The 60,948-nt window shown below is 53.3% G+C and overlaps 1 protein-coding gene across 3 annotated transcripts; it reads right to left on the reverse strand.

Annotated features, from left to right (window-relative positions):
- Window positions 1-36,523: 36,523 nt before the first annotated feature.
- LOC116956114 (growth factor receptor-bound protein 2-like) lies at window positions 36,524-60,677 on the reverse strand. Of its 3 annotated transcripts, none has more exons than XM_032977570.2 (6): window positions 60,563-60,677; window positions 57,750-58,243; window positions 57,376-57,473; window positions 48,274-48,396; window positions 39,675-39,843; window positions 36,524-37,733 (listed from the first exon to the last, which is right to left on the reverse strand). In XM_032977570.2, the coding sequence occupies exons 2-6, from the start codon at window positions 57,825-57,827 to the stop codon at window positions 37,551-37,553; spliced, it is 651 nt and encodes a 216-aa protein (XP_032833461.1). In that variant the 5' UTR covers window positions 57,828-58,243; window positions 60,563-60,677; the 3' UTR covers window positions 36,524-37,550. The 3 variants fall into 3 exon arrangements, with proteins under 3 accessions (XP_032833461.1, XP_032833470.1, XP_075908188.1); XM_032977579.2 differs by lacking the exon at window positions 60,563-60,677 and adding an exon at window positions 59,846-60,511; XM_076052073.1 differs by lacking the exon at window positions 60,563-60,677 and adding an exon at window positions 59,837-60,511.
- Between the last annotated feature and the right edge of the window lie 271 nt (window positions 60,678-60,948).

A 60,948-nucleotide genomic window follows, 5' to 3' on the forward strand; every position in this document is an offset into this window, starting at 1 on the left:
TCGCCACTGGGGAGACAAAGGCGGTCGGGCGTGGTACTGGCCCCCGCACCCCCTTGTGTACCGTGGCGGCCTTCGCGAACAGCACTTGCCTCAGCAGTCTGTTGAAGGCTATATGGAAAATCTTTGTCTTTGGTGGTGGTGTGGGGGGGGAGGCGGTGGGGGAGAGTGTGAGCTGTGCTGTGAGAGATGAGAGGCGGCGTTGAAGGACGCTGGGAGACGGAGAGAAGGGAGGAGGAGAGGAGGGAGAAGGAGGAGGAGAGAAGGGAGAAGGAGGAGGAGGAGAGGAAAAAAGAGAGCGAGAGAGAGCGAGAGCGACATGGAGTAGGAAGAGAGGGGGTAGAGAGAGAGAGGGGGGGGGCAGAGAGGGGGGTAGAGAGAGAGGGAATGGGTAAGGAGAGCAGTGCGAGAAATATTTTGTTAAATCTTTCATTCAAAAAGGGGGGGGGGGTTACATAAAGCAAAGCATTAACAAAAACAAAAATAAATGATGAACGAATCAAAGTGCCGACTACACCGAGCATCTTCTTGTTTCCTCTGATCGTAAAAAAGGAGAGAGGAGGAGAGGAGGGAGAAGGAGAGAAGGGAGGAGGAAATTTGGGAGGAAGGAGCAGGAGAGGAGGAGAGGAAGAAGGAGGAGAGGAGGAGAAGAGGGAGGAGGAGATGAGGAGGAGGAGAGGAGGGAGCTGACTCACGCCCCCTCTTCGCCTCGGCCACTGTGACAGCACAAGTGAAAGAATGATGCCGTGCAGATGCACGCACAGACTCCTCCTGCAAATACTGAACACCCCAGCATCTCTTTGTCAATCCTCATGTGTTCCACAAAGGCAGACAAAGTCCCCCACCCACCGCCCCCTCCCTCCCCCGTATAGCATTGACAAACTATTGAGGCAACTGCTGTGAGCGGACACTTATGAAGGCCGGCACGGCACACGAGGGGGTGGGTGGCCGACGCCTCACCAGGCCGCTGTTATCTCCCCAGTGGCGACGTTTGCTGCACACCGCATCAGAGGTCCTCGTTTGAGGCTGAGTCGACCTAGGTAGGGGTAGGCCCGGGACCGGGTTCAGATAATCGCCACTGGCGTTGGCCGTGAGCGGGGATTGAACTCTGGACAACCGGGTTCGTAGCGCAGCGCGCTAACCGCTACACACTAACGCACACACACACACATTCAAACACAATGAACCCCCCCCCCGGATCGCCTTCAATAGACTGTTGAGGCAAAGTGCTGCTCTTGAGCAGCACACACGTACACTCTGAGACACAGGGCCACGCACGCGTGCTGTCACACACAAAACAAAGACAAAGATCCCCCGAATAGCTTTCAACAGACTGTCGGGGCAAGTGCTGTTAGCGAGTCGCACCTATGAAGGCCTGCACGGCACACTAGGGGGTGAGTGGCCGGCACCACGCCCGACCGCCTTTGTCTCTCCAGTGGCGATGTTTGCACCACCGCACCAGGTACTCATTTGAGGCTGAGTCGACCTATGCACGCTGTCACACACACACTCATTCACACTGGGACACAGGCACACCACCACCAAGCGCACAGGACGATCCATCAGTGCTCGGTACCCCCCCCCCGCCCATCTTCCCCCTCTCGGCTCCCACCTCCCCCGCTGACAGAATCATTCCCTGCAAGGTCAGCCAGTCCGTCCGTCAAAGATGACCGCATCAGGGGCAGAGTTCACGCGGTGCATCGCCGCAGTCGTGAACGGACTGGGTCCCGGCACTGGTAACGTGCTGCAACAAATAACAAACAAAAAAATGACAGCACAATCCACGCGGACGATCGGTCCGACGATTCTGGCAGTGACCCTATCCCAGGGCCATTTCTCGCTCTTCATCGCAATAGATAATTAATAATCAATCATAAATCCCACACGCAAAACACGCAACAGGTTCAGCAATAACACTGTGGCCTTAAGCAGTAAATGTATCGTATAATATGCGACGTTTCAGGCTATGGCCCTTCTTCATGGCAGCACTACGTAGAGAGAGGAACGGAGTGAGTGGAAAGAGTCGCAGACTGCGGCGCTTGCTGAGAATTTAAAAAAAACATTCCTAACGACCAATTTCGTCAATAGGCAATTGAATAGTTGTTCCTAATAGCTATCGAGGAACGTACAAGGCCCTTCAACAACCACAAGCTACTCTGTATAACGACCAAATAACCTCATATCAAAAGTAAACATAAAATTTTAATGTAATTTTATTTTTCTTGTGCACCACTGCCAACCCAGCATCACCAAACTATTTATTTCGATGATTTAAAAAATATATATTATTAGGGATAATTAATGCATCATTTAATAACACGTTCTATTAATGTATAGCACTGTACATGAGTCGAATAGAACGTCATCAGCTCGTGTGCTGTTGCTCGGCGGATCATTCCATTCCCAGCCAGCGCATGGCCAACAGCTTCTGTTTGGCCGGGGAGTGGTGGGGGGGCTAAACAGGCGCGGCACGGGCTAGAAGAGAGACGAGGAGGAGAGGAGGGAGGAGGAGATGAGGAGGAGGGGGAGGGAGGAGAGGAGGAGATGAGGAGGAGATGAGGAGGAGGAAGAGAGGAGAAGATAAGGAGGAGGAGATTGCGTGATCCGGGGTTTACAAAGTTCCAGTTTCGGTCGGGATCATCTCAGCCAGCCGTCATCGTCAACCCCGCGGGCGATAATAATTTTTAGTGAATGTATCTCCCTGCATGTCCCCCGATCTCTTCGGAAGCTAGAGCTAAGCTGCAGAGAGAGCCTGATCAAGAACCACAGGCGGTAGACTGTGCAAGTGATCATGTACACGCCTACACGTGTGCACACGTGTGTAGTACACGTGTGTGTGTGTGTGTCGTGCACGTGTGTACTACGTGTGTGGACCACACACACACGTGTGTACACTCCGTCATAGTGCCAATGCGTGGTTCACATGTGTGGTACACATGGGCACATGTGTGGTACACATGGGCTGGGTGTACACACTCAGTCACCCACCCATACAAAGATCCCTCCCCCCGCATAGCCTAGTAGACTTTTGGGGCAATTGTTGCAGCGAGCACCTATCAAGGCCGGCAGGGTGCACAGAATGGTGGGTGGCCAGCACCACGCCCGACCGCCTTTGCCTCCCCAGTGGCGATGTTTACACACCGGCCCAGGTACTCATTTGAGGCTGCATCGACCTAAGGGAGGCCCAGGACCGGTTCAGATATTTGTCACTGGTGTTGGCCGTGAGCGGTATTCTTAATCGAGTTGCCTGGTTCGTGGATCAGCGTGTTAACCGCTACACTACCGCTCCTGACTCTCACACTCACCCACTCATGCACTTGGTCACTCAATGACACATTCACTCTCAAACTCACACCCACCCACTCGCGCACACACACACTCACACACTCACTCTCACCCACTGTCACCCACTCTTACACGCACTCTCACGCACTCACGCTCACTCACCCACTCACACATTGACTCACCCACTCACTCTTACCCACACACCCACTCACATGCACTAATTCTCACACTCACTCACCCACCCACTCACACACTCACTCTGATCCACTCTCACACACACACTCCCTCTCGCTCTCACAGTCACTCATCTAAACGCTCACACTCATCAACTCACACCCTCACCCACTCACTCACCCACGCCACTCACCCACGCCACTCACACTCTGCCACTCACCCACGCCACTCACACTCAACTCACTCGTGCACTCACTCACCCGCATGCACCCACACACTCACCCACTCACCCCCACGCACCCACACACTCACCCACTCGCACCCACACACTCACCCGCATGCACCCATCACACTCACCCACTCGCACCCACACTCACCCACTCGCACCCACACACTCACCCACTCGCACCCACACACTCACCCCCACGCACCCACACACCAACCCGCACGCACCCACACACTCACCCACTCACTCCCACGCACCCACACACTCACCAACTCGCACCCACACACTCACCCACTCGCACCCACACACTCACCCCCACGCACCCACACACTCACCCACTCGCACTCACAGACTCACCCACTCATCCCCACGCACCCACACACTCACCCACTCGCACCCACACACTCACCCACTCGCACCCACAGACTCACCCACTCATCCCCACGCACCCACACACTCACCCCCACGCACCCACACACTCACCCACTCGCACCCACAGAATCACCCACTCATCCCCACGCACCCACACACTCACCCACTCGCACCCACACACCGACCCGCACGCACCCACACACCAACCCGCACGCACCCACACACTCACCCACTCGAACCCACACACTCACCCACTCTAAGTCACACTCGGGACCACGGCGCCGCAGACACGCGAGAGAGCGGTTGGAGACCGGGTCGATCGTCTCTGAATTATTAAGCGGAGACCTTGGGCGGCTGCTGCTGCTGCTCCTCTAATGATCGGGACGCGGTCCCCACGGACCGGCCCAGCTCGATAGCCCCCACCCCCATCACCCCCCCCCACTATCCCCCTCCATGCACCCCGCCTCGTGAAATCCATCAGCGCCTTAATAAACTACGCTGCCTCCTCTCCCGGCATCGCCACGGAGATTAATAACGCGGCGAGGGGGTGGAGGAGGGGGTGGAGGAGGGGGTATGGGGGTTTTAATCAAGTGTGAGGGATAGGGGGGGGAGATAGGGGGAGGGGTGGGGTCGTTCATAGCCTCCCCCCCCCCCCACTTCTGTCCTCTGTTGAGCCTGCAGATGTCACCGCCGTCTCTGTCTGTTGCCCCCCCCCCCCACTACGTCGTCCCCCCCTTCTTCTCCATCCTCTGTTGAACCCGATCGGCCACTGCTCCCCCAGGCACGTTTATATCTGCGGCACTCAGACAGGGGGCTGGGAGGTGGGGGAGGTAAGAAGGGGTGGGTGGGGGGGGGCAGCGGGGGAGACGGGAGGGGCAGGAGTAGTGGGGGAGGGAGCAAAGGAACAGAAAACCTGTGATCGTCATGAGCACGACGAGTCGTCAACCACAGTCAACCCTCAAGGCTTCTCCTAACCACAGTCCTAGCCATAGTCCTAGCCATAGTCCTAGCCATAGTCCTAGCCATAGTCCTAGCCATAGTCCTAACCGTAGTCCTAGCCATAGTCCTAGCCATAGTTCTAGCTATAGTCCTAGCCATAGTCCTAGCCATAGTCCTAACCGTAGTCCTAGCCATAGTCCTAGCCATAGTCCTAACCGTAGTCCTAGCCATAGTCCTAGCCATAGTCCTAACCGTAGTCCTAGCCATAGTCCTAGCTATAGTCCTAACCGTAGTCCTAGCCATAATCCTAGCCATAGTCGTAACCATAGTCCTAGCTATAGTCCTAGCTATAATCCTAGCCATAGTCCTAGCCATAGTCCTAGCTATAGTCCTAGCTATAGTCCTAACCATAGTCCTAACCATAGTCCTAGCTATAGTCTTAACCGTAGTCCTAGCCATAGTCCTAGCCAAAGTCCTAGCTATAGTCCTAGCTATAGTCCTAGCCATAGTCCTAGCCATAGTCCTAGCCAAAGTCCTAGCTATAGTCCTAGCCATAGTCCTAGCCATAGTTCTAGCCATAGTCCTAGCCATAATCCTAACCGTAGTCCTAGCCATAGTCCTAGTCATAGTCATAGCTATAGTCCTAGCCAAAGTCCTAGCCATAGTCCTAGTCATAGTCCTAGCTATAGTCCTAGCCAAAGTCCTAGCCATAGTCCTAGCTATAGTCCTAGCCATAGTCCTAGCCATAATCCTAGCCATAATCCTAACCGTAGTCTTAGCCATAGTCCTAGTCATAGTCCTAGCTATAGTCCTAGCCAAAGTCCTAGCCATAGTCCTAGCTATAGTCCTAGCCATAGTCCAGCCATAGTCTTAGCTATAGTCCTAGCTATAGTCCTAACCATAGTCCTAACCATAGTCCTAGCTATAGTCTTAACCGTAGTCCTAGCCATAGTCCTAGCCATAGTCCTAGCCATAGTCCTAGCCATAGTCCTAGCCATAATCCTAACCGTAGTCCTAGCCATAGTCCTAGCCAAAGTCCTAGCCATAGTCCTAACCATAGTCCTAGCTATAGTCCTAGCCATAGTCCTAGCCATAGTCCTATCCATAGTCCTAGCTATAGTCCTAGCTATAGCCTAACCATAGTCCTAGCCATAGTCCTATCCATAGTCCTAGCTATAGTCCTAGCTATAGTCCTAGCCATAGTCCTAGCCATAGTCCTATCCATAGTCCTAACCGTAGCCCTAGCCATAGTCCTAGCCATAGTCCTAGCCATAGTCCTAGCTATAGTCCTAGCTATAGTCCTAGCTATAGTCCTAACCATAGTCCTAGCTATAGTCCTAGCTATAGTCCTAGCCATAGTCCTAGCTATAGTCCTAGCTATAGTCCTAGCCATAGTCCTAGCCATAGTCCTAACCATAGTCCTAGCTATAGTCCTAGCTATAGTCCTAACCATAGTACTAACCATAGTCCTAACCATAGTCCTAGCTATAGTCCTAGCCATAGTCCTAGCTATAGTTCTAGCTATAGTCTTAGCCATAGTCCTAGCCATAGTCCTAACCATAGTCCTAGCTATAGTCCTAGCTATAGTCCTAGCCATAGTCCTAGCCATAGTCCTAGCCATAGTCCTAACCATAGTCCTAGCCATAGTCCTAGCTATAGTCCTAGCTATAGTCCTAGCCATAATCCTAACCGTAGTCCTAGCCATAGTCCTAGCCATAGTCCTAACCGTAGTCCTAGCCATAGTCCTAACCATAGTCCTAGCCATAGTCTTAGCTATAGTCCTAGCCATAGTCCTAGCCATAGTCCTAACCGTAGCCATAGTCCTAGCCATAGTCCTAGCCATAATCCTAACCGTAGTCCTAGCCATAGTCCTAGCCATAGTCCTAACCGTAGTCCTAGCTATAGTCTTAGCCATAGTCCTAGCCATAGTCCTAGCCATAGTCCTAACCATAGTCCTAGTCATAGTCCTAGCCATAGTCCTAACCGTAGTCCTAGCCATAGTCCTAACCATAGTCCTAGCCATAGTCTTAGATATAGTCCTAGCCATAGTCCTAGCCATAGTCCTAACCGTAGCCATAGTCCTAGCCATAGTTCTAGCCATAATCCTAACCGTAGTCCTAGCCATAGTCCTAGTCATAGTCCTAGCTGTAGTTCTAACCGTAGTCCTAGCCATAGTCCAAGCCATAGCCCTAGCTATAGTCCTAACCGTAGTCCTAGCCATAGTCCTAGCCATAGTCCTAGCCATAGTCCTAACCGTAGTCCTAGCCATTGTCCCAGCCATAGTCCTAGCCATTGTCCGAACCGTAGTCCTAACCATAGTCCTAGCCATAGTCCTAGCCATAGTCCTAGCTATAGTCCTAACCGTAGTCCTAGCCATAGTCCTAGCCATAGTCCTTGCCATAGTCCTAGCCATAGTCCTAGCCATAGTCTTAGCCATAGTCCTAACCGTAGTCCTAGCCATAGTCCTAACCGTAGTCCTAGCCATAGTCCTAGCCATAGTCCTAACCATAGTCCTAGCTATAGTCCTAGCCATAGTCCTAGCCATAGTCCTAACCGTAGTCCTAGCCATAGTCCTAGCCATAGTCCTAACCGTAGTCCTAGCCATAGTCCTAACCATAGTCCTAGCCATAGTCTTAGCTATAGTCCTAGCCATAGTCCTAGACATAGTCCTAACCGTAGTCCTAGCCGTAGTTCTAACCGTAGTCCTAGCAATAGTCCTAGCTATAGTCCTAGCCATAGTCCTAGCCATAGTCCTAACCGTAGTCCTAGCTATAGTCCTAGCCATAGTCCTAACCGTAGTCCTAGCTATAGTCCTAGCCATAGTCCTAACCATAGTCCTAGCTATAGTCCTAGCCATAGTCCTAGCCATAGTCCTAGCCATAGTCCTAACCATAGTCCTAGCCATAGTCCTAACCGTAGTCCTAGCTACAGTCCTCCCAATAGTCCTAGCTATAGTCCTAGCCATAGTCCTAGCTATAGTCCTAGCCATAGTCCTAACCATAGTCCTAACTGTAGTCCTAGCCATAGTCCTAGCCATAGTCCTAGCTATAGTCCTAGCTATAGTCCTAGCTATAGTCCTAGCCAAAGTCCTAGCTATAGTCCTAGCTATAGTCCTAGCCATAGTCCTAGCTATAGTCCTAGCCATAGTCCTAGCTATAGTCCTAGCTATAGTCCTAGCCATAGTCCTAGCTATAGTCCAAGCTATAGTCCTAGCTATAGTCCTAGCCATAGTCCTAGCCATAGTCCTAACCATAGTCCTAGCCATAGTCCTAACCATAATCCTAGCTATAGTCCTAGCCATAGTCCTAACCACAGTCCTAGTCATAGTCCTAACCGTAGTCCTAACTATAGTCCTAGCTATAGTCCTAGCCATAGTCCTAGCCATAGTCCTAGCCATAGTCCTAACCATAGTCCTAGCCGTAGTCCTAACCGTAGTCCTAGCTCCAGTCCTAGCTATAGTCCTAGCTATAGTCCTAGCCATAGTCGTAGCTATAGTGCTAGCCATAGTCCTAGCCATAGTCCTAGCCATAGTCCTAACCGTAGTCCTAGCCATAGTCCTAGCTATAGTCCTAGCCATAGTCCTAGCTATAGTCCTAGCTATAGTCCTAGCCATAGTCCTAGCTATGGTCCTAGCTATAGTCCTAGCTATGGTCCAAGCCATAGTCCTAACCACAGTCCTAGTCATAGTCCTAGCCATAGTCATAGCTATAGTCCTAGCTATAGTCCTAGCTATAGTCCTAGCCATAGTCCTAGCCATATTCCTAACCATAGTCCTAGCCATAGTCCTAACCATAGTCCTAGCTATAGTCCTTGCCATAGTCCTAACCACAGTCCTAGTCATAGTCCTAACCGTAGTCCTAGCTATAGTCCTAGCTATAGTCCTAGCAATAGTCCTAGCCATAGTCCTAGCCATAGTCCTAGCTATAGTCCTAGCTATAGTCCTAGCCATAGTCCTAGCTATAGTGCTAGCCATAGTCCTAGCCATAGTCCTAGCCATAGTCCTAGCCGTAGTCATAGCCATAGTCCTAGCTATAGTCCTAGCCATAGTCCTAGCTATAGTCCTAGCCATAGTCCTAACCGTAGTCCTAGCCATAGTCCTAGCCATAGTCCTAGCCGTAGACATAGCCATAGTCCTAGCTATAGTCCTAGCCATAGTCCTAACCGTAGTCATAGCCATAGTCCTAGCCATAGTCCTAGCTATAGTCCTAGCCATAGTCCTAGCCATAGTCCTAGCCGTAGACCTAGCCATAGTCCTAGCCATAGTCCTGGCCATAGTCCTAACCGTAGTCCTAACCATAGTCCTAGCCATAGTCCTAGCCATAGTCCTGGCATAGTCCTGGCCATAGTCCTAGCCATAGTCCTAGCTATAGTCCTGGCCATAGTCCTAGCTATAGTCCTAGCTATAGTCCTAGCCATAGTCCTGGCGATAGTCCTGGCCATAGTCCTAGCCATAGTCCTAGCTATAGTCCTGGCCATAGTCCTAGCCATAGTCCTAGCTATAGTCCTAGCCATAGTCCTAACCGTAGTCCTAGCTATAGTCCTAGCTATAGTCCTAGCCATAGTCCTAGCCATAGTCCTAACCGTAGTCCTAGCTATAGTCCTAGCCATAGTCCTAACCGTAGTCCTAGCTATAGTCCTAGCCATAGTCCTAACCATAGTCCTAGCTATAGTCCTAGCCATAGTCCTAGCCATAGTCCTAGCCATAGTCCTAACCATAGTCCTAGCCATAGTCCTAACCGTAGTCCTAGCTACAGTCCTCCCAATAGTCCTAGCTATAGTCCTAGCCATAGTCCTAGCTATAGTCCTAGCCATAGTCCTAACCATAGTCCTAACTGTAGTCCTAGCCATAGTCCTAGCCATAGTCCTAGCTATAGTCCTAGCTATAGTCCTAGCTATAGTCCTAGCCAAAGTCCTAGCTATAGTCCTAGCTATAGTCCTAGCCATAGTCCTAGCTATAGTCCTAGCCATAGTCCTAGCTATAGTCCTAGCTATAGTCCTAGCCATAGTCCTAGCTATAGTCCAAGCTATAGTCCTAGCTATAGTCCTAGCCATAGTCCTAGCCATAGTCCTAACCGTAGTCCTAGCCATAGTTCTAACCATAATCCTAGCTATAGTCCTAGCCATAGTCCTAACCACAGTCCTAGTCATAGTCCTAACCGTAGTCCTAACTATAGTCCTAGCCATAGTCCTAGCCATAGTCCTAGCCATAGTCCTAACCATAGTCCTAGCCGTAGTCCTAACCGTAGTCCTAGCTCCAGTCCTAGCTATAGTCCTAGCTATAGTCCTAGCCATAGTCGTAGCTATAGTGCTAGCCATAGTCCTAGCCATAGTCCTAGCCATAGTCCTAACCGTAGTCCTAGCCATAGTCCTAGCTATAGTCCTAGCCATAGTCCTAGCTATAGTCCTAGCTATAGTCCTAGCCATAGTCCTAGCTATGGTCCTAGCTATAGTCCTAGCTATAGTCCTAGCCATAGTCCTAACCACAGTCCTAGTCATAGTCCTAGCCATAGTCCTAGCTATAGTCCTAGCTATAGTCCTAGCTATAGTCCTAACCATAGTCCTAGCCATATTCCTAACCATAGTCCTAGCCATAGTCCTAACCATAGTCCTAGCTATAGTCCTAGCCATAGTCCTAACCACAGTCCTAGTCATAGTCCTAACCGTAGTCCTAGCTATAGTCCTAGCTATAGTCCTAGCAATAGTCCTAGCCATAGTCCTAGCCATATTCCTAGCTATAGTCCTAGCTATAGTCCTAGCCATAGTCCTAGCTATAGTGCTAGCCATAGTCCTAGCCATAGTCCTAGCCATAGTCCTAGCCGTAGTCATAGCCATAGTCCTAGCTATAGTCCTAGCCATAGTCCTAGCTATAGTCCTAGCCATAGTCCTAACCGTAGTCCTAGCCATAGTCCTAGCCATAGTCCTAGCCGTAGACATAGCCATAGTCCTAGCTATAGTCCTAGCCATAGTCCTAACCGTAGTCATAGCCATAGTCCTAGCCATAGTCCTAGCTATAGTCCTAGCCATAGTCCTAGCCATAGTCCTAGCCGTAGACCTAGCCATAGTCCTAGCCATAGTCCTGGCCATAGTCCTAACCGTAGTCCTAACCATAGTCCTAGCCATAGTCCTAGCCATAGTCCTGGCTATAGTCCTGGCCATAGTCCTAGCCATAGTCCTAGCTATAGTCCTGGCCATAGTCCTAGCTATAGTCCTAGCTATAGTCCTAGCCATAGTCCTGGCTATAGTCCTGGCCATAGTCCTAGCCATAGTCCTAGCTATAGTCCTGGCCATAGTCCTAGCCATAGTCCTAGCTATAGTCCTAGCCATAGTCCTAACCGTAGTGCCAACCGTAGTCCTAGCCATAGTCCTAACCGTAGTCCTAGCCATAGTCCTAACTATATTACTAACCGTAGCCCAAACACGAGCGTTCACATTCACTCTTATCCTAACCATCGCATTAACCATAGCCATAACGGTCACCCTAACCCTGTCTCCTAACCGCTCGCTGCCTTATCGCTCGCCGTGTATCTCACAGAGCCCGATCTCTAACCCCTGACCTTAGCGTGAACTACCAGTCCCTCCTCCACGTTGTGGCCTTGGGCGTGTGGTCAGCGGGGTGTGCGGTGTGTGTCAGTGGTGAGCGATGTGCGGTGAGTGATTCGGGTGTGTGTGAGTGGAGTCTGTGGCTGAGCGGTGAGTGACTGCCGTGTGAGTGAGTGGAGTGTGTAGTGATCGGTGAGCGGTGTGTGGTGAGTGATGGTGGTGTGTGTGTGTGAATGAGTGAGGTTCGTGGTGAGCAGTGATTGATTGTGGTGTGTGTGATTGGAGTGTGTGGTGAGCGTTGAGTGGTGAGCGGTGAGTGACTGCCGTGTGAGTGAGTGGAGTGTGTAGTGATTGGTGAGTGGTGAGCGGTGTGTGGTGAGTGATTGTGGTGTGTGTGTGAATGAGTGAGGTTCGTGGTGAGCAGTGATTGATTGCCGTGTGTGTGAGTGGAGTGTGTGGTGAGCGGTGAGTGGTGAGCGGTGAGTGACTGCCGTGTGTGTGTGAGTGAGTGGAATTGGTGGGGAGCAGTCGTGTAGCGGTCAGCGCGCTGCGCTACGAACCCGGAGGACCCGAGACGATTATCCGGACCGGTCCTGGACCTTCCCTAGGTCGACTCAGCCTCAAACGAGTACCTGGTGCGGTGTGTACACATCGCCACTGGGAAGGTCAAAGCAACCGCGCGTGGTGCTGGCCACCCACCACCTCGTGTGCCGTGCCCGGCCTTCACAGGTGCTACTCGCTAACAGCGCCTGCCCCAACAGTCTGTTCAGGCTACACGGGGGGAGCTTTGTCTTTGCGCGATAAGTGATGAGCGGTGAGTGTTCATTGCCGTGCGTGTGTGGTGAGTGAGCGGAGTGTGTGTGCGGTGAGTGAGCGGAGTGTGTGTGTGGTGAGTGAGCGGAGTGTGTGTGTGGTTAGTGAGCGGAGTGTGTGTGTGGTGAGTGAGCGGAGTGTGTGTGTGGGGAGTGAGCGGAGTGTGTGTGTGGTGAGTGAGCGGAGTGTGTGTGTGGTGAGTGAGCGGAGTGTGTGTGTGGTGAGTGAGCGGAGTGTGTGTGTGGTGAGTGAGCGGAGAGCGTGTGTGGTGAGTGAGCGGAGTGCGTGTGTGGTGAGTGAGCGGAGTGTGTGTGTGGTGAGTGAGCGGAGTGTGTGTGTGTGGTGAGTGAGCGGAGTGTGTGTGTGGTGAGTGAGCGGAGTGTGTGTGTGGTGAGTGAGCGGAGTGTGTGTGTGGTGAGTGAGCGGAGTGTGTGTGTGGTGAGTGAGCGGAGTGTGTGTGTGGTGAGTGAGCGGAGTGTGTGTGTGGTGAGTGAGCGGAGAGCGTGTGTGGTGAGTGAGCGGAGTGCGTGTGTGGTGAGTGAGCGGAGTGTGTGTGTGGTGAGTGAGCGGAGTGTGTGTGTGTGGTGAGTGAGCGGAGTGTGTGTGTGGTGAGTGAGCGGAGTGTGTGTGTGGTGAGTGAGCGGAGTGTGTGTGTGGTGAGTGAGCGGAGTGTGTGTGTGGTGAGTGAGTGGTGAGTGGACAAAGAGGAGGGGTCAGGTCCGGGTCAACGCCCCCCCGCCCCACGCCCCACCCCCCGTTCCCCCCCACCCCACCACAGAACCCGTTAGAACCCAATTTCGATTCCCGATTCCAACTCAGCCAGCGCGGCTCTCTGCGCGTTTACTTCGCCGTTGGTTGCACTTCTTCAGCACAGCAATTACAATCACCCGGGCGTGACCTCCTCCCCCCCCACCACCCCCGGGAGGGTGGGTGGGGAAGTGGTGGTGGTGGTGGGGGGAGAGACACGTGGGGGTTAAAAGATGGGGGTGTGAATTGGGGGGGGGGGGCGGAGCGGACACTCCTTAATTGCCACTGCCTGATGATGTTTGTGGAAATCGGACAATTACAATGAGGATTTATGGATGCGCAGCTGCACTCACGGGGGAGGCAAAGTGGAGACCCTGCCCCAACAAACCCCCACCACCACCACCCTCCACACTAACCACAGACCCCTCCCACCCAGCACCGTTTTACAAGCAAACGAGAAGAGTTAATGAGCTGATAATTAATTATCCTTTATTTAGCAAGGTGAGAGGAGCCCGTTGAGATTCGCTATCCGGTTTGCTACGGGCCGCTTTGAGCACAGGTCAACATCACCACCATCATCATCACCATCATCATCACCACAACACCGTCACCACCACCACCACCGTCACTACCATCACCACCAACATCACCACCATCATCACCACCAGCATCACCACCGTCACCACCATCGCCACCACCACCATCATCACCACACCACCGTCACCACCATCACCACCAACATCACCACCATCATCACCACCATCATCAGCATCTTCCACTTTCCTACTCGGTATCTGGTAATAAAGAAAGGGGGGTGGGGGGGAGCAGTGTAATTGTCGTAACATTGCAACATCGCATGGGTGGAGATCTTCATCCAGCAGTGGAATGCTCCTGGCTGCTGATGATGATGATTATGATCTGGAGTTAAATGTTCTCCCATCTCAAAGCGCCGTACATTGCAGTCCACGTGAGCTTTAAACCAGACCACCGCCTTAACGACATTGTTACAGGGTGCTGGTCCAGATGCCTTGTGACCGCCCAGTTAATTGACCCTGAACAAACACATGCCCGTTGTTGCATATTCACGTCTGTGTTTAAATAAACCTTACTTTAGCGGAAAAAAACATCACGTTTTAGAGAAATCAATGTTGGAGGGGGGAGGGTTACAATGCATGTATGTTTAACTTCACTCGCACCGTACGTACATCTCATCATCATCCGACGCTGCCTTCAGTTTGACTCTTCGATGAGCCTCGACCAATTAAAAATTCTCCGGATGATAAGACGCTTCGGAGAGTAAGACGCACTGCCGACGTTTGCTTTCAAAGGTGGAGGGGGAAAGAGAGAGGGAGGGGGGTGGGGATGTGCCTCTTCTAGAGGCCGATCTCGTTGCTGATGACGCTCGTTGTTGTGGAAGCCACCCTGGCGAGCGTGATTATGGTGACATCGCCACCGCTAATTGGTCATTAATTGGTGAATGCTGACACGGTGGTTTAGCTCGCTTGGCTCACCACCACCAGGGCCACACCCCACTCACCACGCACACCACTCACCACGCAGCCCACTCACCACGCACACCACTCACCACGCATCCCACTCACCACGCACACCACTCATCACGCACACCACTAACCACACATACCACTCACCACGCAACCCACTCACCACGCACCCCACTCACCACGCACACCACTCACCACGCACCCCACTCACCACGCACACCACTCACCACGCACACCACTAACCACACATACCACTCACCACGCACCCCACTCACCACGCACCCCACTCACCACGCACACCACTCACCACGCACACCACTCACCACGCACACCACTCACCACGCACCCCACTCACCACGCACCCCACTCACCACGCACCCCACTCACCACGCACACCACTCACCACGCACACCACTCACCACGCACCCCACTCACCCCACTCAACACCCCCCCCACTCACTCCACTCAACACACCCCCACTCACCACGCTTCCCACTCAAACCACACCATGAACCCTACTCACCCTACTCAACATATACCACTCACCCCACTCAACACACACCATGCACCCACTCACACCACACACCATGCACCCCACTCACCCCACTCACCACACACACCACTCACCACGCACACCACTCACCACGCACACCACTCACCCCACTAACCCCACTCAACACACCCCCACTCACCACGCATCCCACTCAACACACACCATGCACCTCACTCACCCTACTCAACACTCACCACGCACACCACTCACCACACACCACTCACCCCACTTACCCCACTCATCACGCCCCCACTCAACACGCAACAAGCACCCCACTCACCACTCACCCCACTAACCACGCACTCCACTCACCACTCACCCCACTCACCACTCACCCCACTCACCGCACCCGCGTGAACATCCCGAAACATCTTCTTTGTTCTTCTTCTTTGGTTTTTTCGGTAAAGTCACGTAGAATGATAATAAAATAATAAATTGATAAAATAAAATAACACAATAATATTCTCACGACGTTTCGGCCACAACACAAGCGGCCTTCATCAGGTGAAACAAGCAACTTGTAGCCGCGTTCATCTCCCACACAAACGGACAGACAGACAAAGATCCCCCGTGTAGCCTTAACAGACTGTTGGGGCAAGTGCTGTTAGCGAGGAGCACCTATGAAACCCGGCACGGCACACGAGGAGGGTAGGTCGGCAGTACCACACCCGGCCGCCTTTGTCTCCCCAGTGGCGGTGTTTTTACACACCGAACCAGGTACTCATTTGAGGCCGAGTCGACCTAGTGGCGGCGCAGGACCGGTTCAGATAATCGTCACACTTGTTGGCCAGGTTCGTAGCGCAGCACGTTAGCCGCTACACCACCGCTCCCCACAAACAACAACAACAAAAACAACCGCCATTCGCCACTAAGTGGCGGTGATGTCACCCCGACGACGCTTGTGCCAGGCCATGTGCACCTTGAGGCCACGTGAAGTGTCAAACGCCCGCTGGCAGGAGGTCACAGGGCCGACCCAAGTGCCACGGGTCGACTGACTAAGATGACTGAGATGACTGGCAGATGCACCACCTGTGCCCCCTACTGTGCCAACTTGCTGTGCTTTAGCCACCCGGCGCTCCGCTCGTTGTTGTGAGCGTCGCTCCTCCGCCCTCCGTTGTTGTTGGAGGGCGACTACCTCCAACTGCCCAGTAGCGTCCTCCACGAGCCTCCTCCATAGAGGCCGACCCCGACACCGCCGGCACCAGTCATCGGCAAGTCCACTCAGCTCCACGTCCTCCTTTACCACATCACTCCATCTCCTCTCCAGTCCGTACCGCTTTAGCCCCCTCGTACCGCTTTAGCCCCCTCAATCCGGCCGAACAAAAGCTGTCTCGGCATGCGGTGGCTGGGCATGCGGGCCACACGACCCAGCCATCGCAGCCTTCCCCGCCGGAAGAGCCCACCGATGGGACCCCGCCCAGATCTCTCAAGGACCTGTGAGCTCCTCACACAATCCAGTCTGGTTAAACCCAGGATGGACCGTAGGCAGGCGAGCCTAAATGTTTCCAACCAGCGAAGACGCTCCATCAGGGGGGTGCACGTTTCGCAAGCGTAGAGAAGGGAGGGAACGACCGTGGCCGAGAAGACCTGAAGCTTAGTGCGGAGCGACAGACCAGGTAGCTTCCACACAGCGTTACGCAACCGATGAAAATATATTGCCGCTCGACTGATTCGGAGTGAGACCTCTGCTGTTAAACTGGAGCCAGTCATAAGCACACTGCCCAGGTATGGGAAACTCTCCACTCTCTCCACAACTGCCCCATCACTGATTGGGAGTTGTGGGGGTGGAGTGTCCGATGGTACCCAGGCAGGTGCTTAGTTTTGGTGGGGCTGATGGTAAGGCCCGATCTCTTAGTGGCACGCTCCAGTCTCAGCAGCAGCGTCTCCAACCCCCCCCCCCCCAACCCCCCCTGAATGAGCAGCTATTACCAAATCATCAGCATACATAACGTGGGTGAGCAATAGGGAGCCATCCCTTGACCGCACCCGGGCATCGATCAGCCTCCCATTATATCTGTACCAAATGGAGATTCCCCCGGTACAGCTATTGAAGGCTTCACGAACTACGTGGTCAAAATAGATGTTAAACAATGTGGGAGCCAGAGGACATCCCTGTCGCACCCCAAGGTGTACAGGGAATGGCTTTGACTCCCGGCCACGTAGTTTTACCCGGGCGAGCTCACCATCATGAAGATCCTTAATGATCGTGAGCAGAGGGTCAGGTACTCCAAAAGCACGAAGAACAACCCAGAGCCCAGGCCTACTGATGGTATCATAGGCCTTGACCAGGTCAATAAAGCAGAGATGTAGGACTTGTTGAATTTCCCTACACCTCTGTTGTAGAAGACGGACAGAAAATATGGCATCTGTGCAGGACCGCCCTTTCCTGAAACCGCATTGGAGCTCTGCAAGCCTCTCCCCAGCGTGCCTGGCAAGGCGTTGCTGAACAATCCTTGCCAGGACCTTTCCCGGCACACTGAGGAGTGAGATGCCCCTGTAGTTGTTACAGTTTGTGCGGTCCCCCCTCTTAAAAAGGGGGACCACCAGGGCATCCTTCCAATCCTGCGGAACCCGCCCAGCGGCCCAGACCGCTGCTATGATGTCATATAGGGCAGTCTGTGCACAAACGCCACCCTCCCTCAGCATTTCGCTTGGGAGATCATCTCTGCCCGCTGCCTTTCCTGGTCTCAGACTCCGGATCGCCTTCAGTACTTCCTCAACAGATGGCACCTCAGCCAGCCACTCACAGGGGGTGACTTTTCCAATATTTGAGGCACCGCAGCCTCAGCAGGGTCATCCTCACTTTGTGCCACGATATTTTCCTGGCCGAGGGATTTTCCCTCCCCCAGGACCTCACAGAAATGCTCAGCAAATCTGCAAACCTGTTCCCGGGGGTCGGAGACCGGACCACCGCCCTTTCCCCTAATGATGGCAACAGGTGTGGCACTGCAGGCCACTCCTTCGATGCAGTTTAATAGAGATTTGTGATCACGGGCCATTGAGGCAGACTCCATCTCCTCAGCAACCCGCGACCACCACCCATCCCTGCAGTGCCCCACGGCCCCCCGAACTCCCGAGCGAAGGCCGCGGCAAGCCTCCTCATTCTCGGACGTGGGATTCTGTAGCCGATGACAGTGGGCCCGTCGCTTCCTCTCAACCATCCTGAACACCTCCCCCGTCAGCCAGGGTCCCCGGGGAGGACCGGACCGCGCACCCAAAGCAGCCATTGCAGTTGCATGAGTCACAGTCCTAAACCTCGCCCATTTACTCTCGACATCAGGAGGAGTGGGGGACGATGCCAACCCCAGCCGCAAGCGATGATGAAATTCTCGCTTGCAACTTTCATCAGATAACTGAGACCAGGCCACTTTAGGTTGGAATGGGGTCCTGGGTGTACACCCACCACCGGAGTGGAAGAATGGCAGGCGCATCTTACAGATGACTAGTCGATGGTCAGAGGGCAGATCAGCTCCACGGTAGGTCCTGGTGTCAAGGACATGGGCTCGCATCCGCTGGTCCGTCACTATGTAGTCTAGCAGATGTTCTTGCTTGGACCCGGCATGCATCCATGATGTTGTGTGGATGCGCCGATGCCGGAACAGCGTGTTGGTAATTACAAGCCCATGGGCTGCACAAAAATCTAGCAGCCTCCTACCGTTGTTATTGAGCTGATCTGGCCCATGCCCTCCAATCACTCCAGACCAGGTGCCAGTATCATGACCAACTCGGGCATTGAAGTCACCCAACATGATGACTCTATCCCGAGGGGCCACTTTAGCCAGCACCTGTGACAGGAGGTCATAGAAGGCATCTGACTCATCGGCTTTGCCTGCATCCCTCCACGGATGTTCATCTTCGGTGGGGGCATAAGTAACCACGACCACCATTCCTCGCCTCCGGTTGATGGGAAGGCGAGCCCAAAGTAGCCTGGGGCTTACAGCTTCCCACACCTCACCGCCACGCTCCCAAGCTCCCTTAATTATTTTGTTCAAAAGAAGAGCCACACCCTGTTGTTTGGCAGTCTGCTGCCCCGAGTAGAGGACTGTCCACCCCTCATGGTGGCAGGAGCCAGAGCCGGTCCACCGGACCTCCTGAATGCCACATAGATCCAGGCGGTACCGGTCCAGCTCCCGACAGAGGAGTGGCAGCCTCTCCTCCACAGTGAGCGTTCGAACATTCCACGTGGCCACCCGTAGTGGCTTTTCGTTGTTTCTGGAGGAGCCCCGAGGGTAGATATTCAATCTCCTGGCTCCGCCAATTGGGGTTTGGCCAGGAGACGTCATAGACGCCTGGCCCCCCGGGGCCTCCAGCCCCTCGCACCCGTCCAGAGCCCCCGTTTAGCCCCTGTGGTGGACACATATGCCATGAGGGGAGGAGCCAATCAAAATTGGACCTCCCTCCACAGCACTGTCGACGACAGAGTTGCCCATCCGGCACCGCGAGGAGGTCACACACGCGGACACACACACGTGATCACACACACGGAGACACACACGCGATAACACACACGGACACACACGCGATCACACACACGGACACACACACGCGGTCACACACACGGGGTCACACACGCGGGGTCACACACACGGAGACACACACACGGAGTTACACACACGGGGTCACACACGCGGACACACACACGGGGTCACACACGCGATCACACACACAGACACACACACACGTGGTCACACACGCGGGGTCACACACGCGGACACACACACGGACACACACACGGGGACACACACACAGACACACACACGCGATCACACACGCGGGGTCACACACACGGGGTCACACACACGGACACACACACACGGTCACACACACGCGATCACACACACGGAGACACACACGTGGTCACACACACGGACACACACACACGGTCACACACACGCGATCACACACACGGAGACACACACACGTGGTCACACACACGGAGACACACACGCGATCACACACACGGACACACACACGCGATCACACACACAGAGACACACACACGGAGACACACACACGCGATCACACACACGGAGACACACACGCGGGGTCACACACACGGGGTCACACACGCGGACCAGGCATTGTTCTCTGCGGCATGAACACGAACTCGAACGAGAGCGGCGAGGCGGCCCAAGGTCGGACCGCACAGCCCCGGAGCGAAATCTACGACGAGCCGAGCGGCAGAGACACGGAGTGAGTGGCGAGTGGTGGGTCACAGAGTGAGTGATGGTGGATCACTGGGTGAGTGGTGGATCACTGGGTGAGTGGTGGATCACTGAGTGAGTGAGTGAGTGGTGGATCACTGGGTGAGTGGTGGATCACTGATTGAGTGGTGGATCACTGAGTGAGTGGTGGATCACTGAGTAAGTGGTGGATCACTGAGTGAGTGGTGAATCACAGAGTGAGTGAGTGGTGGATCACAGAGTGAGTGGTGGATCACTGAGTGAGTGGTGGTGGATCACTGGGTGAGTGGTGGATCACTGGGTGAGTGGTGGATCACTGAGTGAGTGAGTGGTGGATCACTGAGTAAGTGGTGGATCACTGAGTGAGTGGTGGATCACAGAGTGAGTGAGTGGTGGACCATTGAGTGAGTGGTGGATCACTGGGTGAGTGGTGGATCACTGAGTGAGTGAATGGTGGATCACTGAGTAAGTGGTGGATCACTGAGTGAGTGGTGGATCACAGAGTGAGTGAGTGGTGGATCACAGAGTGAGTGGTGGATCACTGAGTGAGTGGTGGTGGATCACTGGGTGAGTGGTGGATCACTGGGTGAGTGGTGGATCACTGAGTGAGTGAGTGGTGGATCACTGGGTGAGTGGTGGATCACTGAGTGAGTGGTGGATCACTGGGTGAGTGGTGGATCACTGGGTGAGTGAGTGGTGGATCACTGGGTGAGTGGTGGATCACAGAGTGAGTGAGTGGTGGATCATTGAGTGAGTGGTGGATCACTGGGTGAGTGGTAGATCACTGAGTTAGTGAGTGGTAGATCACTGGGTGAGTGGTGGATCACTGAGTGAGTGAGTGGTGGATCACTGAGTGAGTGAGTGGTGGATCACTGAGTGAGTGAGTGGCGGATCGATGAGTGAGCGGTGAATCGTGGAGTGACTCGTGGCTGATTGAGTGAAGAGTGGCTCGAGCAGCTCAGGAGAGTCGGCGAGTCCGTGGCTATCGGCTCCGCAAGTCCGTGCAAGTCAGGCGAGGGCAGGGTGGGTGGGTGGATGGGTTTGGCTGCTAACGCAGCCCCGGGTCAGGCCCAATATCGCCGGTCACACAGAGCGCGCCTACCTATAGAGGAGATGGAGCCATGTGAATCGGCTTCCCCTCTTCTCCTTCGTCTAGCGTATGGCTGTCCGATGTAGATGCAGAGCAACGACTACAATTTCACATCCAGGTGGTCAAGCCCAGACTGACGGCGTCACGAGCAGCGGAGTGGTGTCGCCGTGATGTCTCCGTCACGTATTTGTGGAGCGGGGCACTGCATCGTTATACGTTGTCACGTTCTGTTCTAGATGACCACAGTCACACACTGCTGGAGAGTTTTCAATGTCCCATTTGTGCACCAGGTGTATCCGCATCGACTGCCACGGCTCGTGCAGCGGATGCGGTTTAGAGTGGACCCATGACCTTCGTGGAAGATCAAACCCAGGGATGGCGGTGTTGGTTTGTGAGTTTTGTTGAACGCCATTCGGCTTTTCCAAGCTTCGTCGGGGGTTGAACTCGCCCCCGTTTAATGTCAAGCGCATGGGTCAAAAAGGGGCTTGCGTGACTCCAAGCGATGTCGCGGGACGTTCAATGGGGGCCCTCGTGAATGGGAAGGCGACCGTTTTCGCAGGGAATTTCCCCGAGGGTTGCAGCGTTTCGCAACGGAGGAGAGATGTGGTGAGAGCACGGGCAAGCCAGGGTGGTTGGGGTCGACTTGAGGGTCTCCAGAGAAACACCGCGTTGCAGCGTTCAGTTGGACATCAACAAGTCGAGTGGTGACTACTCCAGGTCCATGCTGGTGCACAGCACACAGGGGCCATCGTTGATGTCCGTAGCCATTGGGTGCTGATGCTCCCCTAGCTAGTGCTTGTTAGTTTCTGGACCAGGTTAACCTTTGCTATTCTCTGCACTGCTATCGCGTTGTTTTGGTATTGTTTGTGTGCCTGTTGTAACTTTCTCACCCGCGCCCCCGACTGAACATCCAGTGTGAATAAATAAGTATTCTCATTCTATACTCTTTGGTTCCGTCGGTAAAGTGACGTAGGTGTAAAATTAAATAAATTAAGTCACGACGTTTCGATCGCAACACAAGCGACCGTCATCAGGTGGAACAGATGCAGCAGGAGGAACTGCTGACATTTTTTTATTTTATACCCACGTGACTTTACGGAAAGAACCAAAGAGTATTGGATCCCTGCAGTCACGAAAACTTCAAATGGAGATTATTCTCATTCTCATTCTGATCCTTGTTTTGGTCTTGGCGGGCTACCTTTTTCAGGTGGTCGTGGGAGGTTTTTTTAGCCTACGAGATTGATCGGAGTGGGGGGGGGGTGGTCGAGTCGCCCAGTGGAGTTGCCGCATGAAGTCACTTCCAGAGTGCGCTTAGCGCTCCCATTCTCAAGATGATATTCCACAGCTGATTTGAATCGGCTCGTGCGATAGTGCTGGGTGGGTGGATCGTGGGTTGGATCGTGAGTGGCGGTGGCTTGCGTGCGCCTTCATCCAGCAGTGGATTGACCATGGCTGATGATGATGGTACAGGAATGATGAATGAGGCTGCCGAGCCAGATCCGACAGTTCCAAGTCCTTGACTGCGTCGAGTCCTCGAGAATCTGACTGAGTCACTGCGTGTGCGTGCGATTGTGTGCGGTTGTGTCACTGACACACACACACAGATAGGCACAAAGACAAAGATGCCCCATATAGCCTTCACACACACACACAGGGACACACGTACACTCACACGCACAGTGATGTAAGAGTGCGTGTCTCTGTGCGTGGGAGTGCGTGGGTGTGTGAATTGAATGCAGGCGCCTCTATGCGTGTGTGTACACGTGTTCACATCTGAATAAGCATGCGTTGTGTGTGTGACTGTGTGGGTGTGTGTGAGTGTGTGTGTTGAATGGATGACGTTAGTGTGTGCGGCGTCGTGGTTAGCGTGCTGCGATACGTACCCGGCGGCCCGAGTTTGATTACCACTCACGGACAATACTAGCGGCGACTATCTGTACGAGTTCCGGGCCTCCACTCGGTCGACTCAGCCTCAATGAGTACCTGGTGCGGTGTGTAAATATCGCCACGAGCGAGACAAAGGCGACGGGGCGTGGTGCTGGCCACCCACCCCCTCGTGTCCCGTGCTGGCCTTCATAGGTGCTCGCTAATAGCACTTGCCCCTACAGTCTGTTAAGGCTACACGGGGAGTCTTTGTTGAGTGGGTGGCGTTAGTGTCATGTGTGTTTTAGGTGTGTGTGGAATCGGTGACTCCACCAGCCCTCTTACACACTCGCGTGAGTCGGTGACTCCACCAGCCCTCTTACACACTCGTGTGAGTCGCTGACTCCACGAGCCCTCTTACACACTCGCGTGAGTCGGTGACTCCACCAGCCCTCTTACACACTCGCGTGAGTCGGTGACTCCACCAGCCCTCTTACACACTCACGTGAGTCGGTGACTCCACCAGCCCTCTTACACACTCGCGTGAGTCGGTGACTCCACGAGCCATCTTACACACTCGCGTGAGTCGGTCACTCCACCAGCCCTCTTACACACTCGTGTGTCGGTCACTCCACCAGCCCTCTTACACACTCGCGTGAGTCGGTGACTCCACCAGCCCTCTTACACACTCGCGTGAGTGGCTGACTCCACGAGCCCTCTTACACACTCGCGTGAGTCGGTGACTCCACCAGCCCTCTTACACACTCACGTGAGTCGCTGACTCCACGAGCCCTCTTACACACTCGCGTGAGTCGGTGACTCCACCAGCCCTCTTACCCACTCACGTGAGTCGGTGACTCCACCAGCCCTCTTACCCACTCACGTGAGTCGCTGACTCCACCAGCCCTCTTACACACTCGCGTGAGTCGGTGACTCCACCAGCCCTCTTACACACTCACGTGAGTCGCTGACTCCACCAGCCCTCTTACACACTCGCGTGAGTCGGTGACTCCACCAGCCCTCTTACACACTCGCGTGAGTCGGTGACTCCACCAGCCCTCTTACACACTCGCGTGAGTCTGTGACTCCACCAGCCCTCTTACACACTCGCCTGAGTGGCTGACACAATGAAGTCACAGTGACTGCGCGGCTTTAGATCTCAGCCCCTCGGGGGGTCTGGCAAAACCCTGACTCGAGCCTCTCCGCCGCGTCCACCCCACCCACCCCACCCCACCCGGCCACCCCCATCCGCCTTTGCCTCCCCCAACGAGAACGGGGGCCCGGGGGACGTGCGGTGACAGGCAATGTCACCTCCACGGTGTCGCCGCGTCAAAGTCGCGTCCCTCGCGACGTCCTGTAATTGGAGATTAATTAATTAACAAAAACAGCCGCGCCTCCTTAATTATCACACGGCAATCGGTTCTCAACCCCCCTCTTTTCTTTTGTGCGGATGCCGCGTTCTTGCTGTGAGGATATTTCGAGTGAACGCCCAGTGCCGGATTAAGCTAATGCGGGGCCTGTAGCATGATGTTATAAAGTAGCCCTAAATAAAAAAAAACATACATATTAAAACTACAAAATGTTTACTTGCATAGTCAAGTAATTGTATTTTTTCATTTGCTATACAGCTAGATAATACGACAAGTCGCTAACCTTAAACAACCAGTCGTTCATAAAAAAATTGAAGGCGGTATAGTACTATAGTAGTAGCACATGTTGCTGTGTGAGTCCATATATGTGTGTGTGTGCATGTAAGTCGATGTGTTTCTATGTGTGTGGGTCGATGTTTGTGTGTAAGTCGATGTGTGTCTGTCTTTTTCGCCCGGGCAACGCCGGGTACTTACCGCTAGTATGTTATAATGGAGCCCTATTTTTTTTGTTTTTTAAACACAGAAATATTCAAACGCAAATTTTTAACTTGCATAGTAAAGTCATTGTAATTTTTAATTTGCTATAAGCCAGATAATACGACAAATCGCTAACCTTTAACACCCAGTCGTTCATTAAAGTTGAAGGCGGTATAGTACTATGGTAATAGAGCAAGTGCAGAATCACTGAACCGGAATTGATAGCTTGAAAGCATTTAGCGCGGAGGCCTTCAAAGTGCGGGGCCCGTAGCTACTACAAATTTAGCTACTTTTGCTACGAGGATAATCCGGCACTGATCAACACGCGTTTAGAGTATTTGACGACCGCTATGCATTTCCCACGTGATAAGCCCACTTCGTTGAGCTATCGTTTGTAATAGCCAGGTCGCTTCTGAAAAATAGCTGCATAGCTCAATAGGGCCTTACCTGGTAAAATAAACAATAAAAAAATAGTTAAGTGGCGAGTTACAAAGGCACAGCCCCTGCAAGTGCCTTGCCCACGCCACCTTCTGACGGGAACGGACGCCTCCGCTGCAGACGGAATTTTTCTAGAGAGCATCTCTCTCGACGAGGGTCATCAAAATGTTTGGCCTACTCTTCCGCAGCAGGTCACGTGGTTTTGGAAGCGGTGGGCGTTAACACGAGCGTGAGCGTTAACACGAGCGGTGGGCGTTAACACGAGCGTGAACGTTAACACGACCGTGGGCGTTAACACGAGCGTGGGCGTTAACACGAGCGTGGGCGTTAACGTGAGCAGTAACACGAGCGTGAACGTGAGCGTTAACACGAGCGTGGGCACGAGCGTGAACGTGAGCGTTAACACGAGCCTGGGCGTTAACGTGAGCAGTAACACGAGCGTGAACGTGAGCGTTAACACGAGCGTGAGCACGAGCGTGAACGTGAGCGTTAACACGAGCCTGGGCGTTAACACGAGCCTGGGCGTTAACACGAGCGTGAACGTGAGCGTGAACACGAGCGTGAGCGTGAACACGAGCGTGAGCGTGAACACGAGCCTGGGCGTTAACACGAGCGTGAACGTGAGCGTTAACACGAGCCTGGGCGTTAACACGAGTGTGAGCATTAACACGAGCCTGGGCGTTAACACGAGCGTGAACGTGAGCGTTAACACGAGCGGTGGGCGTTAACACGAGCGTGAACGTGAGCCCACCGCTCGGGACTCTGCCACATCCACGATGACTGCGGTGCTCGAATTATTTTCTGCTGGGTGGGGCAGATGCGGGAGGATGGTGGGGGGGTGATGTGAGAAAACTTGACCAGTGTGTGTTGTTTGTGTGTTTGTGACTCAATTGAGTGCAGGTTTTTGGTTTAAATTTTTTTTTAAATAATGAACCGATGGAGAATGTTCAGACAGGTGGCTGTGTTTAGTGTTCATATTTTAAGTTGACTAATTGGAAATAAAGAAATGAGCCAAGCAGTGGGACCTATCTGGGAGGGTGCCGACCGGGAAGATGGAGCGATGAACTCCGCTCGTGTGCAAGGTGCTGGGTGGATGGTTGCATCGCGCAATCCTGGAAGATGATGGCGACTTGGGGCCAGGCCTTCATGCAGCATTGGATAGATCGTGGCTGATTTCGTGTGCACGTGAGTGTATGCGCCTGTTTGGGAAGCGGTAGGCGCTAGCTAACAACATTGGCCACAACAGTCTGTGAAGGCTATGCGGGGGATCTTTATCTGTTGGGTTTTTTTTAGGAGCTGTCGTGCAGTGGTTAGCGCGCTGCGCTTCAAACCCAGCGACCCGAGTTCGATTCACGGCCAACATCAGCAACGGTTATCTGAACCGGTCCTGGGCCTCCCCTAGGTGGACTCAGCCTCAAAATGAGTACCTGGCGCGGTGTGTAAACGCCGCCACTGGGGAGACAAAGGTGGTCGGGCGTGGTAATGACCACCCACCCCCTCGTGTGCCGTGCCGGCCCTCATAGGTGCTCGCTAACAGCATTTTGCTGTTCGCGAGCCGGCCTTTATAGGTTGCCATTGTGTGGAGGGGGGGGGGGTTGTACGTGTGTGTCCGGCATTACTTTGGCAGCACTTTCGATTTTAATTGGCGTAGGACGCGTGCAGCGTGCGTAACGGCGACTCGCCGTCTTATTCCCACGCCGACGGAGGAGCTCGCTTTGCTGCACGTATTTGTGACGACCACGTGGTGGGCCGCGAGCACCTGGAGTCTGCGACCACGTGGGCGACGACCCAGGACCCCTGCTCCCCGCGCAACGAGGGGACCAACCCGAGCCCCCCCCCCCCCGCCCGCTGCCCCCCTCCTTGTGGACGGCGAGACGGACCCCGGGACTCTGGTCACTGCCGTCCCCTCGTGGCTGCGTGCGGGAAGTGCGGTTCGCGGTGTCGGCAGCAGTGGTGGTTCTGCTGCTGAGATGCTGCACGTGATCTGCTGCCTCGAGCCTATCAGCAACTGCGTGTGTGAAGGCAGCAGCAAGGGTTGGTGGATCGCCGCACAGATGGTGCTGTGAATCTCCCCGTTTCCCGTGGGTGGGCGTCGAGGGAGGTGTCATAACAACTCGGGCTTGCCAGGAGAAGGCTGTAGAGCAAAGTGCGGACTAATCGCCGACTGTGTCCATCTGTACGGGGATAGAGCATTGCTCCCCTCGTGCCAGGCGTGGGTTCTCTCCGGGACCTCCGGTTTCCTCCTCTTGCCGAATAATAAACAACACTCACCATCAAGGAGCGCCGCCGTGGCGAAATGTTAACTGCCTCGCCTGGAATACAAGAGGTCGTGGGTTCGACCTCTGACGCCTATAAATTTGGAGTTTACATGTCTCTCCCTTTCTTCCCGTGGTTCGTATGGATTTTTTTTCCGGGTCCTACGCGGTTTTCCCTCCACATTTAGAATCAACATCACGCGTTTCGCGTGTTTGGCTGCTATATTTTTTCACACGGTGAGTCACTTTCGTTATCATTTGTGGCCAGGTCGCTTTTGAAAAATAAGATAAATAGCTCAGTGGGCCTTACCTAGTGAATTTTTTTTTAAGATTTGCTAAAAAATATCTTTATTTAAAACCCCAATGTAAGCGGGGCCCTCCTGAACAATAGTCATACGACTCGGTTTGGCTTTCCTGGGAAACATTTATTATATTATAGAAGTTAAAAACTTTGGTCCAATCCGTGGGGAGGGATTATTTTCCAGAGCTCAGCCCCGGACAACTCTGGCTGAAATCAAACCGTGATTTTGTGTTGTTGTTTTAACTCCTCCTCCGCCTTCCCCAACACACGTTCCAATTAACGCCCCTCCCGAACACCCCTTCCCACGTGGCTATTAACCCCCCCCCCCCCGCGTGGCAATCGGTGCGAGGCCCTTACCCCGTCCACTCGCCGTCGTTAATTGCAACCAGGGCGATAATTGGTAGCGCGCGTGACCCTATCGCTCAACGAGATCCCTTACACGCAGAGGGGGTCATTACCCTCCTTCACCCCCCCCCCCCGCCGCCGCCCCCACCGCGACATAGGGTCATGTTTTGGCCATTGTGAACCTCACCGGCACATCGTGGAGGACGGGAGGGAGTCTCCGCGAGCCGGCGGGGAGCGTGAGAGCGAAATTGGCACGAGGAGGAGCAGGAGGTGGAGGAGGAGCAGGAGGTGAAAGATATCGATGGAATTGAGCGGCTCCCATCGCGGATCCGTCACGCGTGACACCCTGGCCGCTACGTGCTGTCTGGTCTGCCCGTCTTCACCCCTTTTTTATTTCCATTTTTGCCATCGTCAGATCTCACAGATTCCCCACATCCCCCCCCAGCTTGCTGTGCTGCGGTTATTTCAGTGCCCGCGTTACGTCGATGTCCCGATAACTCGCGCTTCCTTGTGGAGGTCGTTTGGTTTTATTTCTTTCCCCCCAGAGATCTCAACATTCTTCCAGCTGCCTAAAGCCTGCCGGTCCATCCATCGAAGATCTCACCGATCTTACAGTCTTTCCCCTATCTAAAAAAAAATCCCAAATCTGCAAGTGTCACGAGGCGTTCTACGTTGATGAAAATCTCCTAAATCTCCCCACTCCAAATCAGCCAAATGTCCCCCTCCCATATTTCAAACTCCCATAGGCTCCCCTTAGGGGGGGATCCGAATTTGAAATTATAAATTTGGGAAAATGAACGGGGAGGAGTTGTGGTGGTGACGGGGGGGGGAGGGGGGCTTTAAATGTATAAACTCCTCGAGAGATGAGAGTCGAGCTATAGCCAAGAGATGGAGATGTAGCGAGATGATAGACGAGTGATACAAACGATTCTCCCTTTGTCTTCCCAATGCAACGATGCCTCATTACTTTCCAGCCCCCCAGCTGTCTGTCACCCCCCCCCCGCCCCTAGCTACGACCAGGCCTATCACAATCCTTCCCCCTTGGTTCTACGGTCATCGAAACCTACACCGCCACTTAAAATAACCAAATTCTTCACTTCAAATCATCATCATCCTCCGTACAGTTTTAGAATTGCCGCGAAGCGCCTTGGCAAAGGCGCTGCGTACATCTTGACAGGATGATGAAAGTTGGAGAGCTGACGCAGACGCCACGGGGGTTCACAGAGATCCATTCTCTGTTTCCTGTTGATCAGCATCCGAATTCCAGCTGATATTTGGAGCACTCCGACATTGCTCATGAATCCGGGATCCCTCCCCGCCCACCTCCCCCACCCCTGCCCCCCCCCCCCCGAGCTACTTGGGAATCCTACGCCTGTGCTTGGTTTACTGCTCCAAATTCTCTCTCCCACAGGCTCTCAGAAGATTCCCAGCCTCGCAGGAGCGTCGAACAGCATCGTCCACCCGCAGCCGCCACGTCCCAGTTGGACCCCCTCACTCTGTCTCTCTCTGTCTCTCGCTTCTCTCATCACACGCGCGCGCCGCTCGCGGGCATGTAACTGTAAGATAGAAAAGCGGCCTCCTAGCCCCGGCCACTTCTTTATGAGCCTTGGGCTACACCCATTTCAAACCTTTATAAAACAGTCTGCCTCAGCAGCAGACCATCGCTTTCCCCACCTGGTGACGGACGCTTGTGTTGCGCCCGAAACGTCGTGATTTATTTTATTTTTCTACCTACGTGACTTTACCGAAAGAACCAAAGAGTCTGGATTCCTGCAGTCACGAAAGCTTCAAATCTAGATGAATTAGTTACTTAAGTATTATCATAGCGATTTACATTTGTGAAGTGGCGAATTTCATTTCGCAGATGCCACCAACGCGTGCCATCGTGTATGGAGACACTCTTTGGGCTTTAGTTTGTTGTCCTTCCTACCCCCCCGCATCTCCGATTATCACGGTTAGCTACGTACGGTGAGAAAGAAGTTCAACACACCTACATGAACATACACGGCGGTGTGTGTTCTGTACCCGTGTGTGTTGTGTACACTCTTGTGCGTGTGTCTACATGGTGGTGTGTGTTGTGCACCCGTGTCTATTGTGTACACTCTTGTGCGTGTCTACATGGTGGTGTGTGTTGTGTACCCGTGTATATTGTGTACACTCTTGTGCGTGTTGTGTACATACGAACCCGATGACCAGAGTTCGATTCCCGCTCAAGGCCAACATCAGTGACGATTATCTGTACCGGTCCTGGGCCTCCCATAGGTCGACTCAGCTTCAAATGAGCACCTGGTGTGGTGTATGAACATCGCCACGAGGGATACAAAGGCGGCCCGGCGTGGTGTTGACCACCCACCCCCCTCGTGTGCCGTTGCGGCCTTCACATGTGCTCGCCAACAGCACTTACTTGCCCCAACAGTCTGTCAAGGCTATATGGGGGATATTTGTCTTTGTGTACATACATTATTAGCAAAGGCAACGCGTTTTGTTTCTTCTTCTAAAGCCTGGGAGTTGCACAGTGGCCAAAAGTCCCGATCACCCCAGGACTTTTAACCCCCCCCCCCCCCCACCTGCGTACGTACGCCTGACGCACCCCCCCCCCCCCCCGACATTTAATCCAAGCAAACAGATAGTCCACCGCCGGCTGCATTAAAGAATGAAGTCGAAGTCGCGTACCTTGGCCACTTATTTTGCTGAGCTGCGTGATAGCTCGCAGTCAGTGGTACGGTGGCATACAAGTGACACCTCTCCCACAGTCCCACTTCTGCCGGTAGTACTTGGTGTCTGACAGCTGAATAAACTGAACTGTGGCTCATTTAAAGGCCAATGTAGACAAATTATTATCGAGGCTTCACCACCCCCCCCCCCCCCGTTTCAGGCCGCCTCTCTCCGCCTTACCCCGAGCGGTCGCTCTGCAGCCGCGCGTGGATTGATTTTGAAATCCCGCGGTGCCCCCGTGGTGCCCCCGCAGTGCTGCCCGTGATGCCCTCGTGGTGCCCCCAGAGTGCTGCCCGTGATGCCCTCGTGGTGCCCCCGCGGTGATGCCCCTGTGGTGCCCCTGTGGTGCCCCCGCGGTGCTGCCCGTGATGCCCCCGTGGTGCCCCCATAGTGCTGCCCGTGATGCCTCCGTGGTGCCCCCGCGGTGATGCCCCTGTGGTGCCCCCGTGGTGCCCCCATAGTGCAGCCCGTGATGCCCCTGTGGTGCCCCCATAGTGCAGCCCGTGATGCCCCTGTGGTGCCCCCATAGTGCTGCCCGTGATGCCCCTGTGGTGCCCCCATAGTGTTGCCCGTGATGCCCCTGTGGTGCCGCCCGTGATGCCCCCATAGTGCTGCCCGTGATGCCCCCGCAGTGCTGCCCGTGATGCCCTCGTGGTGCCCTCCGTGGTGCCCCCGTGATGTCGCCACTGTGCCGCCTCTGCCACTGCGTGCGAGGTGCAACTCGCGTGTCTCGCTCCCCCTGCTGCTGCTGCTGCACTCTCCCCTCTTCTCTGTCCGCTCCCTCTCCCCTTTCTCCCTCCGTCTTGCTCTCTTTTTCCTGCTCTCTTTTTTATTGTTTTTTTTACGACCAGAGGAACCAAGAAGATGATCGGTGTAGTCGGCAGTTTGCTTCGTTCATCATTTAGTTTTTTTTCATATCGCTACACTCTCTCCCCACTTTCTCCGCCCTCTCCCTGGTCTCTCTTATCCCCCCCCCCCCACTCTATCCCAGCTCTCTCCGCTCTATCCAACCACTCCCCCACTCTCTCCCAGCTCTCGCTCCACTTTCCCACGCTCTCTCCACTTTCCCAGCACTCCGCTCTATATCCAACCACTCCCCCCACTCTCTCCCCGCTGTCTCCCGCATCTCTCCCTCTCTGCTCTCGCCTCGTCCGCACTCTCTCTCGGCAAGGTCGTCCCGACAGTCGATGCTGTCGCCACCGATGTCAGCCGTGGCCGGGAATCGAACTCGGGAAGCTCGGTTTCAATTGCACAGCGTGCGAACCGCTGCGCCAGCTGAGTGTGCGTTTGGGTTGTCCGCGCCACGAGGAGACGGAGGGACGTGATCGGCTCGCGAGCGAGATGGGTTGTTGCATCGACATGGCCCGTGAGAGATGGCTACAGGCTTGGGGAGGGTGGGGGGGAGGCTTCTGTTCATCCAGCAGTGGATAGATGATCCCCTGCACTCAAGCTAACCCTACCTCGGCGTACGTCCTGGGATGACCGCTGACCGACAATGAAGCGCCGTGCGGTATACGGCTCGGATTAAGGGGTTCCGGCCATGCTAACGTGGAATGGTCGGGTGGGGTGATTGGGGGGGGGCGTGTTACGAGTGAGTGATGACGCAATCGACATTCGTGCCGTCAGAGAAGACGGGCAGGGAGCGGCAGGGGTCAAGACCCCCTGTGCCCCAACCCCCGCAACCCCCCACCACTGCCCTCGTTAATTAATTAATGGGCGACAGGGACCCCCCCTAACGGCGGTGATGAATCTCCAGGCCGTGTTCGCTGTCGATCCCGCATCAATCGCCTGTTATTAATCACGACCCCCGAGAAATAATCGAACTCCCGTCATCAATCATCTTAATTGCCGGCCACGCATTGATCACAAGCAGATGCCCCCACCCCCTGCCCCGGGTCCCCCCCTCCCCCACCGCGAGGCTCATTAACATCGAGCCGCCAGACGATTGAAGGACTGAACGAATGAATTAGTTGGTGAATGAATCCCGCGTGGAGTGTGTGGCTCTCGGCGGGGGGGGGGGAGGACTCCTCCACCGGACCCGCAGCCGAGGAGGCCTCTGGGACACCGTCCGCGTGACAGTGCTGTGCGCGTGGGGGGTAGAACTGAACGATAAATCGATTTCAAATCGAAATCGCAGTTTGAAACAATGCGATTAGCAAATCGCAAAGGCTGCGATTTTTTGTTCGATTTTAAAAGTCCTATTAGTTTATTGGAATTGTTTTATGTTTTTATTATTATAACTTGATGTAACGTAACAATTGTTCTATGTTTGATTGTTCTATTTCAATTAAAACATTTTAATAAATACATGTTGGAAGAAATTAATATATTTTAAGTTATCATCCTTGCATTAGAATATATAGACCAGTTCATATTTGATGGTATCACGTGGTAATACTCCATCATGTTTTAAATCAATTACACAGTGAATATTGAACTGAAGCGTGACTTTAAAAAAAAATTAATCGCAAATCAAATCGCAATACCTGCCAGAAAAATCGCAATTAGATATTTCGCCCCAATTCGTTCAGCCCTAGCGTGGGGGGGGGGTAGCTGCGTCAGCGTGGCATGTGTTGTGTTGTTGTGCGTGTGTGGGGGGGGAGCGGTAGTGTAGTGGTTAGCGCCCTGCGCTTACGAACCCGGCGACCCCGCTAACGACCACCAACAGGGCACCACGTGTGGCAAGATGCTCACGACCTCGCCCGGTATGCAGGGACGCCATGGGTTCAATCCCGACCCTGGCGCCTGCTGTATATTTGGAGTTTGCGTCTCTCTCTCTATCTTGCTCTCTCCCCGTGATCGCGTGGATTTGCCTCTGGGTCCTCCGGGTGTTTCCCTCCACACTGTATTTAGAAACATGCGTTTACATTATTTGGCTTCAATACATTCCCACACAAGTCACTTTAGTTGGGCTATCAATCGTGACCAGATCGCTTCTGAAAAAGAGCTATATAGCACAGTGGGCCTTACCTGGTAAAATAGAGTTTCGTTTTTAGTTTAACAGCAGTGATTATCTGAACCGGTCCTGGGCTTCCCCTAGGTGGACTCAGCCTCAAATGAGTACCTGGTGCGGTGTGTAAACATCGCCACCGGGGAGGCAAAGGCGGTCGGGCGTGGTGCTAGCCACCCACCCCCTCGTGTGCCGTTCCGGCATTCATAGGTGCTCATTAACACCACTTGCCCCAACAATGTGTTGAGGCTACACGGGGGATCTTTGTGTTGTGTGCGGTATTGAGCGCAAGTGGTGGATCGTTGTCTGATGTCATTGTGGGTGTCTGGTGTGGGGGAGTGTGCGGTGTGTCACTGCGTGTATTTTATGTGTTCGGTGTGTCAGAGAAGCTGTAATCAGGATAGCATCAGTGGAGGTGTGTTGGGGTGTGCCGTGCCGGCCACCATATGTGCTCGCTAACAGCACTTGCCCCAACAGTCTGTTGAGGCTATACGGCGGATGATTGTCTTTTTTGTGCTTGATGGAGGTGTGGGTGTGGGTTTTGGGGCCTGTGTGGTTGACTGGGGTTGTCAGTGCGGGCCACCGCTTTACCCATGAACAGTATCTAACGTTGCTGTGCTGCCCGCTGGGTGAGCTCAGGCGAGTGCAGCTCAGAACCGTCTGCGGGTGGCCCACTCTCCCCCCCAGGTGAGGAATCCAGGTGCACATCACGTGCAATTCGTATCTGCCGTTCGTTAAAACGAATGCTGCTGCGGTGCAATGGTTCGTGGAACGGCCTTGCAATTCCGGGGACCGCCGGCTCCATCTCCCCAGGGGTGCAGAAAATTTTAAATGACGGGCAAGTCCACCCAGTGGGACGAGTTCACCAGTCAGTCAATCGGCATGCTGGGGAACAGCCGTCCCACGGTTGTCGGTAACGTCGGTTAACGGTTTTTCGGTTAACGTTTCGCCTACCATAGGACCCCATGGTTTCAACTAACGTTAACATTCTGATGCAACGTCATGCACGCGGGCGCCAATTATCCGAGCGCTCGTAAGTGGGGCGGAGCGATGCCCTCAGCCATTCGGCGGCACGTGCAGACCTTGGCTGGCTTTTGTTTACATATTTTTTGTTTTGGCAGTGGAAACAGCTCTCTTGCACACTCGTGTAGTTCTTATACTCTACGAGCTTTACTACCCGGCTTCGCCCGGGACTTGGATTCACCACGCCCGGCCGTCTTTGTGTCCCCATTGGCGATGTTCACACACCACACCAGTTACTCGTTTGAGGCTGAGTCGACCTAGGGGAGGCCCAGGACCGGTTCAAATAATCGTCACCGGTGGTGGCCGTGAGCGGGATTCGAACTCGGATCGCCGGGTTCGTAGCGCGGCACACAAACCACTACATTACAATGCGTTACGCTTCCACATGCGCGGGTCACATGACAGATTTGACGTCACAGCTAACTTGCCGTGCGCAAAAAAAGAAGCATTATTGAGCAATTCGTATCTGCTGTGTATTTTTATCATTTTTGCATGGTATACTTGCTCAATGTAATGCAACTCGCGCGTTAGTAACACAGCGCCTCTGTAAACGGCACTCGTGGTACGGCATGATCGCGCATCGCATTGCGTTCCCGTTGACCTAACCTCTCACCTCTTCACTTCAGCACCTTCATGGGTCAGAAGCCCCGCAAGGGATTCTGATTGGCCAGGTTGGTGTATAAATTGAGGTTGGTGAAAGCTGGATTGTGCAAGAGCTCATGTATTAACTTTACACGTGCCCGTTGACACCCATTCGTTGCCGAGGGTCACTCGCTGGCTGAAAAACTGGCTGAAAAGGTGGTTTCCCCATTCAAATGCAGGTGGTTATGCGCAACTTCTACATTCCTATGGCAGGGATGAGAGAATCTGTAGAAAAGCCACTGTCGAGTTTTCCCAAAAAGTGGCAACGTATTTCTCCAGAATAAAATTTTTCTTCTACCTAAAGCAAAAGTTGACTCGTAATTCCGCGAGGCGTGCGTGTGAACCACGCCTTTAGTTTCCCGCACCCCCAATTAGCACCGTTGGCTACAACGGTGAAGAAGTTCAACGTGCATACATACGTAGACTTGAATAACTGACAACCGGGCACTGATCCTACCAACCACGAAGGAAGGAAGGAAGGAACGGTTCATGTGACCCTATCCACGATCTGACCTTTCGATTGAGTGCCGCACTTGAGCCAATGTACACCAAACGGCAAGGTGACCACCACACACACCCAAATGGGCTCACAGGGGATTTGTGGGAGATTCCCATAATGCCCTGCGGTGCGACTTCACCTTCTGGCATTGTTCGGTTTCGCTGGGCTCCAAACGCCGAAGTGGGAAGCATGCGACGACGCAATAAGACAGCCGCACGCAGCGCTTTCATAATACTGTAGTTTATGTATACATTTTTGGAGTTTATTAAGCAAGAATGCATCGATTTTTATGAAAAGACATGCACTTTGTGACCGTGGTGAGCAGGGGACGAGTCACTGGAGTTCAGTACAATAACACACACACGGGACATGCAGAATCACGCCGTCACAAAAAACACGCAGGTTTTATACAAAAACAGGAATCGCTTTACACGCCACGCGCTGGGTTTCGAGGCACCCCCCCCCCGCCCCTCCCCCCCTCCCCCCCCCACAGGATGATGGGGTCGTGTGGCTCCACGGAGGGGCCGACTTGCCGCTTCTGTCCCTGCATGGCACAGTCCAACAATCCGCGAGAGAACGCGACGCCGCCAGAGGCTTTAGGCAAAAATAAAAACAAAACTCCGTGCGGATCCCGTCGTCAGAAGAGGCGGCTGTGAGATTGGGTTGTCCGAGCACGACCGGGAGTGATAATGAAAATAAAAAAATACAAAAAGTGTGGCGTTGTTGGCGGTAAGCTGACCCCAGGAGTCGCGCGACATCATCATCATCATCACCTCCTCCATAAATAGGTACACGACACTCCTGCCTGCCGTCAGGCAGACGACTCACGTTTAACGCTGTCTACTTTGAAAGGCATTATCATGATTTAGTAAAGGTTGGCTGAAAGAAATAAAATAATCCCCCTTCTCGTTACGAACTGTAATTAAAAAAAACCCTGTCGGATCCACCGAAGCCAAACTCGTACTGTATCGTAGTGCAGCGGTGTACACAGCGCTACAGTGCCGCGGGAAGGTCTGGACGAGCAGAATAACGTAAAACATGGAAACCATGAGATGCTAACGAGACAAAGTCAAAGCGACGTAGGTTTTAAAACTCTGAATAATAATATTATATCATTATTTAACTTTTTTTCTCTCTCTCTCTCTCTCTCTTCGTGGCTTTGACCTCCTCGCAGAAGCCCGCCGGCTCGCGCCGGGGCAGGCTTAGCGGGGCGGCAGCGCTCAGACCTCCGAACCTCTGCCCGTGGGGGGGTCAGTGGCGCGACACGGGGGTCACGTAGTTTCGTGGGAACATGCCGAGCGCGCCGTGACACTTGCCCTTCCACCAGTTGGGGTCGGAGTTGTCCACCACCTGGATGAAGTCACCCCTCTTGAACTCCAGCTCGCCCTCCTCCTGCGGCTCAAAGTCGAACAGCGCCTGCACGAAGCTCGCCTCCTGGCGGACAGAGACAGAGAGGGAGGGAGAGGTTAGTGCAGTGTTCTTCATTGCAAGGCCCACGGGCCACTGGCGGCCCCTGGTGGTCTTTAGAGAGGCCCCCCGAAACTACACAAATGTGAAAACACTCCTTGCAGGGCGGTGTGGCGGTCCCCACACTGATGTCTTATCGGCTAAAGTGGCCCCCCACCCCCTCTGAAAATTAGTGAAGAACACTGGGTTAGGGAGAGGACACGGACATTGCCCCACAGTTGAATCGCCATTTGCACTCGTGTATGTGTGCGTGTGTATGTGTGCGTGTACGTGTGTGCGTATGTGTGTGAACGTGGTTGTGTAGTGATCCTGGGACTACCCTAGGTCCACTCAGCTACTAATGAATACCTGGTGCAGTGTGTAAAAGTGGAGCCGCTAAGGCGTAGTGTTGGACACCCCACCCCCTTGTATGCCATGCCGGCCTTCATACTGTAGGTGCTCGCTAAACAGCAATTGCTCCAACAGTCTGTTAAGGCTATAAGGGGGCGATCTTTGTCTTTGTTTATCTTTATGTGTGTGTGTATGTGGTTGTTGGCCTGGCCTGGCACAAGCGTTGGGGGTGATGTCACCGCCACTTAGTGACGAATGGCAGTTGTTGTTGTAGTGGTCCTGGGACCACCCTAGGTCCACTCAACATCGAATGAGGACTTGGTGCAGTGCGTAAAAACATAGCCGCTCGGGCGTGGTGTTGGCCACCCACCCCCCTGTGTGCCGTGCTGGCCTTCATAGGTGCTCACTAACAGCACTTGCTCCTACAGTCTGTTCAAGGCTATAGGGAGCAATCTTTGCCTTTGTTATGAAACAATAATAGAGGTTACTGGTTGTGGGTAAATTTACGAGTAGGGGTGAATGCTTTTAGGAGCAGGATTAAAATGTGACAGTTAGTTTAGTAAATTTTATAGTCAGAGATTAAGAGGTTAGAGGCTTGAGCTCACATCAAGGGATATGGATTTGCATGAATAAGCGGTTGGAGCATGGATGACCTGCAAACGACAGTCATCCCTCACTACGAGCACTGGCTGCACTAATCGAGTACTCGAGGGCAATACGTTCTGACCTGGCCAGATCACTGCGAGGGCTCCTTTCAGAGGTAATCAAGGTGTGTGTGTGTGTGGCCCTACTCGTCCTGTGTAAAAAAGAGATTTCCCAGACACCCCGGGTTAGCGGTGAGATGTTGCGAGGATTAGTTGCATGACCGCTGCGCATTCTCAACATCTCCACGGCGACCGTTTCGACGCGGCGAGCATCTCTCCATGGCGACCGTCTACGCGGCAACCGTGTCAACGGCAGCAGCCTCCACGGCGACCGTGTCCGTGGCAACAGCCTCCGCGGCGACCGTGTCTGAGGTGACCGTGTCCTAGGCGACTGCGTCTGCGGCGACCGTGTCTGAGGTGACCGTCTCCTAGGCGACTGTGTCCGTGGCGACCGTGTCTGAGGTGACCGTCTTCTAGGCGACTGTGTCTGTGGCGACCGTGTCTGAGGTGACCGTCTCCTAGGCGACTGTGTCCGTGGCGACCGTGCCTGAGGTGACCATCTCCTAGGCAACTGTGTCCGTGGCGACCGCGTCTGAGGTGACCGTCTCCTAGGCAACTGTGTCCGCGGCGACCGTGTCTGAGGTGACCGTCTCCTAGGCAACTGTGTCCGTGGCGACCGTGTCTGAGGTGACCGTCTCCTAGGCAACTGTGTCCGCGGCGACCGTGTCTGAGGTGACCGTCTCCTAGGCGACTGTGTCCGTGGCGACCGTCTCCTAGGCGACTGTGTCCACGGCGACCGTGTCTGAGGTGACCGTCTCCTAGGCGACTGTGTCCGCGGCGACCGTGTCTGAGGTGACCATCTCCTAGGCGACCGTGTCCGTGGCGACCGTGTCTGAAGTGACCGTCTCCTAGGCGACTGCGTCCGCGGCCTCACCGTCTGTGGCTGCTCCATGTCCCTTAGGAGGATGTGCTGCGTGCGTGAGATGGACGTGCTGCGGTGGTAGTCCACCAGCTCGTTGAGCGAGTTGAACTTGACGACCCACAGGAAGTACTTCCCGGCGCCGTCCCGCAGCACCTTGAAGTGCTGCACATCGTTACCGAACCTGGCACGGCAGGGGGTGGGAAGGGAAGGTGAGCGGTTGGTGAGGGGGCGGTGACGAGTAGAATCAACCGTGAACCTCTGCACGCCACCGCTCGGCCACGTCGCCACCCCAGCAAACGTGACTGCACAAGGCGAAATATGAGCAGTAACACGACCGAGAGGTCAAACATGGGATGAACAAGAAATCAATTATTTCATCGAATACTGAATCGCGATTCTGATCCGTTTTCTGTGGAAGCGACTACCCAACTCCGGCTGCGTTGCCTCTCTGTGCCGTGCGGGTCACCTGCAGTTTCCATTCACGACCACTGGGGGGCAACAGTGCCCTCCCCCACACACCCTGCCCCGTCCCCTGAGTAGCTGGCAGCACAGGTCCCCAAACGACCCGCTCAGCATGAAAAGCCGGGTCCCACACTCGAGCGACAAATCGCGCAACCATGTCGCGCAACTCAAATTGCTCGCAACTTGCCTTGTCCACATCGGAGCGAGCAGTTGCGCGCCAAGGAAAATAAACGGCGCATTGTGAACTGTGACAGCCGATCAAGGGTTCGCTCAACAACGCGCAGCACGCGGCGGCGAAACGCGACGCTACAAATGGCCGAGCAGATCACCGATGTTTGAACGTCGATTCCCTCGTGATGGTGAGAGCAACCGGCGGTGCAAACTTGCTCGCAAAAAAAAACGGTTGCAGAGACGTCCACACTTAAGCAATCCCATTGCGTGAGCAACCGAAGTTGAGCAGCCGATCGCTGGGGTGTGGACGTTTTACAAAGCATCGATTATTCATCGAGGCGCGCACCGCCGCACTATCGCTTGAGTGGCGAGACGCGGACTCTCTAAGGCTGGGCGATGATTGCTGTGGCATTTATTATTCATCGGGGAAAAGCCTCGGCGAGTCGCGAGATCCCTCCCTCTCAGGAGAGTCCTGCTACGCTGCGAAGCTTCGCAAATTCCTCGTCAATGAGCGGCGATATCGCACGGCAGCGTCGAACACAAGACTGTCCGCCCGAGTAGCACCAACACGAGACTGTCCACCAGAGTGACATCAACACGAGACTGTCCACCAGAGTGACATCAACACGAGACTGTCCACCAGAGTGGCATCAACACGAGACTGTCCACCAGAGTGACATCAACACGAGACTGTCCACCAGTGACATCAACACGAGACTGTCCACCAGAGTGACATCAACACGAGACTGCCCACCAGAGTGACATCATCACGAGACTGTCCACCAGAGTGACATCATCACGAGACTGTCCACCAGAGTGACATCAACACGAGACTGCCCACCAGAGTGACATCAACACGAGACTGTCCACCAGAGTGACATCAACACGAGACTGCCCACCAGAGTGACATCAACACGAGACTGTCTACCAGAGTGACATCAACACGAGACTGTCCACCAGAGTGACATCAACACGAGACTGTCCACCAGAGTGACATCAACACGAGACTGTCCACCAGAGTGACATCAACACGAGACTGTCCACCAGAGTGACATCAACACGAGACTGTCCACCAGAGTGACATCAACACGAGACTGTCCACTAGAGTGACATCAACACGAGACTGTCCACCAGAGTGACATCAACACAAGACTGTCCACCAGAGTGACATCAACACGAGATTGTCCACCAGAGTGGCATCAACACGAGACTGTCCACCAGTGGCATCAACACGAGACTGTCCACCAGAGTGACATCAACACGAGACTGTCTACCAGAGTGACATCAACACGAGACTGTCCACCAGAGTGGCATCAACACGAGACTGTCCACCATAGTGACATCAACACGAGACTGTCCACCAGAGTGACATCAACACGAGACTGTCCACCAGAGTGACATCAACACGAGACTGTCCACCAGAGTGACATCAACACGAGACTGTCCACTAGAGTGACATCAACACGAGACTGTCCACCAGAGTGACATCAACACAAGACTGTCCACCAGAGTGACATCAACACGAGATTGTCCACCAGAGTGGCATCAACACGAGACTGTCCACCAGTGGCATCAACACGAGACTGTCCACCAGAGTGACATCAACACGAGACTGTCCACTAGAGTGACATCAACACGAGACTGTCCACCAGAGTGGCATCAACACGAGACTGTCCACCATAGTGACATCAACACGAGACTGTCCACCAGAGTGACATCAACACGAGACTGCCCACCAGAGTGACATCAACACGAGACTGTCCACCAGAGTGACATCAACACGAGACTGTCCACCAGAGTGACATCAACACGAGACTGTCCACCAGAGTGACATCAACACGAGACTGTCCACCAGAGTGACATCAACACGAGACTGTCCACCAGAGTGACATCAACACGAGACTGTCCACCAGAGTGGCATCAACACGAGACTGTCCACCAGAGTAGCACCAACACGAGACTGTCCACCAGAGTGACATCAACACGAGACTGTCCACCATAGTGACATCAACACGAGACTGCCCACCAGTGACATCAACACGAGACTGTCCACCAGAGTGACATCAACACGAGACTGTCCACCAGAGTGACATCAACACGAGACTGTCCACCAGAGTGACATCAACACGAGACTGTCCACCAGAGTGGCATCAACACGAGACTGTCCACCAGAGTGACATCAACACGAGACTGTCCACCTGAGTGACATCAACACGAGACTGTCCACCAGAGTGACATCAACACGAGACTGTCCACCAGAGTGACATCAACACGAGACTGTCCACCAGAGTGACATCAACACGAGACTGTCCACCAGAGTGACATCAACACGAGACTGCCCACCAGTGACATCAACACGAGACTGCCCACCAGTGACATCAACACGAGACTGTCCACCAGAGTGACATCAACACGAGACTGTCCACCAGAGTGGCATCAACACGAGACTGTCCACCAGAGTGACATCAACACGAGACTGTCCACCATAGTGACATCAACACGAGACTGTCCACCAGAGTGACATCAACACGAGACTGTCCACCAGAGTGACATCAACACGAGACTGTCCACCAGAGTGACATCAACACGAGACTGTCCACCAGAGTGACATCAACACGAGACTGCCCACCAGAGTGACATCATCACGAGACTGTCCACCTGAGTGACATCAACACGAGACTGTCCACCAGAGTGACATCAACACGAGACTGTCCCCGCCCGAGTAGCATCAACACGAGACTGTCCACCAGTGACATCAACACGAGACTGTCCACCAGAGTGACATCAACACGAGACTGTCCACCTGAGTGGCATCAACACGGGACTGTCCACCAGAGTGACATCAACACGAGACTGTCCACCAGAGTGACATCAACACGAGACTGTCCACCAGAGTGACATCAACACGAGACTGTCCACCTGAGTGACATCAACACGAGACTGTCCACCAGAGTGACATCAACACGAGACTGTCCACCAGAGTGACATCAACACGAGACTGTCCACCAGAGTGACATCAACACGAGACTGTCCACCAGAGTGACATCAACACGAGACTGCCCACCAGTGACATCAACACGAGACTGCCCACCAGTGACATCAACACGAGACTGTCCACCAGAGTGACATCAACACGAGACTGTCCACCAGAGTGGCATCAACACGAGACTGTCCACCAGAGTGACATCAACACGAGACTGTCCACCATAGTGACATCAACACGAGACTGTCCACCAGAGTGACATCAACACGAGACTGTCCACCAGAGTGACATCAACACGAGACTGTCCACCAGAGTGACATCAACACGAGACTGTCCACCAGAGTGACATCAACACGAGACTGCCCACCAGAGTGACATCATCACGAGACTGTCCACCTGAGTGACATCAACACGAGACTGTCCACCAGAGTGACATCAACACGAGACTGTCCCCGCCCGAGTAGCATCAACACGAGACTGTCCACCAGTGACATCAACACGAGACTGTCCACCAGAGTGACATCAACACGAGACTGTCCACCTGAGTGGCATCAACACGGGACTGTCCACCAGAGTGACATCAACACGAGACTGTCCACCAGAGTGACATCAACACGAGACTGTCCACCAGAGTGACATCAACACGAGACTGTCCACCAGAGTGGCATCAACACGAGACTGTCCACCAGAGTGACATCAACACGAGACTGCCCACCAGAGTGACATCATCACGAGACTGTCCACCAGAGTGACATCAACACGAGACTGTCCACCAGAGTGACATCAACACGAGACTGTCCCCGCCCGAGTAGCATCAACACGAGACTGTCCACCAGAGTGACATCAACACGAGACTGTCCACCAGAGTGGCATCAACACGAGACTGTCCACCAGAGTGACATCAACACGAGACTGTCCACCTGAGTAGCATCAACACGAGACTGTCCACCAGAGTGACATCAACACGAGACTGTCCACCAGAGTGACATCAACACGAGACTGTCCACCAGAGTGACATCAACACGAGACTGTCCACCAGAGTGACATCAACACGAGACTGTCCACCAGAGTGACATCAACACGAGACTGTCCACCAGAGTGACATCAACACGAGACTGTCCACCAGAGTGACATCAACACGAGACTGTCCACCAGAGTGACATCAACACGAGACTGTCCACCAGAGTGGCATCAACACGAGACTGTCCACCAGAGTGACATCAACACGAGACTGTCCACCTGAGTGACATCAACACGAGACTGTCCACCAGAGTGACATCAACACGAGACTGTCCACCAGAGTGACATCAACACGAGACTGCCCACCAGAGTGACATCAACACGAGACTGTCCACCAGAGTGACATCAACACGAGACTGCCCACCAGAGTGACATCAACACGAGACTGCCCACCAGAGTGACATCAACACGAGACTGTCCACCTGAGTAGCATCAACACGAGACTGTCCACCAGAGTGACATCAACACGAGACTGTCCACCAGAGTGACATCAACACGAGACTGTCCACCAGAGTGACATCAACACGAGACTGTCCACCAGAGTGACATCAACACGAGACTGCCCACCAGAGTGACATCAACACGAGACTGTCCACCAGTGGCATCAACACGAGACTGTCCACCTGAGTAGCATCAACACGAGACTGTCCACCAGAGTGACATCAACACGAGACTGTCCACCAGAGTGACATCAACACGAGACTGCCCACCAGAGTGACATAAACACGAGACTGTCCACCAGAGTGACATCAACACGAGACTGTCCACCAGAGTGACATCAACACGAGACTGTCCACCAGAGTGACATCAACACGAGACTGTCCACCAGAGTGGCATCAACACGAGACTGTCCACCAGAGTGACATCAACACGAGACTGTCCACCAGAGTGACATCAACACGAGACTGTCCACCAGAGTGACATCAACACGAGACTGTCCACCATAGTGACATCAACACGAGACTGTCCACCAGAGTGACATCAACACGAGACTGTCCACCAGTGACATCAACACGAGACTGTCCACCAGAGTGACATCAACACGAGACTGTCCACCAGAGTGACATCAACACGAGACTGTCCACCAGAGTGACATCAACACGAGACTGTCCACCAGAGTGACATAAACACGAGACTGTCCACCAGAGTGACATCAACACGAGACTGTCCACCAGAGTGACATCAACACGAGACTGTCCACCAGAGTGACATCAACACGAGACTGTCCACCAGAGTGGCATCAACACGAGACTGTCCACCAGAGTGACATCAACACGAGACTGTCCACCAGAGTGACATCAACACGAGACTGTCCACCAGAGTGACATCAACACGAGACTGTCCACCATAGTGACATCAACACGAGACTGTCCACCAGAGTGACATCAACACGAGACTGTCCACCAGAGTGACATCAACACGAGACTGTCCACCAGAGTGACATCAACACGAGACTGTCCACCATAGTGACATCAACACGAGACTGTCCACCAAAGTGACATCAACACGAGACTGTCCACCAGAGTGACATCAACACGAGACTGTCCACCAGAGTGACATCAACACAAGACTGTCCACCAGAGTGACATCAACACGAGACTGCCCACCAGAGTGACATCAACACGAGACTGCCCACCAGAGTGACATCAACACGAGCCTGCCCACCAGAGTGACATCAACACGAGACTGTCCACCAGAGTGACATCAACACGAGACTGTCCACCAGAGTGACATCAACACGAGACTGTCCACCATAGTGACATCAACACGATACTGTCCACCAGAGTGACATCAACACGAGACTGTCCACCAGAGTGACATCAACACGAGACTGCCCACCAGAGTGACATCAACACGAGACTGTCCACCAGAGTGACATCAACACGAGACTGCCCACCAGAGTGACATCAACACGAGACTTTCCACCCGTCTCATGCTGGCCCGCCACTTGGCACATCGGGCCTGTGCGCTTGTGCTCATCGACCACGATTCTGCATTGTAACCAGCCAATCAGAGTTGGCAAAAACGTGCATCGCGTGGACGAGACGCTGTCCCTACAGATCACCGAGCAGCAGATCGGCAGCAACATTTAAAACACGATCACCTCTGCCTGCAGGTGGCGAAAACCTCGGAGGAGGCATCCGGGGGGGCAGGGGCGCAACTATGGGGGCGGGCTATGCGGCAGCATGATGCGACGAATAGGGGCCCAGTCAGTCACAAGGGGGCCCACGAATCAATAGATAGACGAGTACAAAAATTTAGAAAAATTATTGAAAAGATTCCACCAATACCTACTACAATCACCCAGGAATGTCTGTCCTTAACGCTCGTGACGTCACTCCACATCGACCAGCCCCCCTCATTAATATTCATGAGCAGGTAACGTCCTCCACATGGACCCCCCCCCCTCATTAATAATCATGAGCAGGTGACATCACTCCACATGGAGCACCCTCCCCCCTCATTAATAATCATGAGCAGGTGACATCACTCCATATCGAACAGCCCCCCTCATTAATAATCATTAACAGGTGCCGTCCTCCAAATGAACACCCCCCCCCCCATTAATAATAATTAGCGGCTGACGTCACTCCACATGGGGGGCCGAGGCGCCTCCTCGGCGTCAACTCAAAACCCTCACTACGAAGGCAGAACCCTCACGTCACGCGATCTCCATAACGCTGTCGAGACACCGAAGTAAAAAGGACGTCGTGATGAACAAGGGGATTACAACCTTAAAATGAAATAGGTCTGTGTCACCGCGCCCTTACAAATTGCACACACATTGATGCAATGAATATATCAGATTTACTGCAATACAAAAGTGAGTTGGGAGAAAGGAGGAGGGGCCCACAGTCGTATCTTGCATAGCCCCCCCCATTGAAATAGATAGTTGCACCCCCGCCAGAGTGCAGAGGGCGGGGACAAGACAGCACTGATGATCACCACAACGGGCAAAACTGCACCGACTCATCGAGGTGCAGCGTCGATAGGTTTTGGCCAAACACGAGCGGGGGCCAGGAGGGAGCACGGGGTTGGGGGGGGGGAGGAAGAGAGATGAGATGAGCGGTGCGCGAGTGAGGGGTGGGGTGGGGAATGTGACGATTACTTCGCAGAGAGGGGAAGAGTGCCCAAGAGGAGACAGGAGACCTTCGAGGTGCTGGGGTCAGTCGGGGAGGATTTTGCGGTCGAGAAAAAGGAAGCCGGGACAGCCGGAGGGACATGGGAAAAAACGTGAGGGATGTCAGCTTTGGGAAGAACTTAGGGGGGTTGGGGACGTCGGAAGCTCTCCTGATGAAGAGGGAGAAGACAGCAGTTAACATCTCGCCACATTTGCGAGATATTTACATCTCGCCTGGCGTACAGGTGGTCAAAGATTCGATCCCAACTCTAGACACTTGCATAATTGGGAGCTTGCATGTTCTCTCGTTCTGCGGTCACGTGGATTTTTCTCTGGTTCCTCTGTTTTATTTCCCTCTACATTCAGAAACGTGCGTTTACAGTATTTGGCTTCTATACGTTTCCACATGATAAGCCAGTTCGTTGAGCTATCATATGTGGCCAGATCGCTTCTGAAAAAGAGCTATACAGCTCAGTGGCCCTTACTTGGTAAAATAAAAAAAAGTTTTGTTTTAAATAGTTTAGCTGTGGAGAGATGAGAGAGCTGGTTAGACGTAGGAAGAGCTGGGAAGACGTGGGGAACTCTGGAAAAGCTAGAGAGCTGCTGGAGAGCAGGTAAGAGTTGTATACGCGTAGGGCAGCGGTCAGTTCCGGGACACTATTTATTAAAGGCCGCCATCTCGTATTCGCGTGACACTGAAGCTCTCAAAATATTGTTATCACTGACCAAATTTGTAAGGAAAAAAAATGCCTTCGTGTTATTTTGGTTGTCCGACAACCCCCTGGAATTGGAGAGAGAGCCATGGAGAGATGGGAGAACCAGAGGGAGCTGCGGAGGCAGGGGGCAGTGCTCACTTGACGGAGAGGGAGAAGTCCCCAGGAGAGCTCTCGCTCTCCCGCACGAGGAAGGCGCCATCGTTGCGCTGGGATGCAAGCAGTTCCTCGGCCTTGGCGCGCGAGATGCGTCCGTGGAACCAGCTGTGGAACCACAGACACACACACACGCACAAGTGTACACAACACGCACGGGTACACAATATACACACACATCACCACGCACAAGAGTGTACACAACACAGACACCACCGTGTGTGTATGTTGTTGTATGTATGTTGAACTTCATCATGAGACCTCCTTTGCCAGTACCAAAATATAATAATAGGGTTTTTCCCCTTTTTCTGGCAACAAAACTGAAACGTTTTTACGAGGATTCATGTCTGCATTAACCACAATACCTGCAGTCAAAATGCAAACAAAAAACACACTATGATAATATATGCATTGTCCTTGAAACTGATTGGTCCACACCAAGGGACGGCTTTCTTTTGAGCCTCGACCCAATTAGTGCTCGACCAGATGACGCCAAAAGGCGTACAGCTCAAAGACAATGCACTATCAAAGTAATGAGGGCTGGGGGGGAGCATCTACAACATTAGACCTCCTATGCCAGTACCAAAATATAATAGGGTTTTTCCCCAAAAGAAAGCCGTCCCTTGGTGTGGACCAATCAGTTTCAAGGACAATGCATATATTATCAGTGTGTTTTTTGTTTGCATTTTGACTGCAGTTTTGTTGCCAGAAAAAAGGGGAAAACCCCTATTATTATATTTTGGTACTGGCAAAGGAGGTCTAATGATGTAAGATGCTCACCCCGAGCCTTCATTACTTTGATAGTGCATTGTCTTTGAGCTGTACGCCTTTTGGCGTCATCTGGTCGAGCACCAATTGGGTCGAGGCTCAAAAGAAAGCCGTCCCTTGGTGTGGACCAATCAGTTTCAAGGACAATGCATATATTATCATACTAGGTTTTTTGTTTGCATTTTGACTGCAGGTATTGTGGTTAATGCAGACATGAATCCTTGGAAAAGGTTTCAGTTTTGTTGCCAGAAAAAAGGGGAAAAACCCTATTATTATATGTTTAACTTCTTTCGCACCAAACGTAGCCTACCGTGCTAATCGGAGGTGCAGGGGAAGGAAAACAAACTAAACACAAAAAGCAGTTTTAAAGGAATTCGTTTTCAATATAGATTTAAAAGTGCATTGCTCCAGTGGCTTCCTAATATCGGAAGAGAATTCCAGATGGCCGCAGAATCGCATCTGAAATTGCGCGATGCAGTGGCCGTCTTTTAACACGCACATACCACCGTGTACACATCATGCACAAAAGTGTACACAACAAAGACAAACATTCCTTATATACTAATAATAACATTCATATAGCGCTTTTCATCAAGGATCTCAAAGCGCTGTACAGTAACAGCAGCAGAAGACAATATATTTACAGAATTATTTACTAAATGAAACGTATGAATAGGGTTGAAGGAGCATATTAAAAAAGCCTGAACAGACTGCTTGGGCAAGTGCTGTTCGCAAGTAACACCTATGAAGGCCAGCACAGCACACGAGGGGGTGGTGGCCAGTACCACGCCCGACCGCCTTTGTCTCCCCAGTGGCGATGTTTACACATTGCACCAGGTACTCATTTGAGACCGAGTCGACCTAGGGGAGGCCCAGGACTGGTTCAGATAGTCGTCACTGGTGTTGGCAGTGAGCGGGAATCGAACTCAGGTTGCCTGGTTCGTGATTCAGCGTGTTAACCGCTACACTACCGCTCCTGACTCTCACACTCACCCACTCATGCACTTGCTCACTCAATGACACATTCACTCTCAAACTCACATCCACCCACTCGCGCACACACACACTCATAACGCAGCGCGCTAACCACTACACTACCGCTCCCACAAATAACACACACACCCTTTGACACAAATACACTCGCTCGCCCATCCATGCGGCTACACAAGGCGCAGTCACCTCTAACCTAACACTATCACTGTCCTGGCCCCCTGCCACATGACTGTGGGATTTCCACTGCCATCTCGGCGAGTGCTGCCACGTCGCACATTTAGAACAGGGAGACACTTTGACGTCGGAACGTCGCCTCCGATTCCCCCGTTCGCGAGGCCGGCAACGATTTATCGTGTCAACTCGATTCTCCACCATCAGGACGCACGCACCGTGCCGCGGGCGCGAGGGACGATTACCCCCAGTGGTTCTCTAAACTTTTTAGGCCCAGGGACCACCCAGCCCCTCCACCCCTGATGACAAAACGCATTCACTTCTCTCTCTAAATACCACGAATACAATATTATTCATATTACCGAAACATAAAAAAATTTATGTACATTAACGCAGCTATGAGGTTTTTTTTTGTTAAGGAGGGTGGGGGGGGGAGGGGGCTTTAGATCTTAGATTTATGGTAGATTAATCAGGGTAGTTTACTTAACTTTATTTTAAAATTCAACGTCACGGACCACCGGTGGGTCCAGGGACCGCACTATGAGAACCACGACTCTGGACGAACGTAACAAGCGGTGCGGGAACCAACAGGGCAGTACGAACGATACCAAAATAATTAGCTATCTCGGATGCAATCGCGACGCTCCCGAAATGTGACAACTGACGGAATGGCGGTGGTGCGGGGGTGGGCAGGTGGTTGGTTTACCACACCTGTGCCATTGCACAACGCGCGGAGATGCCCGGCGCAACGAAGACGACTTCATAAAGCAAAAAAATACGTATAAACTAGTTTTACTTTTACCAAGTAAGGCCCACTGAACTATATAGCTCTTCTTTCAGAAGCAACCTGGCCACAAACGATAGCTCATCGAAGTGGCTTATCGCGTAGAAATGTGTAGTAGCAGCCAAATTCTCTGAACACACGTTTCTAAATGCAGAAGGGAAAAACCGGAGATCCCGAAAAAAAATCCACACAACCACAGGGAGAGAGAACACGCAAACTCCAAATATACAGGCGTTAGGGTGGGTATCGAACCCACGACCTCTTGTATACCAGGCGAGGTAGTTAACATCTCGCCACTGTTGCCCCTTGACACCACGCGTGCTAGGGCCGCCACCGCCGCCGTCGAAGCCACCGCCACATTTGTAACGGATCCGTGAGCCGTGGCGGCAATGAGTGGGGGGGGGGGGGGAGTATTTTTGAGCGCGCGGTTCATCTGCGAGCGATGTCCCCGGGACCAGCAGCTGTGTCGCAGGCAAGTGCGCCGTGCTCCCATTTAGGGGCCGCGCAGTCGCGGCATTCGCCACGGGCAGCTGCGCGGGGAGAGGAAGGGCGGGGTGGGGGGGGGCAAGGCGCATCTGCTCCACACCCACCGCCCCCACCCTAGTGCCCGCCACCGACCGCGGCCCCCCCCCCCGCCCGCGCCCCCCCCCCCCGCCCCTTGCCGAGTGACAGAGGAACCCACGCTGGTTTTATTTATCACGGCGAAGATCGCTGTAACGCAGCCAGGTCGCTCAGCGGGATAGAGAGCAGCTCGTGATCGGAAGGTTTTGTGAACTCAAATTCTGGTTGTGGGTTTGACTCACCCCCCGTCGTCCCTCCCAGAGTCTATAAAATGAGTACCGCTTTGTGGGCAAGTCAACAGTGGTCATCTTATGGATCAACTCGCCCCTGTCACAGGAATGTGGAATTTCCCCCATCAGCTCAGGGGGGGGGGACTGTAAACGGGAGATGACATGTAAGCCACAAACGACACGTTGATTCGTTGAGAAAGAAAAATATTGATAGGCTCACAGTACCTGTACGGAGAGGAGCCAACGAGAGTCGCTGATTTGAGACGTGCGCCGATTGCAATGTGAGCGACGCGCTCGTACTACGTTCAGGTTAATAAAAAAGCGGCCGGCAAAAGCGGGAAAAATATCGATTCTTGAATCCAATCGCAACAATAAACGAGAGTGCTCCTGCGCACTAACGAGAGTGTTCCTGGACGGTGCCCCTATCTATTTACAGCCCCAAACCAGCGGCGGAAATTCCACATTCCGATGCCAGGAGGGGCTGTTCTCTCCAAAGAGAGAGAGAGAGCGCGGAACTGTTGGATTCCACAAAAGTGGTTATTATCTTATCCACCTTGCACTTGAGCCCGCAGTAGAGATGCTTAACTCTGGCGCCTGAACCTAACGAGTCGTGCGCTCCGCCGTATTTCCACCCCGGCCGGATAATTTAGGGGAGAAACATCTCGTCTCTCTAATGCCATTTTACTAACACCGTCCCCAAACAGCAGTAGCAGCATCAACGACCGAAAACCAGACACTGGGGATTGCCTGACCCATCACACGAAGCAAGCTGCTTATCACACCAGCTTAAGGTGTCTTAAATAGCGGAAACAGTGCTAACACGGTAACGAGACATTTCAAACACTCGCTTCAAGTCCGCGCGTGCTAAACCAGCAAGAGCGACGTACGAATCGGCGCTTCCGTGATCATTCGACATCCCAAGGCGGGTGACGCAGAGAGCTGATCCACCGGTCGAGACGAAGCAGCCGTAGCGCCAGTTCCCGGACACTGTCCAGAGAGGCCGGGCAAGCGGGCAACCGCGGATGGATACCGCGGACGTGGCAGTAATTTCTTAGAAATCGCCTCCCTCACGCTTGCGGGAGATGCCTTGTGGACCTCCACGAGCAGCTGCTTGTCTTCGTTAAAATAAAAACGTTATTTCAAATCCCTGGCCGACTTTTGCGCCGCTAATCGGTCCTTGCCAATGCGAGCTTTTCAACAGGGGTTTTTTTTTCTGCCAGCTCAGAGAAGAGGAAATACCAAACGTTCGATAAGCGTCCAAGTCACTTTAAAATAAACCACACGTCTGTTGAGCGAGATTGCAACAACGTTTTTCGGCCGCATTCCGAGGGGAAGCGATCGCACGTGGGAGGAAGGAAGCACACATCGATTTGCCTACCATGCTGCTAAAAACAACTTACGGCACACAGCGACTGTATCGGCGGTGGCCCCGGCCGCTAGCGGGCAAGGGCAGCTGCCCGCATGCTATAACAGCCAACCAACAACCGGCTCGGCCGAGCGATTAGGAGCTGCCCACGAGTTCACCAGCAAATTACGAGTCATCCCTCCCATCCTGCCCCGCCCCTCCTCCACCTCCCCGCACTGGCATGCGACGATTGTGTCATCAGCATGTGGAAACTGCTGTGGACTCGCAATCGAACTGCCCGCAGCCAGCTGGAAAATGTCAAGGTGATACAGACTCCTTATTCAAACGGTTGAAGGTAATTTATTTGTCCAGAAGAGCACCAAGGAGTCTTGAGATCCTTTTCCAGGAGCATTCTGTGTTGGCAGGTTTGAACAATTCCGCGGCGTCTAGAAACGTGGCTTGCGTGTGCAGAGAAATCCGGAGAAAATCCACACACGAGGGGAATAAAATTCCAAGGGGCCCGCATGGACGGGTTTGTGAAAGCAACTTATTGGATCGCCGCTATCTCCCGACCACTGCACAGCCCTAGTGGGTTTGGGAATGTTACACATCTCCGCACGGTCCACAAAGCACTGAATCGCAGGTGCGGCATCACGTCCACCGGAGGAGCGGGCGGGTGACTTCACAAATCTCTTATCAGATTGGCACCTGAACAAATTTCACCAACGTTTTAGCTGCTCCGGAAAGGGCGCACTGCGTCACACGAGGCAAAGTGCCGTAGGGTACGACCACAAATGGAAAAGTAGCTGCGGGTTAATATAAAAAAAGATTAAAAAACCACAACCCCAATCTGGAAACAGCCAGAGAGGTGGCAAAGCACTTCAGCCACCCCCGTCCATATGAACGTGACAAAACGTAACAGAATGGCTGCAACCACAGCTGCAAACGTCTCTTTTCCGAAACCTCACACAGCACGGGCCCCCCCCGGGCTTGTCTCACTGCGACCGAAACCGAACGGGGAAAGCAGACGTCGCCCCCCCCCCACCCCCGTGCGGCCCCCACTATCCGTCATCACTTGCGCAAGCGCGAGCGATCGCACGGCCGAAAGGGAGTGCGGCGGCGGCGGCGCCAACAACAGAGGGGACGAGGCGAGAGTGGTCAGGGTTGGCGCAGTGGTGGCGCTCAGAGACTGCTGCGTTTTTACGGCCGGTCAAAACCGGTCCGGCTCAGTGCAGGCATCGGGCTGTGTCCACAACACAAGAGCTGGGCTAACCAGGGTTTGCAGGGCAAGGGTAGCGGTGTGCAGCTCGCCACCACTGCTCAGGTCCATGAGCGTTACGACTCCACGTAAGAACATCCATAATAATCATCAGGGACCGGACGGGGGTCGAGGTGGACATAAAGAGACGCTCGTGCCGTGACGTCAATTACTTGATTTATCTCCCCTGCCGCGTTGGGTGTTAAATGATGTAACAAACAAAACGTACAGTGACTGCTAGATGAGCGCCTCTCCAAAAAGTGTCAGCCACAGACAGTTGTTGGACCATCCTTCACCACACTAATAAGTATGGGTCGGAAACGGTTGCAGGTTGAGGCCCAGGATGAACTCAGGTATCGGTTGCCACTGAGACTGGCCGTGGCTGGGATTTTGACTTAAGCTTCAAAGGACAGCATGCCGATCGCTACGCCAGCACTCCTAGAATCATAATCTTTATCCTGGAGAAATACGATGAGCTATGAAGCTCTTTTTCACAGACGCGGTGAGCAGTGGGGGGTGAGGGTGGGGGGGTACGCATGGTGTAACTGCAAAGCAATTCCCAGAACCCACACCCACAACACCTGGGCCTGCCCTGTGGCCTCTTGCCAGCAGTAAGCCTTCCATACTGGTGTTGATCGGTGGTGGTAGTAGTGATGCCGTGGTGGTGGTAGTTGTGGTGATGTATATATAACTTATTTTGCACTGTATGTAGCAATCGTGATAATCGGAGGTGCGGGGGAAGAACGACAAACTAAACACAAAAAGCAGTAGGGGGCAGGTCAGAAAGTTACAATAATACAAAAAAAATTATCAGAATGCAAAGTATAGGAAAAGAAAGCCAATCACTACAAATAAATACGTAAATTGCACTTATATACTTGGGTAAGGCAGCAAAACAGCAAAAACAGTACCAGACCACACCAAGACAACACACAGTCTCTCAATAAAATTGCACATTAAAATTGAACTATAGATACATGGGGTAAGCATGAAAGTTAAATGACATTTGCAAATTCAGTTGTATCCGGCACTAATCTTTTGCTTCAGAATATTTATTTGAAGGAAGATTTACAGTGTTAAGGGAGGAAACAAGGTTTGTTCCAAAACGTTGGTGCTGCAACAGCAAAGGCTTTGTCACATTCCTATTCTTGTTCTTGGGATATTTAAAATCAATTAGATGGACGTCTTAGGTTTCTTGGGTTTGACAATGGGGTGAATGAATTAGCTGAGTATAGTGCAGATTTTCCAATTAGGATGTTATGGATGAACAGAACCCAAAATAGATGTCTTCTTGCATCAAGTGATTTTTAAAATTAGATTTTTATAGCTCGACATAGTCTCTTGCCAAACGTGGCCCACTCCTACGTGAAACTCTTGTTTAAAATATCACTTACCCCGTCCCCTACCACTGCCAGCTGTGGAGGCTATGGGGATGGAGAGGATGGAATTCTCACGGTACTTCAGGGCACCGTGAGCGTGGCGACGCAGAGCCCGGGCTGTGCCTCAGCCGGCACAGCTCCGTTTTGTGGTCATGGAAACCAAGCAGAATTGGCGAGTGGGGGGGGGGCAGTGGTGGGTAAGTGGATGAGTTGGGGGGGGGGGGGGGCGGAGGCTCCATCCCCAGGGGTTGGCCACAGATTTTGTCAAATGATTTCCATGCAGCGTCGGGTTTCATGTCTGTGCAACCTGACGAGTTAACCATGTTAGAATGGTGCTGGATAACTCTGTGCCTTCCTGGGCACTCAACTCGCAATCAAGTAGTCTGTGAATCAGCCAGGGAAGAATTTGATACTGTGGCTATGGGCAAATATTTAGGGATTCCAGTTTCTGTGCCTGGCTAAAAAGAGTGGATTACGTTGCATAATGTACTTTTACCGGCGATTTAAGCATGTTGGTTACTACTCAATATTATTTTTAACCATCTCAGATGGTACCAATGAGTAATGCGATTTGGTCTGAAACCCACGGCACTAACGTTGGGTAAAAATCCCAGTTCGAGGTCAACTCATTCCACCATCCCTCTGTTCTCGATAAAACAAGTAACACACTGAAACGTCAACAAGAGTTGTTCTAATTAAGAGACGAGGGCCTTTAACCTCACAACCCTTACCATAACTTTAAACCCTAATCCTCTTAATCTCGAATAACTCTGAACCCCCTCGTAGAGTGTGGAATTTTTCCGCCACTGGCTCAGGAACACCAACCAGGGTGACGCAACTTTGCACCTTTAGCGATGCGATCAATTTACTGATTCAGATCAATTATTAGCCTCGCGATGCACGTGGCGCATGACGCACGCAAACACGTATTGCTTATAATGCATGAAATCTGCATGAAAATAATATGCTGTGAGGTTTAGGCTAAAGGAACAAGAAGAAGATGGAAAGAAGATGAAAGGAAATGAGATTCTTTTTTTTTTAAACACCAAACCATTATAACCGATTATAGTTAAATCAAATCACAACCCCGAATATTGAGAAGTTACTAAATTGCCCGGGCGGTGCCGGTGAACGGTCACGAGCCTCGTCACTTGCAACAGCATTTAAAACGGGATGCCCGGACGATCCTTCGACGACCGACCCCTGGCAGAGCTGACTCAACCACGACTTCCCCCCATCCTGCCCCCTGCACGGATGCCCTCTCAGCCAGCCCATTCACCGGCACCAGGAGCACCGTGCCCGTCAATGCTGCCCTTCTCAACCAGCCCATTCACCAGCACGGGGGGCATCAAGCCCACCCGTGCTGCCCTAGACGGCTGCCTTCTCAGCAAGCCCGTTCACTAGCACAGGGGGGCACCGTGCCCACCCATGCTGCCCTACACAGCTGCTCTTTCAGCAAGTCCATTCACTAGCAAGGGGGCCACTGTGCCAACCCGAGCTGCCAATCATTTTCCCGCCTACCCCTTTCACCAGCACGGCAGCACTGTGGCCACCCGCGTCTCCAGCTGGGCTACTGCCCACCTGCTGGTGCCACTTACGGGTGCGGCTTCATCTCGATGTAGTTCTTGGGGATGAATCCATCCTTGCCGTTGAGTTCTGCCTTGTACCAGTTCTGGTCGCAGTCCTCGTTGATCACCTGATCACGCCAAGACACCACGCGGTGGCACAGGGAGTAAGATTAAGGGGGCGGTGGGGGTAGGGGGGAAGTATAGGCAGAGCCTGTGCACAATGTGACATTGTCTAAGTGACAACAGCAGAGCCAGGGGTTGTACTGGACCCACCCGCAGTCTAAGTAAAAGGCTGACGGTATTCTACGTCTACCTAAGGGGGCACAAAGCTCCCCCCAAAAAATGTGACACTTGGGTCCTGCGTAGCGGCAGACTGCCCCCCATGCCCCCGTGTCCCCTGTTACCTTCAGCACGTCGCCCCTCTTGAAGCTCAGCTCGTCGTCAGCCGTGGCAGTGAAGTCATACTTGGCCTGTGCTTCCATCGTGGCTCCACTGCGTGACTGCCCCAGGGGAATTTGGTGGCCGCTAAGCGTGGAAGTGCGACCGGGTAAGGGTGTCCTGCTAGAGTGGTTGGGAAGGGCAGATGGCTCCGGGATAACCAGCGGGGATGGCCAGCAGCTAAGGTGGCTGGGTACGGTGGCCCGCACAAGCGGCCAGGCCAGTAGGGTGGCCGTGCAAGAGGGGTCTGATCGGGAGGCCCGGTAGCGCGATCGTATAAAATGGAGTCCGCGTTCGGTGACCCAGTTACGGTGAACAACGAATGGGCAGATCGGTGGTGTGGCCTAACAGTATGGCCTCGTAGGAGAAGCCGCTAAGATGGCCCTGGCGCAGTCACTGGTGAGACGGCACTCCCTGCGATGCTGCGGTGTGAGGTCACCGAGCTCCGCTGATTCCGGGCCTGGAATGGGAGGCGAAACGAGAGCGGAGAGGTGAGCGGTGGCACGGCGTGGTGAGGAACACCGCACAAAGCCTGGCTATCCGAGCTCATGTACGCCGTCCCTTGCTTGCAGAAATACGCCACGTAGCCTCACACTCTGTCGCAGTTCACACTCCATCACAGTAGACTAACCATCACATTGCATACCATTAGAGTTACCAAATCAGATTCTTACACCATCATGGTTTCATGAAGGCCATAATTGTTTACATCGTCAAATCTCAAATCATCACAATCCATACCATCATAGTTAACACCAGCAGTTTATACCGTCACAGCTCATACCATCAGTTTTATACCATTAAAGTCCACACCATTAGTTTCAACCTACCCTAGTTCACACCATTACATTCCACCCCACCATAATCCAAATCACAGGTCATTGATACCACCACTGTTCACACCATCACAACACAATTCACATCATCACAATTTACATCATCACAGTCCACACCATCACATTTCACACCATCACAGTCCACACCATCATCGTTCTCACCATTATAACCCACGCCATCACAGTCCACGCCATCACAGTCCACACCATCAGTTCAATCACACCACCACAGTTCACGCCATCACAATCACAGCATCACAATCCATGCCGTTAAAGTCTGCAAAATCACAGTCCACACTATCAGTTCAATCACACCATCACAGTTCACGCCATCACAATCTACACTGTCACCGTTCACAGCATCACAGTTCAATGACACCATCACACTCTATACCATTAAGCTCTGCACCATCGCAGTCCAAACCACCACAGTTCATTCACACCACCGCAGTTCACACCATAACGGGTCAATCACACCCATTAACATCACAGCTCACCCCATCACAATTCACAGCATCACAGTTCAAACCACCACAGTTCAATCACACCATCACAATCCATACCATTAGGTTCCGCACCATCACAGTCCAAACCACCACACAGTTCATTCATACCACCAGGGTTCACACCATCACGGATCAATAATAACACCATCGCAATCCGCACCACCGCAGTTCACACCATAACGGTTCAATCACACCCATTAACATCACAGCTCACCCCATCACAATTCACAGCATCACAGTTCAATGACACCATCACACTCTATACCATTAAGTTCCGTACCTTAACAGTCCAAACCACCACAGTTCATTCATACCACCAGTTCACACCATAACGGTTCAATCACACCAATTAACGTCACAGCTCACCCCATCACAATTCACAGCATCACAGTTCAAACCACCACAGTTCAATCACACCTTCACAATCCATACCATTAGGTTCCGCACCATCACAGTCCAAACCACCACACAGTTCATTCATACCACCAGAGTTCACACCATCACGGGTCAATAATAACACCATCACAATCCACACCACCGCAGTTCACACCATAACGGTTCGATAACACCCATTAACATCACAGCACACCCCATCACAATTCACACCATCACAGTCCAAACCACCACACAGCTCATTCATACCACCACAGTTCACACCATAAGGATGCATCACAAGCTCGCAACACCATCACATTTCAGCCACACCGTTACCCTTCGCACATCATCACCGCTCCACGACCCCCGCGCCCCGATGTCTCTGCGCCGCTACGCGCCGGGCAGCAAGGGGAGTGCGAGTGAAGGGGAGAGCGACGGCAGGGGAAGAAGGGGAGGGCAGGGGAAGAAGGGGAGGGCAGGGGAAGAAGGGAGGGCAGGTGATGGAAGATGGAAAGACAGCGGAGATGGAACTGGAGGTTGATGGGGTCGGGGGTAGGGGCAGTTCGAAGCGGGCACACGTTGATGAGCAAGGGAAGAAGTGAGAGGGAGAGACGGGGAAAGAAGAGTCGAGGGGCGGAGCGGAGAGTGAGGAGGGAGCGGATCATGAGGGGAGGCAGCGGGAAGAGTGGGGAGGAGAGCGAGGGGGAGAGCGGGGAAGAACGCAGGGGCAGAGGCTGGGGGAAGGATTGTGTGAGGGGAGAGAGGTGGGGGGGGAGCGTGCGGGATCGAGGGGAAAGGGAGAGTGAAGAGAAAGCGGGGAGAGCGAGAGGAGAGGGTGAAGGGAGAGAGCGCGAGAGGGAGGAGAGGAGGGAAGAATGAGGGGAGAGCGTTGGGAGAAGAGTCAAGGGGAGGGAGAGCGGAGAGAGGGGGGGGGACGAGGTGGAGATCGGTGGCTGTGGGAACGTAAAAGGAGAGCGGAGGAGTGAAGGGGGAGCGCTGAGGGAGCGCGGAGATAGCGGTGGCGTAGCGGGGAGCGCGAAGGGAGAGAGTTCAGCTCCACACCTCTTCTCTCCTCGTCCTCCTGCCATAGGCGCTCGCAGTGACGTCAACCACAGCAGCTCTCGCGAGAACGTGAGCCCCAAGTCTCGCGAGATCCGCGCCGACCCTCACTGACCCCGCCCCTCCTCCATCGGAGCCCCCACCCCAAGGCCGCGCGTTCTCGACCAATGGCGTCGCGTCGCGGTGACGTAATACTGGCAGAGCCCGTCACGTGATAATGTGGTAGCGGCGACGTGCAGGTCACGTGACGCGAGGGGTGGGGGTGCAAGCCCCCCCACCACCACCCCCCCGCTGCCATTGTTATGCATTGGGCTGTGAGGGGAGGGGCCCTAAGCCCACGTGATCGGCATGAACGTGCAGGGGGTACAAGCGCAGCCCTGCAAGTGGTC

The sequence above is a fragment of the Petromyzon marinus genome, chromosome 3, assembly GCF_048934315.1.
Source record: "Petromyzon marinus isolate PM22_M1 ecotype Great Lakes invasive population chromosome 3, UKy_Petmar_22M1.pri1.0, whole genome shotgun sequence".
NCBI classification, from domain to species: domain Eukaryota; kingdom Metazoa; phylum Chordata; class Hyperoartia; order Petromyzontiformes; family Petromyzontidae; genus Petromyzon; species Petromyzon marinus.

Coding starts and splice junctions, on each gene's coding strand:
- LOC116956114 (XM_032977570.2), bottom strand. CDS start 57,827: ATGGAAGCACAGGCCAAGTATGACTTCACTGCCACGGCTGACGACGAG. Junction 39,844..48,273: donor GACTTCTCCCTCTCCGTCAA/GTGAGCACTGCC, acceptor CTGCCGTGCCAG/GTTCGGTAACGATGTGCAGC. Junction 37,734..39,674: donor ACATGGAGCAGCCACAGACG/GTGAGGCCGCGG, acceptor TCTGTCCGCCAG/GAGGCGAGCTTCGTGCAGGC.